This window comes from Oncorhynchus kisutch, linkage group LG20 (assembly GCF_002021735.2).
Source record: "Oncorhynchus kisutch isolate 150728-3 linkage group LG20, Okis_V2, whole genome shotgun sequence".
Classification (NCBI taxonomy): Eukaryota; Metazoa; Chordata; class Actinopteri; order Salmoniformes; family Salmonidae; genus Oncorhynchus; species Oncorhynchus kisutch.
In genome coordinates, this window is record NC_034193.2 from 49,991,514 (window position 1) to 50,062,930 (window position 71,417).

The window sequence follows — 71,417 nt, forward strand, 5'->3', positions numbered from 1 at the left end:
CCTACAGTTCCAAATCGCACTACAAGAATGGCAGAACTGTCTTTTCCCGAATCAGCTACACTCCTAGGGAGGCAATGCCTGTTGACAGTGGAAATGCTCCCAAGGACGGTTATGTTGGCATTGGTGCACCAAGCATATATCCAACACTAGTGAAGGATTCTGCAAGGTAATGGTTCACCTGCTCTGAACTTTTCTCTCTGAATTTGAAGTCCTTTGTACTAATCATATATCTATCAACAGGAAAATGTAATGGATTCATCCTCTAGAAGCTCTAATGGTGAGAATTGTTTTTTACATTGGTTACTTAACATTCTGTGTTGCTGACACTGCATTTCTTTCTGCTTTTGTTTCGACCAGGACGTTGCTGGTGCTCTTGCTACTCTAGTGTGATGGAATGAATAAACAACTTACTTTAAAAAATGCCTTGTCTCTTTGAAATAATGATTCTCGTGTCTTGAGAACGGGTGGTGTGCAGTCTTGTAAAATTGACTGTTCAGTTAATTCTTTGGTTGTTCATCTTTTACCTTTGCTACTGGTTGTTCAAAATAAAAGCTTGGGTCTACATAAGAGCATTTGTGAAGGGGTGAGTTGTCAAATGTTCATACTTTAGATGTAGGCATGCATTGTATACAGTGAGACTGTCCTCAACCTCAGTGCAAGTTGTTGTTGAGTCAATTAACATATAGATGGCCAGACCATGGCTCATTTAGCTATTAGAATTGAGTGAACTTTGTTTTCAAACTTGCATTTGGCCTTAAACTATAGTCCACACCACAAATGGCAAAGAGTAAAATCAGTTTAGAAGTCTCTGTCCCGTATCTAGCTGATTCCTCAAATGTTTTGGATGCTTCAACCCCTGTTGGCACATCTACATCCATACTTCTGTTTGTATGGGTTACCTTCAGATGTGTCTTACAACTGTGGGGTCAAAGAGGAAACGTAACTATGTTCGGGAGTCAATTTTCCATAATGTTTGTAGGCCAAAGCGTTCTGACGCTAGATGTTTTTGAGACTGCATTTTGAGGTGTCTGACCAACACCACTGTAGCTCGGCCCCTGTCCAGCGCAGATGCTTAAGGGCGACAGGCGGATGCAGTGGATTGAGACGCAGCACATTCTAAATGTTCTAGCTTCAACTGGATTTTGATGGGCCTCAATACTCTTCCCCTGTAGCTCATTCCTCCTAGTCCATTTATTGTACCACAGGCTCCTATAGAATGGATTCGGTGTATTTGATTTTTATGATGCCTGGAGCGGTTTAACCTATCAACAAATATATTCTGTACAGACTGTCTTCAAGCATGTACATTTTCTTAACCAGGTGATAATTTTACTGCATAGTATGAGAATTCAGCCCTTAAATGGATCCATTAAGTTCCAAAGAGGAAGCTGGTAGGCACTAGCGTGACAGTTTAACTAGCATAAGATGTCACCCAGGACTTTTTGTAACTTGACATATTTGCCTGTTGTAGTTGACTGTTTGGCCACAGACTCATGAACACTAATGAAAATGTATATGCATTGAATTTTCTACAAGGAGTTGTACTTTGTCCAACAGCAATCTCTTGTCTAGCGTACCTCAACAGACGACTTCATTTAATTTGTCACGGTATGGTATTTTTGGACACAATCTCAATGTGTGTACAGCGTTTTGCACAACACATTTCTTCCCGGACCACTGAGGTTGCACCTGCAAAAGCCCCTGGCAGGAACTTCATTAGCCTGCATTAAAAGGTGCTCTTGATTAAGCTCACCCAGTGCAATGGCTAGTTACATTTCCCTCTAAAACCATCGGATTGGTCCACGATCCTCTAGACCCAAATTGCTACAGACGCCATCTATCCTGCCTTTCTAAGGTCTTCTAAAGCCAATTCAACAAACAGATTACCGACCATTTCGAATCCCACCGTACCTTCTCAGCTATGCAATCTGGTTTCAATGTTGGTCATGGGTGCACCTCAGCCACGCTCAAGGTCCTAAAGGATATCATAACCACAATCGATAAGAGATATTACTGTGCAGCTGTATTCATCGACCTGGCCAAGGCTTTCGACTCTGTCAATTACCACATTCTTAGTGGCAGACTCAACAGCCTTGGTTTCTCAAATGATTGCCTCGCCTGGTTCACCAACTATTTCTCTGATATAGAGTTCAGTGTGTCAAATCGGAGGGCTTGTTGTCCGGACCTCTTGCAGTCTCTATGGGGGTGCCACAGGGTTCAATTCTCGGGCCGACTCTTCTCTGTATATATCAAAGATGTCTCTCTCGCTGCTGGTGATTCTCTGATCCACCTCTCTGCAGACGACACCATTCTGTATACTTCTGGCCCTTCTTTGGACACTGTGTTAACTAACCTCCAGATGAGCTTCAATGCCATACAACTCTCCTTCCGTGGCCTCCAACTGCTCTTAAATGCAAGTAAAACTAAATGCATGCTCTTCAACCGATCACTGCCCGCACCTGCCCGCTTGTCCAGCATCACTACTCTGGACGGTTCTGACTTAGAATATGTGGACAACTACAAATACCTAGGTGTCTGGCTAGGCTGTAAAATCTCATTCCAGACTCGCATTAAGCATCTCCAATCCAATATTAAATCTAGAATCCGCTTCCTATTTCGCAAAAAAGCCTCGTTCACTCATGCTGCCAAACATACCCTCGTAAAACTGACTATCCTACCGATCCCTGACTTTGGTGATGTCATCTATAAAATAGCCTCCATCACTCTACTCAACAAATGTGATGCAGTCTATCACAGTGCCATCCGTTTTGTCACCAAAGCCCCATTTATCACCCACCACTGCGACCTGTACACTCTCGTTGGCTGGCCATCGCTTCATACTCGTCGCCAAACCCACTGTTTCCAAGTCTTTGCTAGGTAAAGCTCCACCTTATCTCAGCTCACTGGTCACCGTAACACCCACCCTTAGCACGTGCTCCAGCAGGTATATCTCACTGGTCACCCCCGAAGCCAATTCCTACAGCCTTTCCTTCCAGTTCTCTGCTGCTAATGACTGGAACAAACTGCAAAAATCACTGAAGCTGGAGACAAATATCTCCCTCACTAGCTTTAAGCACCAGCTGTCAGAGCAGTTCACAGATCACTGCACCTGTACATAGCCCATCTGTAAACAGCCCATCCAACTACCTCGTCCCCATACTGTATTTATTTATTTATCTTGCTCCTTTGCAACCCAGTATCTACTTGCACATTCACCTTCTGCACATCTACCATTCCAGTGTCTAATTGTTATATTGTAATTACTTCACCACCATGGCCTATTTATTGCATTACCGCCCTTATCTTACCTCATTTGCACTCACTGTATACAGATTTGTCTTTTTTCTAATGTATTGTCTGTACGTTTATTTATCCCATGTGTATCTATGTGGTGCTTTTTTGTCGCACTGCTTTGCTTTATCTTGGCCAGGTCGCAGTTGTAAATGAGAACTTGTTCTCAACTGGCCTAACTGGTTAAATAAAGGCGAAATAAAACAAATAACAAGTAAATTTTTCTAAACCAAGTATTGTTGGTGAAACTAAGTAGTTCGATGATATGAGAACTCGTACCTTAAATGGATCCATTCAAGTTCCAATGATGAAGCTGGTAAGGCACTAGCAGGGAAGCTTAGCTAGCATTGTGTCACATGGAACTGACAAAGGGGTTTCATTTCAAGCTAAAGTGTACTGTTAGCTGGCTGGTTCCCTAGCTGACGTAATTATTTGTTTCCCAGAGCCGTTTGCTTTTCTAGTTAGAGCCTAATGTTAGCTAGCTAACATTGGACCTGGTTGGTTAGCTCCCAGCACTGTGGCATTGTTGCCACTTTGTTCATTGTTGTTTATCTAGCTAACATTTGCTGGCTGGCTCGTTAGCTAACGTTACGTGACGTGTGTACAACACCCGTTGAATATGGCCGGTGTCAGTAAACGTCTGCAAGAAAGCGTCATGCAATTGTTTCCAGCAGAACTGGTTAGGCTGTTTTCATGTTATCCAGAGGTAAACAAATCATTGGCCAGAGTGTCAAGTGTGTGTGCTCTGAAAGAGAAACGTGATGGGTGGGGCTAAAGCTTATTAAGAGGGTGTGAACGATGCTGAATGGGTGTAGACAAAGAAGAGCTCTAAACTAGATACCAAAACATTCAAAGATGATTTTCTCAAAAGTGAGATTAAAAGATGATCAACTTTCAAAGCAGAATTACTTTCCCATTGTACCTCAAATGCAGTGTATGATATACCATTTTGTAGCTTTGAGTCTCTACTTTTAACACTTTCACTACATAAGACGGAATCCAGGTGGCGAGTCACATATGTAATCATGTAGCAACAAAAACAAGTGTTAAACAAATCAAAATATATTTTATATTTGAGATTCTTCAAAGTAGCCACCCTTTGCCTTGACAGATTTGCACACTCTTGGCATTCTCTCAACCAGCTTCATGAGGTAGTCACTTGGAATGCATTTCAATTAACAGGTGTGCCCTGTAAAAAGTTAATTTGTGGAATTTCTTTCCTTCTTGTGTTGTGACAAGGTAAGGGTGGTATACAGAAGATAGCCCTATTTGGTAAAAGACCAAGTCCATATTATGGTGAGAACCATTCAAATAAGCAAAGGCAAACGACAGTCAGGAACATTTCAAGAACTGAAAGTTTCTTCAAGTGCATCAAGAGCTATGATGAAACTGGCTCTCATGAGGACCACCACAGGAAAGGAAGACCCAGAGTTACCTAAATGCTTCACAGAGGTAGAGTAACAGACACATCTCAACATCAACTGTTCAGAGGAGACTGCGTGAATCAGGCCTTCATGGTCGAATTGCTGCAAAGAAACCAATACCAAAAGATACCAGTAAGAAGAGACTTACTTGGCCCAAAAAACACGAGCAATGGACATTAGACTGGTGGAAATCTGTCCTTTGGTCTGATGAGTCCAAATTTGAGATTTGTGGTTCCAACCGCCGTGTCTTTGTGAGATGCAGGGTAGGTGAACGGATGATCTCTGCATGTCTGGTTCCCACCATGAAGCATGGAGGACAAGTTGTGATGGTGTGGGGGTGCTTTGCTGGTGACACGGTCTGTGATTTATTTAGAAATCAAGGTACACTGGCTACCACAACATTCTGTAGCTATACGCCATCCCATCTGGTTTGCGCTTAGTGGGACTATCGTTTGTTTTTCAATAGGACAATGACCCAACACACTTCCAGGCTGTGTAAGGTCTATTTGACCAAGAAGGAGAGTGATGGAGTGCTGCATCAGATGACCTGGACTCCACAATCACCCGACCTCAACCCAATTGAGATGGTTTGGCATGAGTTGGACCATAGAGTGAAGAAAAGCAGCCAACAAGTGCTCAGCAAATGTGGGAACTCCTTCAAGACTGTTGGAAAAGCATTCCCTGATGAAGCTGGTTGAGAGAATGCCAAGAGTGTGCAAAGCTGTCATCAAGGCAAAGTGAGGCTACTTTGAAAAATCTAAAATATATTTTTGCACAACACACTTCCACCGGACCACTGAGGTTGCACCTGCAAAAGCCCCTGGCAGGATCTTAATTAGCATGAAATAAAGGTGCACTTGATTAAGCTCACCCAGTGCAATGGGTAGGTAGAGTTCACTCTTTATTAATTAAAACCACTGGTTTTGTCCATGATGCGCAAACCCTCCAGCACACCAGCTGAATGAAATCAAGCGCACCTAATCTCAATTGGGAAATTGGACCAATAGAAATTATGTTCAGTGGCTTGCAGGTGTACCTAATTAACCAGCCAAATTAGAAGGGTCTAGGATTCCTTTGTAAGGCGCAGCAAAAAAGACAATCAGATACAATATCAGGGATCTCCTGGTAAGGCTTCTGGCTACCATTAGTTCTGACTACTGAGGTTTTGATGAGAAAAATGGCTGTGAGTTTTGAAATGTCTTTGAGGTAAGTTGTATGGCTCTAGTTTGATTCCCTTGTCTTCCATGTTTTACAGGTAGCTGTATTTAACTGACTAGGATGTTTTTGTTTTTATTTAGAATTTCTTGGATTTGTTGCCTGCTAATTGGAGGGATAACCTGTTATCCTCCACCTAAAGGTGTGTTTTGTTCTGCACATTTAATTCAGTGAAATTAAATGGCTTCAAATGCTGGCATTTTACGATTTGAAACGTATTATTTTCTTTTGTAGGTAATTATAGATATATTCCCCAAAATCAAGTAAAAGGAACTGGCCACAATGCAGCGGAAGCTACTGGCTCCCGTGCCTCGACAGGTGAAGCTACCGGCTCCCGTGCCTCAGCAGGTGAAGCAGCCACCCATAATGCCTCTGCAAGCGTCACGACTGGCCCAAATACCTTAGCTGAAGCAACTGGCCACAATGCTTCAAGCGCCACGACAGTCCCAAATGCCTTAGGTGAAGCAGCTGGCCACAGTGCCGCGCAAGCGATCACCCATAATGCCTCGGCAAGTATGGCAACTGGCCCAAATACCTTAGGTGAAGCAACTGGCCACGGTGCCTCGGCAGCGGAAGCAACTGGACACAGTGCCATGCAAACGGCCACTCATAATGCCTCAGAAGCGGCCAACCACAATGCCTCTGCAAGCGTCACGACTGGGCCAAATACCTTGGGTGAAGGAGCCGACTCCCGTGCCTCAGCAGAAGCAGCAACCCATAATATCTCAGCAAGCGTCACGACTGGCCCAAATACCTTAGCTGAAGCAACTGGCCACAATGCTTCATCAAGCGCCACGACTGGCCCAAGTGCCTCAGGTGAAGTAACTGGCCACAGTGCCTCTGCAGAGGAAGCAACTGGCCACAGTGCCACGCAAGCGGCCACCCATAATGCCTCGATAAGTGTGGCAGCTGGCCCAAATACCTTAGGTGAAGCATCTGGCCACAGTGCTTCATCAAGCACCACGACTGGCCTAAATACCTTCGGTGAAACAACCGGCCACTTTGCCTCGGCAGAGGAAGCAACCGGCCACGGTACCTCAAGTGCGGAATCTGGTTCAAATGCCTCGGCAGAAGCGACAGGCGCCCTTGCCTCGGCAGAAGCGACAGGCGCCCTTGCCTCGGCAGAAGCGACAGGCGCCCTTGCCTCGGCAGAAGCGACAGGCGCCCTTGCCTCGGCAGAAGCGACAGGCGCCCTTGCCTCGGCAGAAGCGACAGGCGCCCTTGCCTCGGCAGAAGCGACAGGCGCCCTTGCCTCGGCAGAAGCGACAGGCGCCCTTGCCTCGGCAGAAGCGACAGGCGCCCTTGCCTCGGCAGAAGCGACAGGCGCCCTTGCCTCGGCAGAAGCGACAGGCGCCCTTGCCTCGGCAGAAGCGACAGGCGCCCTTGCCTCGGCAGAAGCGACAGGCGCCCTTGCCTCGGCAGAAGCGACAGGCCTTGAACAGGAGGGCCAACTCCTCAAGCAACATGGATAATAGCAGCAGTGATGTTTCTCAGGATTTTGGGTATGAGGGTGACAATGAAAGCACCCAATGTGTCATCTCCAGCAGCGTTCAAAGCAGCATCGTTGAACAGTCAATTCTCGTACTAACATAGTTACAAATCGGTGTATGAGAAGGGCAATACTGTCTACTCCCAAACCTGCCACACCACTGGGTAGGTTATGCAAACGTCACTACAGTCCAAGAGATATCTCTGAACCAAGCATATCCCCACCTGCTACGACTACTGGGATGCAATGTAATGTGCAACTTCTACACTCACCTGCACTTTGCGTTCTGATTTTGAAATCCGTTGTACTCATCGTCTATCAACAGAATTGCAATGGTAGATTCATCCTTTGGATGACAATTCACAGTTGTTGCTGACACTTTCTTTAAGCTTCCACTGTATGCTTATGCGTCGGCCAGGGAGTTGCTGCTGCTCGTTCTACCCTGCATTACTTGTAAAACAATAAAATATTGTACCTTTTTAAAAGTGCCTCCTTGTGTTTTGAAATAGTGTGTTTTAATGTCTACCTTTGGCTTGCTGGTTGAGAACAGTGTTGGTTGCCAGTGCAATTTGTAGTAATTGGGAATGTGGTTCACAGTTCCTTATCTTTTGGATATCAAATCTATAATTTATCTTTGCTGCTGGTTGACAAACCCCAAGATTGTCTCTACGTTAAAGCCACTGACCACGTTTACATGTACATCAATATCCCGTTATTCGGGATCCTGAAGTATTTATTTTGTGTTGCCATGTAAACATCAAATCCTGTTTTACAAAAACCTGAGAAAGCTTGTACCCCGGAGATGGGCTACTGTGGCATATAAACCTCTTCTGTTTTTGTGGTATGCGCAGGCTCCGTTTCGCCTCTTGTGGTTGTCTGACTCTGTCAAACAAATCAATTTAAAGTGGGCTACCTGTCCAGTTTGATCCACCATAACTGAGCTTAATGGCTACTTTCACCCCTAATTTAGACACGTTTCTGCTTACTTACATTAGTTCTGCCATTTGTCAACTATAGTTTAATACATGCAGCTTCTCTTCTGTCATAACTTGTTGCCCCAGAAGACTAAAGTAGTGCTCACAAATGTCTTATGTTGATAAGATGACTAATGTATTCATTCTAACAGGTAAAATTATTTAAGGACCAGATAGCATGCTAGGACACAGTGGAAACATTGGTCCTGTGCCAAATGTCATTGTAACAGATTTTAAGGAAATGGAAAGCTGAGAATGGTAACTTCAGTTAGTCTTGAGTGTGTATTTTATGTGGTTGAAATGCTGTCTGCTTGCAAAAGTGTCAAAGATGACACATTACACGTGCATTGGCATTTTCCCCGAGACGCTGACAGAAATATTTATCCACTCTGTTCCCAAGACAATTTAAAGAGATTATAATTTCACTGCAACTGAAGTTAATATAAACTCTGCAAAAAAATAAACATCCTCTCAGTGTCCTGTGTTTTTCTTTTCCAGCAAACTCAATGTGTAAATATTTGTATGAACATAAGATTTTACAACTGACACAAACTGAGTTCCACAGACATGACTAACAGAACTGGAATTGTGTCCCTGAACAAAGGGGAGAGAGATTAAAGTAGATGTCACGTGTCAAAATTTTGATTGATGACCCTATGTGAACCTATGTGAACTCTATGTGAACCCTATGTAGTGATGACGTGTGCATGTCTTCTGGTCAGGCAAGCCTGGTTAGGTGGGGGCTATGGGTTGAGTAAGGGTCCATTTGACAGGCCGTTAATGATTGATGACCCAAGCCTGATTTATGACCCTATGTAATGATTTATGACCCTATGTCATGTAGAAGGGTGCATGCCCAGGGGTGTTGTTGGGGTTGAGTAAGTGACCATGTGTCAGGTCAACCTGTTACTGTTTCTCACGGTTTGGGGTGGTTAATGCCCCTTATAAAGCGCCTGAACAATACCTGTTTAAGACTGTACATGATAACCCCCCTGAATATTAAACAAAAATGACACCTATGCCAATTTTAGGGATGTTATGCTCGGCTTGTCATGAACCCAGTGACCAAAGCCTTGAAGAAGTTCTGTGTGAAGCTCCAGAATGTTTTAAAGGATTTTTGGGTACGAGTGAGGGCCACATGTCTTACATATTCCACCCGGAGGATTCTACGGTAAAGATATTCACAGACCGTGGACCCAAACCCCTTTATCCTGCAAAACCTGGGAGTTTTCCCCCGGCTCTGGGGATGAGAGAATGGCTAAACATCAGGCTGGCTCTTTGTAAAATTGAACAGGTCCTGAGTGGTACAAATGTGCCAGGATATGCGTTGGAAGAACAGGTCTGCGGCCGCAGTGATCTCAAGGCTCTAAGAATTGCTTCAATGGACTATAGCCCTGACAACAAAGTGACAACTTTAGCCTGTGACCTTTATGATAAGTCTAATGCTACAAAGTCTGTCAATTCTCCTGTAGCTTCCAGAGCACGCAAACATGTAAACTTTTTTATTCCTGTGTTTAGTTTTAAATGGGTGGATTATCCAATTTTCATAACACTTATGAATAAGCTGGACATTCTCTTCCAAAATGGGGAACAGTTAAAGCGCTGGGCGAGGCTTTCCTTGAGACAGAGTCAAGACCAAAAGGCCCGACGGAGGATCTACCCCTGGAGTGAAAACTTACCAAGTGTTGATGGACCTAGCAAGAGAGCCTTGCCTTTTGAGGGCGAACTCGACACGGACAATGGCGGTTGGTTGCATAAGCTCCCAGGATCTGTAAGAAAGGCATCGTAAAATACCTTAAGAATGTAAGGATATAAAATGTATGTACTAAATATTTTGAATGAAATAAATGGTTTTAAAATCAGAATCTCACCACGTTATGAACTCTCGCGTTTGTTCACTCTTAGCGCAGTCTGTCCCTGAGAAAAAACTTGCGGAAAAAGCCATGTGCGCGCGTATGTGCGTGAGGGAGTTTTCTGTAGTGGCTGTGTGTGTGTGTGTGTGTGTGTGTGTGTGTGTGTGTGTTTCAAAAACAGAAAAAGGGGGGGCGGGTTGTTTGTTAAAAAAATACCCTTGCATCTGCGCTCAAGGCTCTCTCTCTCTCTCTCTCTCTCTCTCTCTCTCTCTCTCTCTCTCTCTATGCCTGGTGGGTCGTTTGAAACCAAGGTTTACACTAGCCTGCAAAACAGATGCCTACCCCCCAACAATAATATTGTGTCTTACGACTCCTAATCTTAAAGGCCTTTCATAAAACTATTTTTTAGGTGGGCTAAAAAGTCATTCATCCCAGCGATGTCGAGACCAACCCACCCCCTGCATCTAGGTGCTAGCACCCCGGAGATTTTAGAAGATCCAAAAGGATCCTAATGTTTAGACACACCCAATACCATGTGTTTGAAATGTGTCAAATATACCATGGGCGGGGGTATAGCCCGAAAAAAACGACAAACCCCAAATGCTATGTAAAAATCATTCAGGGGTTTTTCTCTAGGTCGTAGGGTACAAAAGCGCTAGAAACCAGGGGGCAATGTTAGCAGCGTTTTAGTTCCGATGCAAACAGCACCTCCAGAAACTCCAAGAATCGTTATCGGACTGAAGCGTTAAAAAAGATAATCGGGGAAAACAGTCTAATGGATCTATCGCAAGGTGAGTTCTTGAAATAAATCTTTATTAGATTTGGTTGTTGTGGGGAATTGTTTGAAAAGCGTGGGATGTTATAGAAATATTAAACAATCATTAGGATCAGTATGCTTACCGTATAACAAGGCAATATTAGCTAAAGTGATTATAGCTTTAATATTGTCGAATGTTTTATAGATTCTGAAGCATTCACGCAGATACTCCGAGGTATAACTGAGCTCGAACCATCCAATGGGGCTCCGGAACAAAGTGCAGACAAACAAACGCCTGCCCTGAATTGTAAACGTAAGTAAGCTCCAAGAATTCCATACATAAAAATATTTATACCTTAAAAACAAAAAGTGTGGGCATCTTATATTAAAAGTTATTTTATATGTTTACAGAGGACCTAAAGCCTAGAAGGTTAAACGAGGCCCTATGGAGCCTGAACGGTTTCTGCGAAGCATATGACTACGAGACAATTCTGCCCTACTCCCAGGATGTATTTACACAAAAGCAGCGAACAGAGACTTTAAACGGCAGGTCAACTCCCCTTGGCCAGGACAACGTTGTCCCCCATATTTCTAAACACCAAAGGATAATTAGTGCTCAGATCCACAGTTCCGCTTCACCCGAACAATTCTACTTGGCCGATATTCACGAGACGTCGTTCCAAGAACAAGGTATGAATCAATTATATATTATTATTTATATATATATATATTATTATTTTTTTATGCCGGAATATGTTAAAACAAGGCCTAATGCTGTTTTTTTTTTTTTTTTTTTTTTTTTTTTTTTCAGGCTCACCATCTACCGAACCTGCAGATGCTGTAATACAGGTTGAACAAAGACATCAGCCCCTGGTTTCAGAGCTTCTTCAGAACAGCCCTCGTCAAAAAAGCCGAGGTATTTAATTAATGTATTGTTAATATATAGGCTTATATCTGAAATGTATTTGGCATTTTTAACATATTTTAGGGTTAATAACCTATTTTTGTATGTATTATTTTTATTTCAGACTCCTCACCAGCTTATAAAGACAACGCACAAACATCGGAGGATGCCCAGACAAGCATCCCCGAGGAGGCTCCAAAGACACCAGTCAAGAAAACAGCGAAACCTGATGATTTCAAAGATTTAAATGACATTTCTGAGGTAGACGATTTGATGTTCTGTGAAGCTGCCAACCTTCTTGAATCGGCCAATTCTGTGGGGGAAACAGCAGATTCTGAAATAGACCAAGAACGTTTTTTCAAAGCGTTTACCCTGGGTTTAAAATCACGAAAGGCTCTACTCCAGAGGCGCGTGTGTATTCTACTCGAGCATCAATACAATCAGGATGTGTCATTCTGGCGTAGCGAGCTACCCCGTATGTTAAAAAACATTAGGGCTAAAACAAGCAAATACCGCCGTTAAAAAACACACATGTAAACACACACACACACACATCCTTAATTAGACAGATGGCGCCCCCTATAGACCAAAGTGAGACAATTGAAACCCTCTTAGCCATGATCCCTACAGAGCTCCAAGATATAGTTAACCATATGAATGATTCGGGGGTAATTGACATAATGACAATAGATGAAAATCTATTATCACAGATTCCCTCCGAACTCATAGACATTATTACACGTATGAATGAGTCAGGGCCTTCCGAGGAAAACATGTTAACACAGATTCCCGAAACCATCATATCTCTAATTACCCAGCTTAACGCGAGCCCTAGGTTTAATTCGGCCCCACAGACACCTCTAAGACAGCCTTTAACAACATTGTCCGAAGAGTCTGAAAGTCAATATGATGTTTTTGAACAGTTGGACAAATGTCTAGCAAATCTGGAGGGGGGCGGTCTTGAGATCAGTGTACAGAACGAGAGCGCTAGGTTTAATTCGGCACCCCAGACACCTATAAATCAGCCTTTAACACCAATGTCCGAAGAGTCTGAAACCCAATACGATGTTTTTGAACAGTTGGACAATTGCCTAGCAAATCTGGAGGGGGGAGGTCTTGATCGAAGTGTACATGTTTTGCGTCGAAATAAATTCAGCAATATTGAGGTTCGCCAGTTTTTCAATTTCGCATGGGGGGGTCAGATTCGGGAATATGCTGTGTTTTACGTAATGCTTATGGACACTTTGAATGAACTGTTAGCTAGGATCAGAGATTATAGCGAACCTAGGGATCTCTTACAGTTGGAAATTTGTGGAGACAGTCTACAGAGCAAGGTATCGCTTATTTTACAGAATGGTGAAGCAGAGCTTGAACAATTTGTTAAACTGCTAGAACGCCTTGTTCAGTCAAATTTAAACGTGCTAGCAGATAGGACCCTCGAACTTGTAGTACAATTAGTACGACAACCACAAGGGGGCGGGGGTCAGAGACGAAAGCTCGAGAGTTTAATGCAGTCCGAAATCATAAGCAATAAAAGGGCCTATCTCATAAACGTTCACAATCCAGGTAATAAGCTATGTTTTGCCATAGGTTTGGCCCACTTACTCAGCCCAGGATGTACTGATCAAGCCGCGTTACAAAAAGCTCGAGAGCTACAAACTGCGGTGGGTCTCGGTATACAGGATGCTGTGGCTTTCTCAGACATAGTCAAATTTGAAAACTTTCTGAACATCAAGATTGTGGTTTTGTACCACAGTAGGGCTAATGACGCTCTCCTCAAGTTCCAAAATATACCCGAACCACATCCTAAGACTATGTACTTTTATGTGCAAAATGAGCATTACTATGCCGTAACTAACATCACAGCCTTTTTAGGCGCTCCATATGTCTGTCCAGCCTGTCATACCGGCTACACACGCATGGGGGGGCACTCGTGCCGTTACAACTGTTCAGTATGTCTGGATAAACATTGCCCTATGCAGCCGCTAAACTTGACCCCCTGTGCGGATTGTCACCGCACATGTCGTTCGGCCTACTGTTACGAAAAACACAAAACTGAAACATGGCATCCCAAGGCATGTAAATCTGTAAGCAGTTGTGACATTAACAAGAAATGTCCAAAATGTAATTGCAATTACAACCTTAAAATAGATAGCCCTAAACCTCATGTTTGTGGAATTATACACTGCCCAATCTGTAAAGGTCCTTTGAAAAGCAGAGACGCGGAAGCGGTTCAAGAAGTAACACATGAGTGTTACATTCAGCCCTTGGCTGAAGATGAACATACAGAGAAATATGTGTTTTATGATTTTGAGACAAATCAGCAATCAGGGGTTCATTTGCCTATTTTTGTGTCAACCATGACTTTCAAGGGTGAAAAATGGTCGGCCGAGGGACCCAATTGTGCCCGGCTCTTTCTAAAACATTTTAGAAAAGCCCAGTACAGAAACTTCACGTTTATAGCTCACAATGCTAGGGCCTATGACGCCTATCTGCTTCTGAACCCTTTGATACAGCAAGGCGTGGGCCCCAGTGTCATAGCTCAAGGGAGTAAAATATTATGCTTTGTTGACCCCGCCTTCAAACAGAGATACATTGACAGCTTAAGCTTCTTACCCATGAGATTGGCTCAAATGCCAGAGGCCTTGGGTTTTGAAAACTCTGTCAAAGGCTATTTCCCTCATTTCTTCACATCTGAGGAGAATCTACATTATATAGGATCTTATCCAGCCCCCGAAATGTACGGGTGTGATCAAATGTCTCCCAAAGAGCGTGAGAGATTCATGACATGGTACGAGACCGTAAGACATGGCACTTTTGATTTCCATAAAGAGATGGAATCATACTGTGACAATGACGTTGTTATACTTCGTGAAGGATGCCTCAGATTCAGAGAAGAGGTAATCAAAGATGCGGGCATTGACCCCTGGAGCTGTACAACTATTGCATCAGCGTGCATGAAAACCTATCGTACACACTATCTAACTCCTGAATCTATAGCTATCCCATCGCCAGACAACTACCGACGCCAATTCAAGGCCTACTCTAGTGGTTCCATTCAATGGTTGGAGTACTTGGCCCAGGATAAAGATATTTTTATCCAACATGCTTTGAATCGGGGGGAGAAGGCTTTTGGGCCTTACCATGTAGATGGATACACACAGATTCAACGGGGTTGAGACAGTGTATGAGTACAACGGTTGTTTCTTCCACGGTTGTAAATTATGCTTTGTCCCCCAGACCTTGTGTGTCCTAACCCAAAAGACTTTTGGGGAAATGTACCAAGAGTTTCAAGACAAACTGAATTCTTTAAAGGCTACTTACGGGTTAAAAGTTGTGGTTTTGTGGGAGCACGAATGGACAGCCCTCAAAAAGGCAGATCCTAGTGTTAAGGCCTTCCTTACCCATTATGACCCTCCAGAGCCCCTGGAACCGCGACAGGCCTTGTTTGGAGGCCGGACCAATGCTTTGACATTGCGTTATGTAGCTCAACCCGACGAGACAATAGGCTATGTAGATTTTACATCCCTATATCCTCATGTAATGAGTTCCTCATTCTATCCTATAGGGCATCCTGAAATTATTCACAGCGACTTTGACGAACCCCAAAATTATTTTGGTTTAATCAAAGCGACTGTCTACCCTCCTAGGGGGCTGTTTATACCTGTGTTGCCTTACAAGGGTCCTAAAGGAAAACTTTTCTTTCCCCTTTGTCGCACATGCTGTGAAAACCACAACCAGGAAAACCCCTGTGATCACACAGATCAAGAAAGAGCCCTGACCGGTGTATGGGTCACTGTAGAATTCTCTAAGGCTTTAGAGAAGGGGTATCGTGTGGCCAAAATCTTTGAAGTGTGGAACTTTTCCAGGAAATCAGACACACTTTTTAAAGAGTACATCAAAACCTTCTTGAGATGCAAGCAGATGGCTTCAGGCTATCCTGCATCGGTCACAGATCAAGAAAGTAAAGACCAGTACATTCAAGACTACCATGACAGAGAAGGCATACTTCTTGACCCTGACAGAATAGAGGTCAACAAAACCAAAAGAAATGTGTCGAAATTGTACTTGAACTCCCTTTGGGGGAAATTAGCGCAGAGATGCAATATGCTAACAACTTCGATCATTAAAGACCCCGAAGAATTTTTGGAATTTGTTTTTTCGGACCAATACGAAATTTCACATTTTTCCTTCTTGAGTCAAGACATTGCCTTGGTGCAATGGAGGCGCCACCAAAAGTGGGTTCTACCCCCGGGTAATGTAAATGTGTTTCTTGCAGCATTTACCACAGCCTATGGCCGCCTTGAACTGTACACCCTCATGGAACAGCTTCAGAGGCGGGTTCTTTACCACGACACAGACTCTGTGGTCTATGTAAGCAAACCGGGGGATTGGACCCCCCCACTTAGCAACTATCTTGGGGGTTTAACGAGTGAACTCGAAGAGGGTGACCATATTACAGAATGGTCCTCATGTGGTCCAAAAAGCTATGCTTTTAGGACTAAAGCCAATCACGTGGTGTTGAAAGCCAAAGGCGTGACTCAAAACTATGAAAATGCACCGCGTGTAAACTTGGAATCAATCACGCGCTTGGTCGAGGGGTTCGTAAAGGACAAGAATAGTGACTTGGAGATTTTGAGCTCCTACAACAAAATAGTGAGGGATAAAAAGGGGTTCCATCTAAGAAACGCACCACTCACTAAAAGATTCAGGGTAGTCTATGACAAGAGACAGCTATTGCCTGACGGTACCACATTGCCCTTTGGCTACTGACTTATGCTACAAGCCCCAGTGTGTCTTAAAGCTTAAGATATTATGACTGCTGTCGAGGGTTTTGACCCCCGTCTACAATTGCCTTTTTCAGCATTAATTGCAGGCCCTTCAAACAGTGGTAAAACTTTTTTTGTAAAAAGTATTTTAGAGAATTCTGAACATGTGTTATCTCAAAAGCCTGACAATATTGTATGGTGTTATTCATGTTACCAACCTCTGTATGATGAATTATTGAAGACAATAAAAATCAAGTTTGTTGAAGGAATACCCGATTCTCTGTCTGATGATGAACTTCTCCCCCCACATGTAAATAATCTGCTGGTTTTGGACGATATGCTATTTGCTGGTAGCGAACACCCTGAAATTGCACGAGCTTTTACCCAATATACTCATCATAGAAACCTGTCCGTGCTTTACTTGGTCCAGAATGTGTTTCACCAAGGTAAAAATAGTCGGACCATTAGCTTGAATGCCAACTACATGGTATTGTTTAAAAATCCTAGAGACAAACTGCAAATTAGCACTCTAGCTCAGCAGATGTACCCTGGACGGAAATCATACTTTATGGAGAGCTATGAGGACGCTACCAAAGAGCCATTTTCTTATTTAATCGTGGATTTAAAAGCAAATACTCCAGAACACCTTAGGCTACGTACAGGGCTGTTTCCGGGGGAGAGGCCTGCTGCATACCTTCCTAAAAAGTAAACGCTATGTCTCTGCGTTTAAAAAGAAACCTCCCCCTCTTGAGAAGGCTAGTGGGTTCTACAGCTAAAGAACGGAAGGCCATCTTGGGTCGCTGTTCTTCAGATCTCATATTAGCCCTATGTGAGATTGCTTTGAATCTTCTCAAAGGACGCATTCCACTCACCCTGAACCAATTGAAAAAATTAAGGAGACAAAAGACAGCGATCAAACTCTTTGCCAATAAAAGGGCCAGTCTTCAAAAGAAAAGACATAGTATACAACAGTCTGGGGGTTTTCTTCTACCTTTACTCAGTATAGCCGTGCCCTTCATCACCAGCCTTATTGCGGCCAGACGTGGGGGTTGAACACGTGGTGTGATGGCCACTAAAATGTACTTGGTGCCTCAACAAGAGTTGGATAGACTTAAAAAACAAATGCAGGGTCCTGAAGATATCAGACAAACAGCGGAAAATGATTTGGATACGGCCATGAAGGATGTTTTGAACCGAAAAGGATTGAACCCCTATGATAAGATTCAAAAATACACAAACCTAATGCAAAGGTATTTGACTCGGGTAAAGCAAGGGGAGAGAGAGACTAACCATTTAACCCTTTCCCTACCGGACCCTTTAACAGATGTCGAACCTAACGATAGCCATGCCCCTGTAAGGCCTGTACCGTCGATCTTACCTAGTGGAGATAATATGTCGGGTGAAGCTCAAATGCCATTTGAAGATAAAGTTATGCATGACCTACTGACACATGTGCCTTTACGTAACAGGAAGAATGTTAAATACATTATGAACAAGATAAAAGACTCAAAGGGGATAGCTGCTTGGAACGACTCTGGAGAGTTTATCCTTCAGGGCTCTGTGGTTAGGGGGTCCCATATGCAGGACTTGCTTAAAAGTACCACGGCTGCCCACAAGGTTGCTGATGACCGAAGGCCTCCCGGCTGGCGTCAGTTTCTTAAGGCCCTGGCAATCCTCAACATCCCCCTCTCCGGTGTACCCAACCATAAGCTTCGTCAACAGATTCAAGCTTTAAAACAAAAGCCTTCAACGAGATACAGCACCCCTAAAGATGCCCCAACGACACCGTCCCCCTATGAAAGCGATGATGCTAACTCATTTACTCCCATGAACGTCTCAGGACCTTTTCCTAAACCCGATCTCTCGGCGTGGTTAGACTTTTGAAAATGACTTTTGAATGACTATGATTAAATTCAATAAATTTTTTATTTGAAAAATAAGCAAGTTAACATTTGTGGCATTCTTGAAACATATGACGTGAGCATACGCCTTGATTACGCGTTCTTAAAGGACACACATTTGAACACTTTTGATATTTTCTAACAAAACAAGATACAAGGTTATCATTACTTCTTAAATCATCCTTATAAAGAGACATAACATCTTCAAAAGAAACTCCCCGGGCTCTTTGGCACAGGTAAAATACACAGTGGTGACCGCATGTAGTGGAAAGGTTATCTTGCACTTGTTTGATGTTGTAGTAGATCTTTGTACCGTTTAGGGTCAAAAAATCTTTAATAGATTTAGGGAAATGTGAAAAACCGGGGGGAAAGCCATAGGAATCAAAAAAAGTTGAGATTTTTCGTCCACCTTCCTGTTCTAATGTCATAGCTAGCCAATGTTCACCAGGCATGTGTTTAGGATGGGTATTGACAATAAACATTGCAGGCCTCTCAGGCCATATCTCAATAGGTAATTCATCACAAGCCAACACTCCACAAAATTGTTTTCCAATCAAGCGGCTCATGAGCCCGTCCAACTCTTGGGTATTCATGTCTTTGTTCAAATGTCCTTAATAATAATCCACTAAGACCTGTCTTCGGGCATTCACTTCCAAGATTGAATCAGAGCATGCGTAAACAATCATGCTAACTGTACAGGCTAAAGGTGTACGGAAACGCATTTCCAGCCTGAGGTTACCTTGGGACACCACAGACAGATTTCCTGAGGTGTCATCATCAGGTGATAAATTGAAAGCATACAATGTGTAACCCTCTGCAAAATCATTTCTGTCAATAGGTAAAGAGAGATCTTTTAGATGTCGCCCTGTAGCCAGGAATAGATTGTAAAATTCTCGCACAGATATGTTGTTATTAAATTGTGGTTGGAAAGCCTTCGCCGGAACCTGACGTCCGTCCTGACAGAGCGCTACATACTCTGCATTGAAGTGCTGAAAATTAAAGGGTTTTTTATCTAAACTGCCCGTATTAGAGGCGTGATCAACCAGACCTATAACCACATATCTAGGTAAAGGGCCTAGAAATAGGTTTTCTTGACTGCAGATTCTACTGCCCACAGGTATGTTAAAGGTTTTCATGGTAATTCTTTGGAGAGGGTAAAGGGCATTTCCTTTCATCAAAGCATGTGAGTGACCCAGGCGCACGGCCGGAGATACAGATACTTTTTTAATAAAAAGGGTTGCCCCCAACACTTTCAAACTAAAATCCCCGTCTTGGGGAGACATCAGGCAAAAATCATCCTTGGCCCTGGTTAATTTTAATCTTAAATCAACCGAATTTAAGAGTAACCGTTCTTGAAAGAAAATGTCAGAGTGTATAGGGCCTAGCAAATGAAACTCTCGAGATTCGGCGCAGTAGCGAGCTCGTGCCGCTAGTCCTTTGTTTGCACCGGTGGAAGGGTCTGTCGATTCCATAGAGGCTCCTGCAGTATCCTTGCTAAACAGCCCGGCGCTAAATTGGGTTTTGAGAGTGTCTTCGGAGTAGTTTAGTAAACACTCCATGATGGCTCTATAAGGGTATGTAGCGCTGCTTTGACTGATTAGGCGTTCACCCAAAGTCACATCAACTTGGGAGAAAATGGTGGCCAAGGGGTAATTAATGAGACTCACTTTGGCATCGTCTGCAATATTAGACCCATCTCTTTTGGTCACTTTTAGACGTAAATGCACCAAGGTGTTGTTGAGGTCCAGATAGTTGTCACCATGGCCTGGTATGAAAAATTCGATAGGCCCGTTATCGGTAATAGCAGAGAGAGGGGCTATCTCCACATAACTGGATCTATCTATTGAATGCTGCGTTAACGGTGCCGTGAAAAGATCAAGTTCTGTCTTTATAGCTTCAGAGGACATTCGATGTAAAAGAGCCATGTCACTTATTCTTTTAGAAAATACTTCCTAGTATTCTTTTAGCCTGTTTTGGTACAGACCTCCTCACTTTACCCCGTCTTTGACTTACTGAGGTTCTTTTAACAGTTAACCGCCGCTTTTTAGGTGCCGGCCTACGCCTTAAACCAGGGGGTCTCTTTTTTGGCCTTCGAGACAATATCATAAGCCCCGAGCCTTCTTGATGCTCCACCTCTGGTGACGCCCTTCGGGTCATAGCATTGGCTACAACCTCACTTACTATATTTTTAGCCGCTGATTTTAAATGTGGTTTGGCTATGCTGAAGCCTCTCTTCATAAACGGTAAAACCATCCTGAAGAGGTTACGGAATATACCTCCTATCCCCGAACCATACATTGTCGGCGCTCCATGATATCCTGGTAGTCCATTACCCACTTGATCCACATAGTATGAAACATAACGGTTAGGGTCGAGCTGATGGTGCTCCATAACACTTTTATTTGTATTATGTTTATAAATATAATACAGCTATTATATATGTAGAGAGGTTTTGGTGGGTCTAAAGTGGAGTTTTACAATCGTTTTACCATAAGTAAATTCAATGTTTTCGTTCTGATCCGTTTTAAGCTCAACCAGAATGTTTTCAATATAGTTCTTGCTGACATGTACGTAGTGCGGCTTGTCATAATTGACAGTGACGATGTCCCCATCCTTGCCGTCTATATGAACTGTTCGCAGGAGGGGCACACAGCTGTCTCCGACCCTTTGATAGGTTATGATGTCGGTATAGACAAATATGTTGTAAAAGCCTGCATGTATATCCGCAGGGAATGGGAATAATTTATCGTTCACATACGTCCATTTATTGGGACCCATCCCCAACATGTAGGATAAATTACCGCTGGTCTTTATACCTCCGTTAGCAGGCCCTGAGATTTGTATCCTTTTATGGATTGGATTGTAGAATAGGAATATTTCCATCTTGTTCAGGGTTAGGTGTTCATTCAACTCTGAGACGATCCTGTCGACGGTTCTATAGAAACCTTTTTTAAGCTTAATAAGTATCGCAGGTTCCGAGAACCTTTTGCAATAAAAATCACGGTCCTTAGCTTTGATATTATACCAACTATGGGGGTATGTAATCTCGCTGAGACCTACTTCCCAAGCCTCTGATAACTCTATAGGCTTTGGAAAATTGGTTGTATACTTCGAACTCTGATTATTACGATATATCTGTGCCGACGCATTACTGGGGAGAGTCAGGTAGAAGCCGCTGTGTTCCATGATGCCCAACTGTGTACACGCGAATGATGCGCTAGTTATCATGACTAGGGGTTTAAATTAAGCCCCGTTGCCTCCACCACATCCTGCTCCAATACCCAACTGTTGAACTTTTGAGGCCAGTTTTTCCAGCGGACCAGTAACCATTTTTTACCCTTTTCTCTCTTCTGATCTAGAATCTCCTCCACGTGAAAGACTTTGTCTTTACCCAACTGGACCTTCTGTAATTCCTTCTCATAAAAAGATCCCTCTATAAGATCCCCGTCATAATCTTTTAATTTGTAGACCGGCGGAATGCGTGGCAGACATTCGGTAACGGTAAACAACTCCGAGCTAAAGCCTTGTTCGTATTTTTTGTTCGAAACACCCCTCAACTTTGATATACGCACCAAGTCACCCACTAGGAATTTAAAAGTCATTTTTTTCTTACGGCGAAGTGGGAACAAACCATACATATTTTTAAAGACTTGAAAAGAGTTTTCCGAAGAGACCTCCGAGGGCTTCATACGTATAGTCTTATGGTAGCTGTGGTTGTACCCGTTTACTAAATCCTGAACTATGTCTGTATATCGGTTGGTGTTGTGAGCTGTAAAATAGCGCCACATCCGCTCTTTCAAAGTCCTATTAAAGCGTTCCACAACCGAAGCTTTCAAATCAGAGCCTGTAGCAAAATGTACTATATTATACTTATTCATTAGCTTCTGAAATGTTTTATTAAAAAATTCTTTTCCGCCATCCGTCTGCACTTTCTTGGGTGCGCCTCCTGCCTTCAAGATCGATTCAAAGGCCCTGGTCACCTCTGCCCCGCTCTTATTTTTTAACACCCTTACATAGGCTAATTTAGAGAAAATATCTATAACCGTTAGCATGTAGCGATTTCCATCATTTTTATCGGCAAGGGACTGCATGTCACATAGATCCGCCTGAAATTGGGATAATGGATGCGTAGAAAAAACTCTATTTCTTGGAAAATGTTTTCTTACAGGTTTATGTAGAGTGTAGGCATCTTGCTCTGATAACCATTCATTCACTTTAGCATCGCTTAACAGACTACCTGTTTCTTCGACTATAGCTCTCTGTAAACGCTCTTTACCCCCATAAGACCCGGGGTTAGAGGGATTATAATATATGTTTTTCAACAGCTGCTCAGCCATCCTTCTTGCCTCTCTGAGGTACAATAACTGTAATGAGCCACTTTCATATAACGACAACATTTCAGTTTGTGAATTTTTATTTTAAGAATGCAACAATTATTACGTATACAGACAATTCAGGATTTGTTGCAAGATACAAGTCCCCGTTTTCTCAACAATCACAGCATGCAACACCCTGTATATATTGTTTAGATTTACAGGTTTGTTTCGCTGAATTTTTAAAACACACACGTCTGATATATAAGTATATAAACAACAAATATGATACACATTCACATTAAAGGGTGGTTCAAACAAATAATGTAAAATCTTAGCCAAAGTTATTTCTAGTTCTTCAGAATCCTCAACAAGCCTTGATACCATATGTGACCATTGTAAACTCTCGCCCGTATGTCGGACATGTTTCATGATTTGCTCCATTTTTAACACACGCTCTACAATAACCCCTGTATTGTGGGTTGTGTAGAACTTTACATTGTTCACTTTATTTTCAATAATCTGATGCATAACATTTGTAAGGTCTCTCAAAAGAAAAAATGTATTTATTCGCTCAAACATCGTAGACACATAGTTACCCATAGCTCTAAATAAACAAAATGTCACTCGGTCTCTTGGGATTTATTGAGCCAGAAAAGCATCACATCAGCCACCACAGCTTCCCTGTATTTGTTGTCGTCCACCAGGGTGTGTCGGATTTCTTTGAGTTTCTCATGGATGAAGATGGCCTCCTTCAGTTCATGTAGGAAGGCTTCGGTTACCCCGTAAACTCTAGGGATAGACGGCGCAATACCCATAGACTCCAGGGCGATGACCAGCGCTGGTATAAAACGGCAGGACCACAGTCTTTTCACCAGCTCCTCAAAATGATTGAAAAAGTAGTATCTAGGAGGGTCGTAGAGGCAAGGATGACGACGCTGGCTGGGATGATTGATCTCACAGCCGATGCATTTTTCTCGTATATATTCGCCAATCACCACGTTTAAAAGTGTAGCTACAGAGGCCTTGATTGTATCCACAAAAATAGTACTGGCCACCCCATCAAACACATCCTCAGGCTGGGTAAATGTCGGGGGTGTCACGGGTCTTGCCAGGGGTGCGTAGAGTGTAGGGCTTCGTGGCATAGAGTCTTTAGTGTCGGGCCCCCATGACGTAGTGGCTTCCTCGTAGATGGTCTGGAGATCCATGGTGTATGCTGAAATGAAGAACTGGCTGCTTTTTTCTTTTTATTGTAGAACAAGGCCATTGGGTATCTGGGGGGGCGGGGTTAAAGCATCCGCTTACTTAGTTTTCTTCTGACGCTGTATCTTCTTGAGGCTCTTTTGCATCGTAATCTTTACGATTCGTATATATTATGCACTTCTTTAAATGAACAAGGCTCTGACGCTGTTGGCTCTGTACAAAGAGAGCATCCAACGGTTGCAACATTTTCAATTCCAGTACATCTCAACTGTTAAAAGGAATAAGCAGACGCAGTCGGGTATCCCCAGTCAGGCTACCACCCCTAAGTTTGTGGTTTCGGATTGCCTCGGTGCCGATATAGAACTCCACGCTGCCGCACGGTCGGCCATTCTTTCTTTGTATTTTCACCCTGTGAAATATTTGTCCTGAGGAGTCAGGGGTACCTTCCCAACGGGTCTCGTGGCCCGTGAACACACTATACCCCTTGGTGATAAGGCTCAGTTCAGGACACACAACCTTGCGAAAAACCGACCAGTCTTCAACACCATATTCCAAGCCTACAGTCTGGTCTGTATATTCTTCTCCTTCATCTACCGTATAGAGGGTCACTCTACAGGCCAGGTAATCAAACCGATACCCCCACTGCTGGCCATTAGACATCAACACTTGATCTGTCAGAGCATTTGCTGGCGGTATTTGGGTTCTATACACATTTAAAAAACGTTTTTTTGGCGCATCATATATTGCTGGTTGATACTTTGCCCTTGCTCTATGGGCAACCCGAGGGCCTGCTTCAGTTGTTACCGTCATCACTGCTTTGGTACCGATCCCAAATTCCATGGTTATTCTTAAGATCTTGTGCACTCTTAAACAGGTATTGTTCAGGCGCTTTATAAGGGGCCTTAACCAACCCAAACCGTGAGAAACAGTAACAGGTTGACCTGACACATGGTCACTTACTCAACCCCACCAACCCCCCTGGGCATGCACCCTTCTACATGACATAGGGTCATAAATCATTACATAGGGTCATAAATCAGGCTTGGGTCATCAATCATTAACGGCCTGTCAAATGGACCCTTACTCAACCCATAGCCCCCACCTAACCAGGCTTGCCTGACCAGAAGACATGCACACGTCATCACTACATAGGGTTCACATAGAGTTCACATAGGTTCACATAGGGTCATCAATCAAAATTTTGACACGTGACATCTACTTTAATCTCTCTAAGGGGGAGTCAAAATCAAAAGTAACAGTATCTGGTGTTGCCACCTGCTGCATTAAGTACTGCTGTGCGTCTCCTCATGGACTGCATCAGATTTGCCAGTTCTTGCTGTCAGATGTTACCCCACTCTTCCACCAAGGCACCTGCAAGTTCCGGACATTTCTAGGGGGAATGACCCTAGCCCTCACCCTCCGATCCAACAGGTCCCAGACGTGCTCAATGGGATTGAGATCCGGGCTCTTCGCCTGCCATGACCGAACACTGACATTCCTGTCTTGCAGGAAATCACGCACAGAACGAGCAGTATGGCTGGTGGCATTGTCATGCTGGAGGGTCATGTCAGGATGAGCCTGCAGGAAGGTTACCACATAAGGGAGGAGGACATAACACACAGTGTTGAGATTGCCTGCAGTGACAAGCTACAGTGCCTTGCGAAAGTATTCGGCCCCCTTGAACTTTGCGACCTTTTGCCACATTTCTGGCTTCGAACATAAAGATATAAAACTGTATTTGTTTGTGAAGAATCAACAAGTGGGACACAATCATGAAGTGGAACGACATTTATTGGATATTTCAAACTTTTTTAACAAATCAAAAACTGAAAAATTGGGCGCGCAAAATTATTCAGCCCCTTTACTTTCAGAGCAGCAAACTCTCTCCAGAAGTTCAGTGAGGATCTTTGAATGATCCAATGTTGACCTAAATGACTAATGATGATAAATACAATCCACCTGTGTGTAATCAAGTTTCCGTTTAAATGCACCTGCACTGTGATAGTCTCAGAGGTCCGTTAAAAGCGCAGAGAGCATCATGAAGAACAAGGAACACACCAGGCAGGTCCGAGATACTGTTGTGAAGAAGTTTAAAGCCGGATTTGGATACAAAAAGATTTCCCAAGCTTTAAACATCCCAAGGAGCACTGTGCAAGCGATAATATTGAAATGGAAGGAGTATCAGACCACTGCAAATCTACCAAGACCTGGCTGTCCCTCTAAACTTTCAGCTCATACAAGGAGAAGACTGATCAGAGATGCAGCCAAGAGGCCCATGATCACTCTGGATGAACTGCAGAGTTCTACAGCTGAGGTGGGAGACTCTGTCCATAGGACAACAATCAGTCGTATATTGCACAAATCTGGCCTTTATGGAAGAAGAAAGCCATTTCTTAAAGATATCCATAAAAAGCGTTGTTTAAAGTTTGCCACAAGCCACCTGGGAGACACACCAAACATGTGGAAGAAGGTGCTCTGGTCAGATGAAACCAAAATTGAACTTTTTGGCATCAATGCAAAACTTTATGTTTGGCGTAAAAGCAACACAGCCCATCAACCTGAACACACCATCCCCACTGTCAAACATGGTGGTGGCACATCATGGTTTGGGCCTGCTTTTCTTCAGCAGGGACAGGGAAGATGGTTAAAATTGATGGGAAGATGGATGGAGCCAAATACAGGACCATTCTGGAAGAAAACCTGATGGAGTCTGCAAAAGACCTGAGATTGGGACGGAGATTTGTCTTCCAACAAGACAATGATCCAAAACATAAAGCAAAATCTACAATGGAATGGTTCAAAAATAAACATATCCAGGTGTTAGAATGGCCAAGTCAAAGTCCAGACCTGAATCCAATCGAGAATCTGTGGAAAGAATTGAAAACTGCTGTTCACAAATGCTCTCCATCCAACCTCACTGAGCTCGAGCTGTTTTGCAAGGAGGAATGGGAAAAAATGTCAGTCTCTCGATGTGCAAAACTGATAGAGACATACCCCAAGCGACTTACAGCTGTAATCGCAGCAAAAGGTGGCGCTACAAAGTATTAACTTAAGGGGGCTGAATAATTTTGCACGCCCAATTTTTCCGTTTTTGATTTGTTAAAAAAGTTTGAAATATCCAATAAATGTCGTTCCACTTCATGATTGTGTCCCACTTGTTGATTCTTCACAAAAAAATACAGTTTTATATCTTTATGTTTGAAGCCTGAAATGTGGCAAAAGGTCGCAAAGTTCAAGGGGGCCGAATACTTTCGCAAGGCACTGTAAATCCGATGATGCTGTGACACACCGCCCCAGCACATAACGGACCCTCCACCTCCAAATCGATCCCGCTCCAGAGTACAGGCCTCTGTGTAACACTCATTCCTTCAATGATAAATGCGAATCCGCGACTCGTCAGTGAAGAGCACTTTTTGCCAGTCCTGTCTGGTCCAGCGACGCTGGGATTGTGGCCATAGGCGACGTTGTTGCCGGTGATGTCTGGTGAGGACCTGCTTTACAACAAGCCTACAAGACCTCAGTCCAGCCTCTCTCAGCCTATTGCGGACAGTCTGAGCACTGATGGAGGGATTGTGCGTTCCTGGTGTTTATCATTTTTGATTTATTTCACCTTTATTTAACCAGGTAAGCTAGTTGAGAACAAGTCCTCATTTACAACTGTGACCTGGCCAAGACAAAGCAAAGCAGTGCGACACAAACAACAACATGGAATAAACAAGCGTACAGTCAATAACACAATAGAAAAAAAGGAAGTCTATATACAGTGTGTGCAAATGGCGTGGGGAGGTAAGGAAATAAATAGGCCATAGTAGTGAAGTAATTACAGTTTAGCAAATTAACACTGGAGTGATAGATGAGCAGATGATGATGTGCAAGTAGAAAAACTGGTGTGCAAAAGAGCAGAAAAGTAAATAAAAACAATATGGGGATGAGGTAGGTAGATTGGGTGGGCTATTTACATATGGGTTATGTACACCTGCAGCGATCTGTTAGCTGCTCAGATAGCTGATGTTTAAAGTTAGTGAGGGAAATATAGGTCTCCAGCTTCAGCGATTTTTGCAATTCATTCCAGTCATTGGCAGCAGAGAACTGAAAGGAAAGGCTACACTTGCGTTTAAGAGCAGTTGGAGGCCACGGAAGGAGAGTTGTATTGCATTGAAGCTCGTCTGGAGGTTAGTTAACACAGTGTCCAAGGAGGGGCCAGAAGTATACAGAATGGTGTCGTCTGCGTAGAGGTGGATCAGAGATTCACCAGCAGCAAGAGCAACATCATTGATGTATACAGAAAAGAGAGTCTGCTCGAGAATTGAACCCTGTGGCACACCCATAGAGACTGTCAGAGATCCGGACAACAGGCCCTCCGATTTGACACACTGAACTCTATCAGAGAAGTAGTTGGTAAACCAGGCGAGGCAATCATTTGAGAAACCAAGGCTGTTGCAACTGACTGACCTCAGTAGGTTAATAGGGCCTGGAGGGTCTAACAGAGAAAGAAGAATTGGAAACTGTCTTCAGAAAAAAATAACCGTTGAGGATTTCAAATGCAATCGAAAAGAAACAACAAATACAATAGAATATGATGCAGTATAATTCAATACATATTTGTGTATTTTCATGCAAATTCTACATTTAAGTGCAGAAAACAAAAACATGTGTATTTCAGTATCTGGGTTATAATACAAATTGTATTATTTGACAGTATTTTGAAATACTTATTTAATACATTGGAGTGTAAATTTGTGTGTGATTTTGAGTTTTTCAAACACTTTCCAAGTGTATTTCCAAATACATAACATTTAACTACTTATCTTTTCAAATAAAATATCAGAATACTTACTTTGAATGTATGTGAAATTACTGTGGCAGATTTAAGGGGGTTGGAGATATATGCATAGCTATCTAAACAGTTGTAATCGAGTTTATATGTTTGTGGATGTGTACTGCAATCAAAGTTGAGACAACATTGGGAAAAAAATGCTTCCACATAGTAGGATAGACGGTCAGAGGATGATGAGATGGGTTGTTGTCTTTTATTTCATCCACATGAGGGAGACATTTTATGGAGATAGTGGGCACCTTCGAGCTGATCACTATTGTCAAGTTGGTGACAATTGTTGGTCACCGCTGTCGTGTCTTTGGCTATGCCGGATTAATTGCTATGACATGCTATTCTATAAAATAATTTCTCCGTAATTAATATCAACTGATTGAGCTAATCATGTAAATGTAATTAACTAGAGAGTCGGGCACCACAAAATAATATTTATAGAGCTGTTATCTTCCAAATAAACTCCTAAAGATTTAGTAATATTTTACATCAATAGTAGTCAACATTAATTGTCATCTTATTTCAGTCTCATAATCTTAAAGTTGTAAATTCTTGGTTATCTGCAAGAATCCTGGCTAACAAGTTGAATCAGCAATACAAAATTGGGTTTAATTATTTATTGAATAAATACCTAACTAATCACACAGAATCACACATACACATAATTAAATCATAACTTGATTACAAATTGCCGTCATAAAGGAAAACGTCCCTAGTGGGCGGAACAGATATGACTGCTTGTTACACAAAGGAAAAGGGGCTGGGTTTGAGCGAAAGAGCGGGAGACTGGAACAAAGGCGAAGCTGTGCTATCGTAAATACAGTATCGTATGCATTCTAAATTACCGCCCATTTGGAAACGGAAAATGCAATAAATATTTACTCTGAGCAGTGCTTCAGTAGGTTGGTGGTAAATGGAAGACCGCGTTGCCAAACCGAGTCCTCTGTCCTGTGAGTTTATATGTCGACTGCATGAACTTTACAAAAATCTACAGAAATTCTACAAGAAACTCAAAGTTTCTGCAATTGCTCTTCACCAACTTCATCCTGCAGCCATCACCTGTCATGTGGGGGCTCCATTGTCAACCAATCACTAGTGTTTTTGTTTAACCCACACAAACAAAAACATGACTGAAACAGGAACCAATTTGCTGCAGTTAATGTGTAGCCTACAGTGCATAAATGAATGATGTGATTGAGGCTCTCTCTCATTTATTGATTGTATAATGTACACATAAATTATTTCAGTTTGTGAGTGGGTGTTAGAGACATGGTTTTTTTTACATTATAAAGGAAGCCTTGTATAAACAATGGCAACACTGCCATGGTGATCTGAGCCTTGCTGTTGGAAGACTTGACATTAGTATCCGAATTTCGGTTGTCGCAGATGCACCTCTCCTGACTTTACTTCTTGACTTTGGTCTACAGTCAGTTGCTTTAGCCTTACCACTCAAACGAGCCCTACTATATGTTTGCCTCTGAAAAATTAAAGACTCAGATCATCAAAAGCATAACATGAGTGTTTAATTGGTGTCTGTCTGAAATCAGAATTAGTCTAAGATGTTGCACTTTGTGCAAATGAAACTGTAATCCATTTAATGTTGCTATGCTGAATGAAACACACGGTTTAAAAGAAGGCATGTGTAAAATAATGGTGCCTAACTGCTTATTCAGCCTCTAATCTTTAAATGAACCAAGTGAATTTTGTACAAGCAATAACTTAAACTGATCAATGTAGTGCCAAGACAAAAATGTGTTTCCTACTTTAGAGCAGGGGTGTCAAACTCAGTCCATGGAAGGCCTAGTGTCTGTAGGTTTTTGTTTTTTCCTACAAGGAAGGAGCAAAAACCCACAGGAACTCCATTAGAGAATCAACCACACCTGAGTACATTTCTGAATTCCAAATCAACCCCTAGCCCAACCACTTAGTCACTTATGGGCATTTGAAACGATCCGAAAGTTTATAGCAATATGGTAATTGCTTCACCTTGACTTCTGATAGGCTGGATGCAATTGTGGCCATATTGCTTATACCTTTTCAATCATTTCTGATTCACAGACGTGTTTAGTCCAGGGTGTAGGATTTAGCGGTCAATTTGGAATTAGGAATCAAATGTAGTTCAGGGACTTACAGCTGTCCTTAATTAGCCAATGACATTAGAAGGGTCTGGGATTTGTTTAAAAGGAGCAACCAAAAATCCTGCCAGATACAGCAAAAGGGATATTAAACTAGGGCTTATATCGGCCATTAGTTCTGATTACTGGTGAAGTTTCGAGGCGCAAAATGGCCGTGATGATTGGAATCGCTGTCAGGTATCTTTTTAAGTATTGATTTAGTTTGTTTCCCTTGTCCTTCAGGTGTCACAGGTAGCTATGTTTATAACACATGTTTTTATTTTATATATATTTTTTTAGAGTTTCTTGGTTTTGTTGCCTGCTAATTGGTGGGATAACCTGTTCTACATCAAGTGAGTTTCTACACATTAATTTCAAGTAACAGTTGCGGTTCCAATTACTTCCAAGGCTGGCATTTTACTTTGTTTCTAACCAAGGTGATGGCTATCATGCACCAGGTTCTGATGCAGTATGTCTCTATGCAGGCTCACTTAGGTCTAAAGGATATGGAAAATACATCTCTCCAACAGCTCAATTGCAAGCGCAGCTGACCGAAGAGCAACAGAAACATCTGGCCTCCATCCTGCAAAAGCAACTGGCCCCCATGCCCCAGGCACCTCAGAAAATGTGGTATCCAACTCAAATGCCCCAGCAGGAAAAGCAACCAGCTACTGGGCCTCAGCAGCAGACGGAACTGACCACCATGCCCCAGAAGCAACAGGCTCCAATGGATATACCGCAGAAACAACCAACAGCTATGCCCCAGCAAACATGGTATCCAGCTCAAATACAGCAGAAGCAACCGGCCACCATTCACCAGCAAGTGTGGCATCCAGCTCAATTGCCCCAGCAGCAAAAGCAACCAGCTACTGAACCTCAGCAGCAGAAGGAACCGGCCGCCATAAGCCAGCAACCTCAGCAAGTGTTGCATCCAGCTCTAAAGCCGCAGAAGCAACCGACTGCCATGCCCCAGCAAGTGTGGTATCCAGCTCAAAAGCCCCAGCAGCAGAATCAACCCGCCGCTGAACCTCAGCAGCAGATTGATCTGACCTCCATGCCCCAGCCTCAGCAAATGTGGCATCCAGCTCAATTTCCCCAGGAGCAACCAGTCCCTATGCGTCAACTGCAGAAGGATCTGACCGCCATTCCACCACAACTGTGGCATTCCGCTCAAATGCCCCAGCTGCATAAGCAACCGGCTGCCATGCTTCAGCAAGTGTGGCAACTGGCCCCCATTCCCCAGCAGCCTCATGATGTGTGGTATCCAGCTAAAATGGTCCAGAAGCAACGAGCCGCTGCAACTCGGCGGCAGAAGGTACTGACCACCATGCCTCAGCAAGTGTGGTATCCAGCTCAAATGCCCCAGGAGCAGAAGCAACCGGCCACCATAACGCAGCAAGAGTTGCATCCAGTGCACCTTCCCCAGCAGCATCAGGAACCGGCCACCATACCCCAGCAAGTGAGATATCCAGGTCAAATGCCCCAGAAGCATCTGGCCTCCATGCCTCTGCCGCAGAAGCAACCGACCGCCATGCCCCAGCAAGAGTGGCATCCAGCTCAAATGCTGCAGACGCAACTGGCCCCAATGCCTATCCTGCAGAAACAACCAACAGCTATACTCCAGCAAGCATGGTATCCAGCTCAAATGTCCCAGCAGCAGAAACAACCAGCCCCAATGCCTCAACCGCAGAAGGAACAGGCCACCCTGCCCCCGCAAGTGTGGCATCCAGCTCAAATGCCACAGCAGCAAAAGCAACCAGCTACTGAAACTCGGCAGCAAATTGAACCGACCGCCATGCCCCAGCCACCTCAGCAAGTGTGGCATCCAAATCAATTTCCTCAGGAGCAGAAGCAACCAGCCCCTTTGCATCTACCGCAGAAGGAACTGACTGCCATACCCCAACAACTGTGGCAAACGGCTCAAATGCCCCAGCAGCATAAGCAACCGGCTGCCATGATTCAGCAAGTGTGGCATCTGGCACAGAAGCAACCGGCCCCTATGCCCCAGCAGCCTCACGACGTGTGGTATCCAGCTAAAATGGTCCAGAAGCAACAAGTCGCTGCACTGACCGCCATGCCGCAGACGCATCAGCAAGTGTGGCATCCAGCTCAATCTCCGCAGAAGCAACCGGCATCCACCCCTCTACCGCAGGAGCAGCCGCCCGCCGTATCCCAGCAAGTGTGGTATCCAGCTCAAATGTCCCAGCAGCGGAAGCTACACACTGCCATGCCACAGCAGCAACTGACCGCCATGCCACAGCAATTATGGCATGTAGCTCAAATGACCCAGAAGCAACTGTCCCCAATGTCTCAGCAGAAGCACTACCAAAGCACTGAAGATGGTGCCTCTGGTAGCGCTCAGGCCAGCATCGTTGAACAGTCGGGTGTCATCCCAAGCTATTCCTACAGTTCCAAATCGCACTACGAGAATGGCAGAGCTGTCTCTTCCCAAATCAGCTACACTCCTAGGGAGGCTATTTCTGTTGACAGTGGAAATGCTCCCAAGGACGGTTATGTTAGCTTTGGTGCACTGAGCATATATCCACCACTAGTGAAGGATTCTGCAAGGTAATGGTTCACTTTAACCTGCTCTGAACTTTGCTCTCTGAATTTGAAGTCCTTTTTTACTAATCATATATCTATCAACAGGAAAATGTAATGGATTCATCCTCTAGAAGCTCTAATGGTGAGAATTGTTTTTTACATTGGTTACTTAACATTCTGTGTTGCTGACACTGCATTTCTTTCTGCTTTTGTTTCGACCAGGACGTTGCTGGTGCTCTTGCTACTCTAGTGTTATGGAATACATCAACAATTTTACTTTCAAAAATGCCTTGTCTCTTTGAAATAATGATTCTCGTGTCCATTGCTTGCAACTTGAGAACAGGTGGTGTGCAGTCTTGTAAAAATGACTGTTCAGTTAATTCTTTGGTTGTTCATCTTTTACCTTTGCTACTGGTTGTTCAAAATAAAAGCTTGGGTCTACATAAGAGCATTTGTGAAGGGGTGAGTTGTCAAATGTTCATCATATGTTCATACTTTAGATGTAGGCATGCATTGTATACAGTGAGACTGTCCTCAACCTCAGTGTAAGTTGTTGGTGAGTCAATTAACATATAGGAAATAGTTTTTAGATGGTCAGACCATGACTCATTTAGCTATTAGAATTGAGTGAACTTTATGTTTTCAAACTTGCATTTGGCCTTATACTATAGTCCACACCACAAATGGCAAAGAGTCAAATCAGTTTAGAAGGCTTTCGACTCTGTCAATTACCACATTCTTAGTGGCAGACTCAACAGCCTTTGTTTCTCAAATGATTGCCTCGCCTGGTTCACCAACTATTTCTCTGATATAGAGTTCGGTGTGTCAAATCGGAGGGCTTGTTGTCCGGACCTCTTGCAGTCTCTATGGGGGTGCCACAGGGTTCAATTCTCGGGCCGACTCTTCTCTGTATATATCAAAGATGTCTCTCTCGCTGCTGGTGATTCTCTGATCCACCTCTCTGCAGACGACACCATTCTGTATACTTCTGGCCCTTTGGACACTTAACTAACCTCCAGATGAGCTTCAATGCCATACAACTCTCCTTCCGTGGCCTCCAACTGCTCTTAAACGCAAGTAAAACTAAATGCATGCTCTTCAACCGCTCACTGCCCGCACCTGCCCGCTTGTCCAGCATCACTACTCTGGACGGTTCTGACTTAGAATATGTGGACAACTACAAATACCTAGGTGTCTGGCTAGGCTGTAAAATCTCCTTCCAGACTCTCATTAAGCATCTCCAATCCAATATTAAATCTAGAATCCGCTTCCTATTTCGCAAGAAAGCCTCGTTCACTCATGCTGCCAAACATACCCTGGTAAAACTGACTATCCTACCGATCCCTGACTTTGATGTCATCTATAAAATAGCCTCCATCACTCTACTCAACAAATGTGATGCAGTCTATCACAGTGCCATCCGTTTTGTCACAAGCCCCATTTATCACCCACCACTGCGACCTGTACACTCTCGTTGGCTGGCCATCGCTTCATACTCGTCGCCAAACCCACTGTTTCCAAGTCTTTGCTAGGTAAAGCTCCACCTTATCTCAGCTCACTGGTCACCGTAACACCCACCCTTAGCACGCGCTCCAGCAGGTATATCTCACTGGTCACCCCCGAAGCCAATTCCTACAGCCTTTCCTTCCAGTTCTCTGCTGCTAATGACTGGAACAAACTGCAAAAATCACTGAAGCTGGAGATATCTCCCTCACTAGCTTTAAGCACCAGCTGTCAGAGCAGTTCACAGATCACTGCACCTGTACATAGCCCATCTGTAAACAGCCCATCCAACTACCTCGTCCCCATACTGTATTTATTTATTTATCTTGCTCCTTTGCAACCCAGTATCTACTTGCAGATTCACCTTCTGCACATCTACCATTCCAGTGTCTAATTGTTATATTGTAATTACTTCACCACCATGGCCTATTTATTGCATTACCTCCCTTATCTTACCTCATTTGCACTCACTGTATACAGATTTGTCTTTTTTCTAATGTATTATTGTCTGTACGTTTATTTATCCCATGTGTATCTGTGGTTTTTTGTCGCACTGCTTTGCTTTATCTTGGCCAGGTCGCAGTTGTAAATGAGAACTTGTTCTCAACTGGCCAAACTAACTGGTTAAATAAAAAAAAGAAGTACATTTTTCTAAACCAAGTATTGTTGGTGAAACTATGTAGTTCGATGATATGAGAACTCATACCTTAAATGGATCCATTCAAGTTCCAATGATGAAGCTGGTAAGGCACTAGCAGGGAAGCTTAGCTAGCATTGTGTCACATGGAACTAACAAATGTTAGAAATTGGATATGTAGACGGGCGAGTCGGTCAAGGATCGATTCAGACAAGGTGGTAAATTGTATGACAAGCAACAGTTTATTCAGAGTGAAGATATCTAGAACAGCGTAATTACGGCTCTCCCGCTGGTTCGTACGGAACTGCAGACAAAGAGACCGATACAATCAGTACACCACTTATATATAGAACAGAAAGTAGGTTGATTCTGGAAGATCGGATCTTTGGATTGGTTCAGCTGGGGTGTAGTCTGTAGTCTTCCGCCATTGGCTCAGTTGTCTGTCCGTCATCGTAGAATCCTCTTCGGGCACACAATGTTCAGCTACAAAGGAGATTGTGTGTGTGCGCTGGTTTTGGCCAGTTAGTGTAATGCGGGAGCTATCCTGTAGGGGACCCCACAGGCTTTACTTTGAGTTGTAGCCCTGTATTAACAATAGTTTGGTCACCTGCATAAGAAATAGCATTTCTCTACAAAACCCTCTCTTCACGTCTCACCAGAGACGTGACACAACCTAACTGGATCCAGACACAAAGAGAAACTTCTCCCAAGGGGACTATGAAATAAGGCACGGTATTAAACAGAAATAGATATATATGTATTACCATCATCACACCCCCAAGGGTGTGAACAAAAATTCAGCAATGAATCATATAACAGTCACAGAGTTTAAAATACCTTCATGTCAAAAGAGAACAGCTCATTCAAAAACATAACAAAAGAAAATGGTGTGAAATTTAAGTCCCCCTTTTGACACCCACAAGGGTGTCACTTAGCAAAAACAGGATAACACTTTATTGTTTATTGACATGTAAGATACAGAATAAAACTTTGGTCATGGAAAACAGTAAAGCATAGCAAAGCATTATTATAAACCATCTGGTCCTCTCAGCTACTCCTATCCTGCACCAGTTGGGCTTCATGCCACCCAGGGACTCGAAACCTTCACAACAGGGAGAACAAACATACTGGAAAGAAAATCTATCATAAAAATGTATAACAAGGAACTGTGGTGGTGTAAGATTTATTCTACTACCTCACCCACAGCATACCATGGGTCATCCTCAGTCAGTCTCATCCTCCCCTGAAAGCATGCTTCAGTATCAGCATCTCCAACTGGAGCATCAAGCAAAGGCATCATCATGCCTGAAGCCTTCACCACATCTGTAACAGACTTCTTAAAACACGGTATGATGCAAGCAGCACACCACATCAATAACAAAAATACAAAAATTAGGGTCAGAAATCCAGTAACCACCATTCTAGTGTACTTACCAAAACCGGCTCCCACCCAAGAGAACAGGCCAGACTCCTCCACCCCCGCCATGGTCCTCATCTCAGCAGATAGTGCATCATGTGCATCAAGCCCACTAAGGGCCTTAGATATACTACCATCTGGACTGGTGTTATTAGGAATATACGTGCAACATTGTTCACCGAACATCTTGCATACGCCCCCCTGACTGGCAAGAAGCATATCCAAAGCAAGTCTATTCTGTCTGGCAACCCTAGATGTGGCCTCAAACTGTTCAGACATACCAGTGAGTGCATCACGGGGGTAATTAACAAAACGCTGTTGATCATAGTAGATGTAATGAATCCATGCAGTCTGTCTTGCATCCACTATGGCTGGACCTATAATCCATCATTCCTGCCCAAGGCCTGAAGCTCATGAGGAACCCCCACTGGCACTCCCAACAGGTTAGTGTGTATGTCAACTACATCCTCTGTCCATGGAGCACTACTTCTATGTCTCCCATGGGATGGAATGTTTTCAGGTCCCCTGGATACAGAACCCAACAGCTGTTCAGCAGTAACATCAACAATGGTCAGTGGAATTATCAAACTGGTCAGAGCACACGTACCTTGCCAGTCTCCTCTAAGAATGGGTCTCAGCACTCTTTTGGGTCCACAGATCCACCACACATCAGCCAGACCACTAGTTTGGTTTAGGCCTGTAACTGGCCAAGTGGAATTAATGGTTATGTTACTACTGCAATCAGCTTCAGGCAATCTCCCATAATCAATGCCATTACCTGTACCCGTGATGCAACTGTAATTGCCCCCATATGCTCTAACACCCCAAGGGGCCCGATGAGGAGGTACTGTAGGAAACACAAGGCTCAAAGAGGAACAGAGAGTTGAATTGGCCTCAACCAGGTAAAAACCTCTCAGAATACACAACCACCCCTCTCCTTCTCCTATAGCAAATGGGTGTGTAGCCAGAACAGGTCTTATCATGACCAATGTTTCATGTAACTCATGCAGTCCTTTCTTTTCAGGGTCTTAACTGTATACCTCATATAAGACAGCCACAAATTGTCCCTACCAATAACACCAGTCTCAGTGCCTAATTGATCAATAGCTGAATAGTCTCTAACATTAATTACCTGAATGGGATTTTTTAACACAGTGGTGGCAGGTTCGGTCCAGGGGTGGTAGAGGAGTGTGTCTGGCCCTGGTTCATCTGGGACCTCTGGTTTTGGCAGCACCTTAATAGAAAACACACCCATCGTGTCTGTCCCGGTCCTTTGTAGTCCGAGGGTGTAAGTGCCTGCATCAGAGAGCTTAATAGTTTTGATGGTTAGTAGGATTTCATCACCTTTACAAAATTCAACAGTGCTCCCAGGTTTTCCCATATCATGGAAAACCTATCCACCTTTGTGGGATCCCCTATGCTATAAGGATACCCTCTCTTCCAATCCCAGAACTGTCCCAAGTCGGTTATCCTGTAATCCCCATACGGACACCCTCCCAATTTAATATAATTTCATTTATAATTTTCGTCCACTTGTTCTGTAGACATACATTCAGCACTCCACGGGTCAGAACCTGGAATCCGCTGGTACATCACCATCTATTTCCATCGATTTCTCCAGAGTCCTGGAAATAAGGCCTCATACACAGGGAAGTAGACAACAGCCCCATAAAACTAAAACAGTCACACAGGTGAATGTAGCCCATAACACAGTGATCGTAATATTTTCCCCATTTTCTGAACATACTATCAAACCCAATTAATCAGAGAAGTATCCACCTCAGAGTTTTCTGTCAACCCGTGAGCCAGGGTGGTCAAACCAGCTGAGGCTTCGGGCACTGATTCGTCCGGAGCTGTGTTATTTGGGATGTCACCCACGATAAGACAGCTCAGACAAACAGCTTCCATGTGAAGCCCCACCCTTTCCCCGAGTACACATCACTTAGCAAGAGCCAGACACATCTTCACTTCTATGAACAAAAACAGGGGTGACAGGACAGGGAGGATTTTCTTCATTCGAGAGATGGCCCCCGGAATTCTGTTAATTCCAGTTCTCCTCTCGAACACTGTTTATTGTTCGATAGTGTCAGTGTGTCTTACCCTCCCGCCGTGCGATATGAATCCGGGTAGCTCTTTCAGCTAGCTGTCACCAGGAGACCTTGGTATGGTCCCCCCAACAAGCCTCTGGGACTGGATTGAGTGACTTCACCTGTAGTTCACCTATAATGCATAAAATGCTGGACATACAGGCTTGGTTAACAAACAGTTTCTCATATGTTTTATCTGATTATATCTTTACCTTCTATGCCCATTTGTTTAGCTACATTTATTTATTTTTTGTTTCTTATCCAATAGGCCCCATCCTATCCTAGACCACAATTTACCTATCCCCCTTTTGATACCTGGCTCTGCCCAGGTAACAACCTTACCTACTCTAAATAATGACTTAGGTAAGATTAGTATATTATCCTTCTGTTCTGACATTATCATGTAGGAGCGCCCTTTTAATTTTCCACATGTCCAATTCTCCCTTTTGTCTCCACTCAGTGACTGTTATCTACACACTCTGTTATCTTTGCTCGTCCTGGCTCCCTTCTAAAACTTCTCCTCTCTGCTCTCAAACCGTCAAGGTCTCTGCAGTGCGGGGGAGGGCTCTTCTGTCTGCCTTTTCCCATGTTTCCACATTTTAACTAAATGTCTCACTGTTTGGCTTTATCTAAACTCATGGATATTTTATTTTTAGAAAAACATGTCTATGGTGGCAATTTCTAAAGTCTTTATATAGGTTAAGTAAACTCCACTATAATTAAGTTACGAAAAAAAAAATGTAAATTTCAACAACAAAAAAATGAAATATTTTTATTTATTTTTTAAACAGTATTACCCATGACCACAAATTCATTATTCAAATGGCACCCCCTTGTGGCTGATCAGACCACCCGAGAGAGCCATGAAATCCGGTCACAGGTTACACCATCCCCCTATATTTGTGTTCCATACCATATTAGACATATTAAAGAACCCTTTATCCTTAAAATAAAATAAAAATCACTTGTGTAATTAAAACTCATAAAATAAAAAACTCATAAAGGTTCCATATGTGAGCGTGCCTCTTTAAAATATCATGTCTCTGGGAACATGGAAATCCCCTTAACCCAAACATTTACTACAAAAACAAAACCTAATAATTATGATAATCCTCTCAAACTCAAATAATTTGTCTCGATGTTTCATGTCTTTCATACTTCTTAAATTCCCAGCCATTAGACAGACACACACAACTGTGATAAATGTGCACTGTCCCTTTAACATAAAAACCTCAGCCTGCAATCCACTCTGCGGGCCTTTCATTGTTCTCCATAATGAAAACAGATTCTAATGTTAGTATACAGTCTCTATGGGGGTGCCACAGGGTTCAATTCTTGGACCGACTCTCTTCTCTGTATACATCAATGAGGTCGCTCTTGCTGCTGGTGAGTCCCTGATCCACCTCTACGCAGACGACACCATTCTGTATACTTCCGGCCCTTCTTTGGACACTGTGTTAACAACCCTCCAGGCAAGCTTCAATGCCATACAACTCTCCTTCCGTGGCCTCCAATTGCTCTTAAATACAAGTAAAACTAAATGCATGCTCTTCAACCGATCGCTACCTGCACCTACCCGCCTGTCCAACATCACTACTCTGGACGGCTCTGACTTAGAATACGTGGACAACTACAAATACTTAGGTGTCTGGTTAGACTGTAAACTCTCCTTCCAGACCCATATCAAACATCTCCAATCCAAAGTTAAATCTAGAATTGGCTTCCTATTTCGCAACAAAGCATCCTTCACTCATGCTGCCAAACATACCCTTGTAAAACTGACCATCCTACCAATCCTCGACTTTGGCGATGTCATTTACAAAATAGCCTCCAATACCCTACTCAACAAATTGGATGCAGTCTATCACAGTGCAATCCGTTTTATCACCAAAGCCCCATATACTACCCACCATTGCGACCTGTACGCTCTCGTTGGCTGGCCCTCGCTTCATACTCGTCGCCAAACCCACTGGCTCCATGTCATCTACAAGACCCTGCTAGGTAAAGTCCCCCCTTATCTCAGCTCGCTGGTCACCATAGCATCTCCCACCTGTAGCACACGCTCCAGCAGGTATATCTCTCTAGTCACCCCCAAAACCAATTCTTTCTTTGGCCGCCTCTCCTTCCAGTTCTCTGCTGCCAATGACTGGAACGAACTACAAAAATCTCTGAAACTGGAAACACTTATCTCCCTCACTAGCTTTAAGCACCAACTGTCAGAGCAGCTCACAGATTACTGCACCTGTACATAGCCCACCTATAATTTAGCCCAAACAACTACCTCTTTCCCAACTGTATTTAATTTTAATTTATTTATTTATTTTGCTCCTTTGCACCCCATTATTTTTTATTTCTACTTTGCACATTCTTCCATTGCAAAACTACCATTCCAGTATTTTACTTGCTATATTGTATTTACTTTGCCATCATGGCCTTTTTTGCCTTTACCTCCCTTCTCACCTCATTTGCTCACATTGTATATAGACTTGTTTATACTGCATTATTGACTGTATGTTTGTTTTTACTCCATGTGTAACTCTGTGTCGTTTTATCTGTCGAACTGCTTTGCTTTATCTTGGCCAGGTCGCAATTGTAAATGAGAACTTGTTCTCAACTTGCCTACCTGGTTAAATAAAGGTAAAATAAAAAAATAAATAAATACCTTGACCTCCTGTTTAATTTAAATTATGTTATCTGAACAATCAAACCAAAATCAATACCCGGGAAGTACTTGTGTAAATGAATTAAAATAACTAAATAAATCTACCTTATTTCTCAGCACTTGGTTAGAACACCACTCCCGTCTTACATCGACCACACCCGTCGCCCCGTACCTAGTGTACATCTTATCTATTACTCAGTGGCTCAATTAATGTTTAACGTAAGTATGTTCAGATGTTGATTATGTAATTCTACAACATTAGTATAGTTCAAACCTCATAATATAAATCCGCAAAAAGAATTTAGCGTTAATAGAGTTTAACACTTTTTCCAACAGTCATGCACCCCCCTCAATATTCTATGATATAACTCTCATCAACAAGCCTGCGACTTTTTCAACATTCTCACCGGTACCAGCTCCAACTGAAATACCTAATGTACCACACTCGCTTTGTCCCCGACCTCATTCATATCGATATTAGTCCCCGACTGAATATCAAGCGTGTTTCATGCACAGGATTTGATTCTCACAAATCTTCATTTACGCCAGTAAGCAGACCAGTGGGAGACGCAATGGCCCCGCCTTCTGTTCATTCTCTGTTTGGTCCCTTGGTTCTTAAATACATGGCTTTTATTTCTTTCAACTTCCTTGTCTCTGGCCTCCTGCTACGTCCCTCTCAACTCACATTCCATTGTTTTCAGCTGGGCCCCTGTTGGCGGCCCCCCTCCTAGATAATCTGCTTGTGTCCATCTTAACTTCAATCCCTCCCAAACTTTCTTTATATGCTTCCATTGTACCTCTCCCCCTGATCTATATTCTATTTTTTGTTCTAGGAACTCATTAAACCTCAGCTTTGGAGTAGTGGGGTTCGCCATTGTGAATTTGCTTTAAACGTAATTTAATTTAATTCAATCGGAATTTAATCGTAGTTTTAATCGAAATTCTCTCCTTCTATCTGAATATAGTTAGCATATACTTCGCCCGACGTTGATTAATACCCACGTTGTATTCGAAGAGACACTATTGCTCGTACTCTGCCTTATCTCAGAGCTTCTCCTTCGTATATTCAGGTTGAGAAAAAACGCATGGGTTTGTATAGCATTATGGAGCGCACAACCAAGGGATCTATTCGACTATTTAGTCTCAATATTTAAATATTATATTCAGATATTATTTCAATTATACATCAGTCATTTCGTTCCTGATTATACATTTAACACAAAAGTCATAGGTACATACAATATAGAAGTTTCGGATTTATCCAATATCCCTTATTATAATTCTATCTCTCTCCCTCTATCTTACCACCAACAATCTTAATGGAAACAATTACAACCACATTGCATTTTAACATAAACAGTTACAAATAGACAAAACAAGACAAAACAACACGTTATATCTCTGACCCCTGAAAGCCGATCCTTATCAGTGAATTTATATCAGACTGAGCCGTACCGGGTCACGGGTCCCAAAATTACAATTTGTCCCCTCGTTGCCAGATTTAATGAATAGTAATTAACTACCCCCTTACTGATCTCTATTCCTGATCCCTATCAAGCTGACCCCTATCAGAATTATTACACATGTCCGACCCCTATCGGTGAATCTCTATCAGACTGAGCCGTACCGGGTCACGGGTCCCAAAATTACAATTTGTCCCCTCGGCGCCAGATTTAATGAATAGTAATTAGCTATCCCCTACTGATCTCTATTCCCGACCCCTATCGGAACTATCCAGGACAAAACAGTGATCACTCATCATTGAAAGCTAGCAGACTGTGCTGACCGGGTCACGGGTCCCAAAATTACAATTTGTCCCCTCGGCGCCAGATTTAATGAATAGTAATTAGCTATCCCCTTACTGATATCTCATCAATGATTTATATCACACCGGCCGTCGCCGGTTCGTTACTACATATGTTCACATACACTGTTATTTCGACTCGTCAGCAAATTATAAATTTACACAAGAATTCATACTTACTCTGAAAAAACTGATAAAAATTTGGACAGACTATACGACAATATGCAAAGTTTGATTTAACAGGCTTTTGCTTACCTCTTTTTTTATGGTGCACCTTGAAATCAGTTTTCCGAGTTGAGCAGAATTGTTGTCCTCCCCCGAAAGTCTTCACCCGTCTTTTTTGAACCGTCCTTTCACCAACTCGCCCCCCCACACCCAAATCAACTCACTTCGACTGGATCGTTAGTAAACTATCCTCTGCCTACCATTTCTGTTAGAAATTGGATATGTAGACGGGCGAGTTGGTCAAGGATCGATTCAGACAAGGTGGTAAATTGTATGACAAGCAACAGTTTATTCAGAGTGAAGATATCTAGAACAGCGTAATTACGGCTCTCCCGCTGGTTCGTACGGAACTGCAGACAAAGAGACCGATACAATCAGTACACCACTTATATATAGAACAGAAAGTAGGTTGATTCTGGAAGATCGGATCTTTGGATTGGTTCAGCTGGGGTGTAGTCTGTAGTCTTCCGCCATTGGCTCAGTTGTCTGTCCGTCATCGTAGAATCCTCTTCGGGCACACAATGTTCAGCTACAAAGGAGATTATGTGTGTGTGCGCTGGTTTTGGCCAGTTAGTGTAATGCGGGAGCTATCCTGTAGGGGACCCCACAGGCTTTACTTTGAGTTGTAGCCCTGTATTAACAATAGTTTGGTCACCTGCATAAGAAATAGCATTTCTCTACACAAAGGGGTTTCATTTCAAGCTAAAGTGTACTGTTAGCTGGCTGGTTCCCTAGCTGACGTAATTATTTGTTTCCCAGAGCCGTTTGCTTTTCTAGTTAGAGCCTAATGTTAGCTAGCTAACATTGGACCTGGTTGGTTAGCTCCCAGCACTGTGGCATTGTTGCCACTTTGTTCATTGTTGTTTATCTAGCTAACATTTGCTGGCTGGCTCGTTAGCTAACGTTACGTGACGTGTGTACAACACCCGTTGAATATGGCCGGTGTCAGTAAACGTCTGCAAGAAAGCGTCATGCAATTGTTTCCAGCAGAACTGGTTAGGCTGTTTTCATGTTATCCAGAGGTAAACAAATCATTGGCCAGAGTGTCAAGTGTGTGTGCTCTGAAAGAGAAACGTGATGGGTGGGGCTAAAGCTTATTAAGAGGGTGTGAACGATGCTGAATGGGTGTAGACAAAGAAGAGCTCTAAACTAGATACCAAAACATTCAAAGATGATTTTCTCAAAAGTGAGATTAAAAGATGATCAACTTTCAAAGCAGAATTACTTTCCCATTGTACCTCAAATACAGTGTATGATATACAATTTTGTAGCTTTGAGTCTCTACTTTTAACACAATTTCACTACATGAGACGGAATCCAGGTGGCGAGTCACATATGTAATCATGTAGCAACAAAAACAAGTGTTAAACAAATCAAAATATATTTTATATTTGAGATTCTTCAAAGTAGCCACCCTTTGCCTTGACAGATTTGCACACTCTTGGCATTCTCTCAACCAGCTTCATGAGGTAGTCACTTGGAATGCATTTCAATTAACAGGTGTGCCCTGTAAAAAGTTAATTTGTGGAATTTCTTTCCTTCTTGTGTTGTGACAAGGTAAGGGTGGTATACAGAAGATAGCCCTATTTGGTAAAAGACCAAGTCCATATTATGGTGAGAACCATTCAAATAAGCAAAGGCAAACGACAGTCAGGAACATTTCAAGAACTGAAAGTTTCTTCAAGTGCATCAAGAGCTATGATGAAACTGGCTCTCATGAGGACCACCACAGGAAAGGAAGACCCAGAGTTACCTAAATGCTTCACAGAGGTAGAGTAACAGACACATCTCAACATCAACTGTTCAGAGGAGACTGCGTGAATCAGGCCTTCATGGTCGAATTGCTGCAAAGAAACCAATACCAAAAGATACCAGTAAGAAGAGACTTACTTGGCCCAAAAAACACGAGCAATGGACATTAGACTGGTGGAAATCTGTCCTTTGGTCTGATGAGTCCAAATTTGAGATTTGTGGTTCCAACCGCCGTGTCTTTGTGAGATGCAGGGTAGGTGAACGGATGATCTCTGCATGTCTGGTTCCCCACAATGCATGGAGGACAAGTTGTGATGGTGTGGGGGTGCTTTGCTGGTGACACGGTCTGTGATTTATTTAGAAATCAAGGTACACTGGCTACCACAACATTCTGTAGCTATACGCCATCCCATCTGGTTTGCGCTTAGTGGGACTATCGTTTGTTTTTCAATAGGACAATGACCCAACACACTTCCAGGCTGTGTAAGGTCTATTTGACCAAGAAGGAGAGTGATGGAGTGCTGCATCAGATGACCTGGACTCCACAATCACCCGACCTCAACCCAATTGAGATGGTTTGGCATGAGTTGGACCATAGAGTGAAGAAAAGCAGCCAACAAGTGCTCAGCAAATGTGGGAACTCCTTCAAGACTGTTGGAAAAGCATTCCCTGATGAAGCTGGTTGAGAGAATGCCAAGAGTGTGCAAAGCTGTCATCAAGGCAAAGTGAGGCTACTTTGAAAAATCTAAAATATATTTTTGCACAACACACTTCCACCGGACCACTGAGGTTGCACCTGCAAAAGCCCCTGGCAGGATCTTAATTAGCATGAAATAAAGGTGCACTTGATTAAGCTCACCCAGTGCAATGGGTAGGTAGAGTTCACTCTTTATTAATTAAAACCACTGGTTTTGTCCATGATGCGCAAACCCTCCAGCACACCAGCTGAATGAAATCAAGCGCACCTAATCTCAATTGGGAAATTGGACCAATAGAAATTATGTTCAGTGGCTTGCAGGTGTACCTAATTAACCAGCCAAATTAGAAGGGTCTAGGATTCCTTTGTAAGGCGCAGCAAAAAAGACAATCAGATACAATATCAGGGATCTCCTGGTAAGGCTTCTGGCTACCATTAGTTCTGACTACTGAGGTTTTGATGAGAAAAATGTCTGTGAGTTTTGAAATGTCTTTGAGGTAAGTTGTATGGCTCTAGTTTGATTCCCTTGTCTTCCATGTTTTACAGGTAGTTGTATTTAACTGACTAGGATGTTTTTGTTTTTATTTAGAATTTCTTGGATTTGTTGCCTGCTAATTGGAGGGATAACCTGTTATCCTCCACCTAAAGGTGTGTTTTGTTCTGCACATTTAATTCAGTGAAATTAAATGGCTTCAAATGCTGGCATTTTACGATTTGAAACATATTATTTTCTTTTGTAGGTAATTATAGATATATTCCCCAAAATCAAGTAAAAGGAACTGGCCACAATGCAGCGGAAGCTACTGGCTCCCGTGCCTCAGCAGGTGAAGCAGCCACCCATAATGCCTCTGCAAGCGTCACGACTGGCCCAAATACCTTAGCTGAAGCAACTGGCCACAATGCTTCATCAAGCGCCACGACTGTCCCAAATGCCTTAGCTGAAGCAACTGGCCACAGTGCCGCGCAAGCGATCACCCATAATGCCTCTGCAAGCGTCACGACTGGCCCAAATACCTTAGCTGAAGCAACTGGCCACAATGCTTCATCAAGCGCCACGACTGTCCCAAATACCTTAGGTGAAGCAACTGGCCACGGTGCCTCGGCAGCGGAAGCAACTGGACACAGTGCCATGCAAACGGCCACTCATAATGCCTCAGAAGCGGCCAACCACAATGCCTCTGCAAGCGTCACGACTGGCCCAAATACCTTGGGTGAAGTATCCGACTCCTGTGCCTCAGCAGAAGCAGCAACCCATAATACCTCAGCAAGCATCACGACTGGCCCAAATACCTTGGGTGAAGGAGACGACTCCCGTGCCTCAGCAGAAGCAGCAACCCATAATATCTCAGCAAGCGTCACGACTGGCCCAAATACCTTAGCTGAAGCAACTGGCCACAATGCTTCATCAAGCGCCACGACTGGCCCAAGTGCCTCAGGTGAAGTAACTGGCCACAGTGCCTCTGCAGAGGAAGCAACTGGCCACAGTGCCACGCAAGCGGCCACCCATAATGCCTCGACAAGTGTGGCAGCTGGCCCAAATACCTTAGGTGAAGCATCTGGCCACAGTGCTTCATCAAGCGCCACGACTGGCCTAAATACGTTTGGTGAAACAACCGGCCACTTTGCTTCTGCAGCGGAAGCAACCGGCCACGGTACCTCAAGTTCGGAATCTGTTTCAAATGCCTCGGCGGAGGCGACAGGCGCCCTTGCCTCGGCGGAGGCGACAGGCGCCCTTGCCTCGGCGGAGGCGACAGGCGCCCTTGCCTCGGCGGAGGCGACAGGCGCCCTTGCCTCGGCGGAGGCGACAGGCGCCCTTGCCTCGGCGGAGGCGACAGGCGCCCTTGCCTCGGCGGAGGCGACAGGCGCCCTTGCCTCGGCGGAGGCGACAGGCGCCCTTGCCTCGGCGGAGGCGACAGGCGCCCTTGCCTCGGCGGAGGCGACAGGCGCCCTTGCCTCGGCGGAGGCGACAGGCGCCCTTGCCTCGGCGGAGGCGACAGGCGCCCTTGCCTCGGCGGAGGCGACAGGCGCCCTTGCCTCGGCGGAGGCGACAGGCGCCCTTGCCTCGGCGGAGGCGACAGGCGCCCTTGCCTCGGCGGAGGCGACAGGCGCCCTTGCCTCGGCGGAGGCGACAGGCGCCCTTGCCTCGGCGGAGGCGACAGGCGCCCTTGCCTCGGCGGAGGCGACAGGCGCCCTTGCCTCGGCGGAGGCGACAGGCGCCCTTGCCTCGGCGGAGGCGACAGGCCTTGAACAGGAGGGCCAACTCCTCAAGCAACATGGATATTAGCAGCAGTGATGTTTCTCAGGATTTTGGGTATGAGGGTGACAATGAAAGCACCCAATGTGTCAGCTCCAGCAGCGTTCAAGGCAGCATCGTTGAACAGTCAATTCTCGTACTAACATAGTTACAAATCGGTGTATGAGAAGGGCAATACTGTCTACTCCCAAACCTGCCACACCACTGGGTAGGTTATGCAAACGTCACTACAGTCCGAGAGATATCTCTGAACCAAGCATATCCCCACCTGCTACAAACTCACAACCTGCTAAAGTAGCCCCGCCACAAGGGAACGACTACTGGGATGCAATGTAATGTGCAACTTCTACACTCACCTGCACTTTGCGTTCTGATTTTGAAATCCGTTGTACTCATCGTCTATCAACAGAATTGCAATGGTAGATTCATCCTTTGGATGACAATTCTGAGTTGTTGCTGACACTTTCTTTAAGCTTCCACTGTATGCTTATGCGTCGGCCAGGGAGTTGCTGCTGCTCGTTCTACCCTGCATTACTTGTAAAACAATAAAATATTGTACCTTTTTAAAAGTGCCTCCTTGTGTTTTGAAATAGTGTTTTAATGTCTACCTTTGGCTTGCTGGTTGAGAACAGTGTTGGTTGCCAGTGCAATTTGTAGTAATTGGGAATGTGGTTCACAGTTCCTTAAATTATAGATTTGATATCCAAAAGATATCTTTGCTGCTGGTTGACAAACCCCAAGATTGTCTCTACGTTAAAGCCACTGACCACGTTTAAATGTACATCAATATCCCGTTATTTGGGATCCTGAAGTATTTATTTTGTGTTGCCATGTAAACATCAAATCCTGTTTTACAAAAACCTGAGAAAGCTTGTACCCCGGAGATGGGCTACTGTGGCATATAAACCTCTTCTGTTTTTGTGGTATGCGCAGGCTCCGTTTCGCCTCTTGTGGTTGTCTGACTCTGTCAAACAAATCAATTTAAAGTGGGCTACCTGTCCAGTTTGCTCCACCATAACTGAGCTTAATGGCTACTTTCACCCCTAATTTAGACACGTTTCTGCTTACTTACATTAGTTCTGCCATTTGTCAACTATAGTTTAATACATGCAGCTTCTCTTCTGTCATAACTTGTTGCCCCAGAAGACTAAAGTAGTGCTCACAAATGTCTTATGTTGATAAGATGACTAATGCATTCATTCTAACAGGTAAAATTATTTAAGGACCAGATAGCATGCTAGGACACAGTGGAAACATTGGTCCTGTGCCAAATGTCATTGTAACAGATTTTAAGGAAATGGAAAGCTGAGAATGGTAACTTCAGTTAGTCTTGGGTGTGTATTTTATGTGGTTGAAATGCTGTCTGCTTGCAAAAGTGTCAAAGATGACACATTACACGTGCATTGGCATTTTCCCAGAGACGCTGACAGAAATATTTATCCACTCTGTTCCCAAGACAATTTAAAGAGATTATAATTTCACTGCAACTGAAGTTAATATAAACTCTGCAAAAAAATAAACATCCTCTCAGTGTCCTGTGTTTTTCTTGTCCAGCAAACTTAACATGTAAATATTTGTATGAACATAAGATTACAACTGACACAAACTGAGTTCCACAGTTCCACAGACATGACTAACAGAACTGGAATTGTGTCCCTGAACAAAGGGGGAGTCAAAATCAAAAGTAACAGTATCTGGTGTTGCCACCTGCTGCATTAAGTACTGCTGTGCATCTCCTCATGGACTGCACCAGATTTGCCAGTTCTTGCTGTCAGATGTTACCCCACTCTTCCACCAAGGCACCTGCAAGTTCCGGACATTTCTAGGGGGAATGACCCTAGCCCTCACCCTCCGATCCAACAGGTCCCAGACGTGCTCAATGGGATTGAGATCCGGGCTCTTCACCTGCCATGACCGAACACTGACATTCCTGTCTTGCAGGAAATCACGCACAGAACGAGCAGTATGGCTGGTGGCATTGTCATGCTGGAGGGTCATGTCAGGATGAGCCTGCAGGAAGGTTACCACATAAGGGAGGAGGACATAATTTTGCACGCCCAATTTTTCCGTTTTTGATTTGTTAAAAAAGTTTGAAATATCCAATAAATGTCGTTCCACTTCATGATTGTGTCCCACTTGTTGATTCTTCACAAAAAAATACAGTTTTATATCTTTATGTTTGAAGCCTGAAATGTGGCAAAAGGTCGCAAAGTTCAAGGGGGCCGAATACTTTCGCAAGGCACTGTAAATCCGATGATGCTGTGACACACCGCCCCAGCACATAACGGACCCTCCACCTCCAAATCGATCCCGCTCCAGAGTACAGGCCTCTGTGTAACACTCATTCCTTCAATGATAAATGCGAATCCGCGACTCGTCAGTGAAGAGCACTTTTTGCCAGTCCTGTCTGGTCCAGCGACGCTGGGATTGTGCCCATAGGCGACGTTGTTGCCGGTGATGTCTGGTGAGGACCTGCTTTACAACAAGCCTACAAGACCTCAGTCCAGCCTCTCTCAGCCTATTGCGGACAGTCTGAGCACTGATGGAGGGATTGTGCGTTCCTGGTGTTTATCATTTTTGATTTATTTCACCTTTATTTAACCAGGTAAGCTAGTTGAGAACAAGTTCTCATTTACAACTGTGACCTGGCCAAGACAAAGCAAAGCAGTGCGACACAAACAACAACATGGAATAAACAAGCGTACAGTCAATAACACAATAGAAAAAAAGGAAGTCTATATACAGTGTGTGCAAATGGCGTGGGGAGGTAAGGAAATAAATAGGCCATAGTAGTGAAGTAATTACAGTTTAGCAAATTAACACTGGAGTGATAGATGAGCAGATGATGATGTGCAAGTAGAAAAACTGGTGTGCAAAAGAGCAGAAAAGTAAATGAAAACAATATGGGGATGAGGTAGGTAGATTGGGTGGGCTATTTACATATGGGCTATGTACACCTGCAGCGATCCGTTAGCTGCTCAGATAGCTGATGTTTAAAGTTAGTGAGGGAAATATAGGTCTCCAGCTTCAGCGATTTTTGCAATTCATTCCAGTCATTGGCAGCAGGGAACTGACAGGAAAGGCTACACTTGCGTTTAAGAGCAGTTGGAGGCCACGGAAGGAGAGTTGTATGGCATTGAAGCTCATCTGGAGGTTAGTTAACACAGTGTCCAAGGAGGGGCCAGAAGTATACAGAATGGTGTCGTCTGCGTAGAGGTGGATCAGAGATTCACCAGCAGCAAGAGCAACATCATTGATGTATACAGAAAAGAGAGTCTGCTCGAGAATTGAACCCTGTGGCACACCCATAGAGACTGTCAGAGATCCGGACAACAGGCCCTCCGATTTGACACACTGAACTCTATCAGAGAAGTAGTTGGTAAACCAGGCGTGGCAATCATTTGAGAAACCAAGGCTGTCGCAACTGACTGACCTCAGTAGGCTAATAGGGCCTGGAGGGTCTAACAGAGAAAGAAGAATTGGAATCTGTCTTCAGAAAAAATAACCGTTGAGGATTTTAAATTCAATCGCAAAGAAACAAATACAATAGAATATGATGCAGTATAATACAATACATATTTGTGTATTTTCATGCAAATTCTACATTTAAGTGCAGATCTGTATTCAAAAACATGTTTATTTCAGTATCTGGGTTATAATATCTGGGTTATAATACAAATTGTATTATTTGACAGTATTTTGAAATACTTATTTAATACATTGGAGTGTAAATGTGTGTGTGATTTTGAGTTTTTCAAACACTTTCCAAATGTATTTCCAAATACATAACATTTAACGACTTATCTTTTCAAATAAAATATCAGAATACTTACTTTGAATGTATGTGAAATTAATTGAAATATTTTAAATAGTATTTGAACCTGGTCTGATTTAAGTGACATACATTTGCGTTCCAGTTACAGTAGGCCAGCCTACAGCAGTGGAAGAGGGGAGTTAGTGCAGAGTTCTAGACATTAAGGGCCGTACAATAAAGTACAGAAGGATTGGAGCACTTGGGGTGAATATAAAAGACCAGAATAAAGAACAGATTGTCTGCCTGCTGTGCTGAAAGAAACAGGAGAAGAAAAGGAGATTGGCATTTTCAAGGCACAGACACAAACGTATAATTATCAGAGATGGAATGCAAGCGGAAACATCAGTCGGAATAGGGAAAACACTGTGGCAGATTTAAGGGGGTTGGAGATATATGCATAGCTATCTAAACAGTTGTAATCGAGTTTATATGTTTGTGGATGTGTACTGCAATCAAAGTTGAGACAACATTGGAAAAAATGCTTCCACAAAGGAGGATAGACGGTCAGAGGATGATGAGATGGGTTGTTGTCTTGTGTTTTATTTCATCCACATGAGGGAGACATTTTATGGAGATAGTGGGCACCTTCGAGCTGATCACTATTGTCAAGTCGGTGACAATTGTTGGTCACCGCCTTTCAAAGTGTGTTGCGTTCTGGGGATAAAACATTTCCGACAAGAGTCTATATGTCGATTGCATGAACTTTACAATTGCTCTTCACCAACTTCATCCTGCAGCCATCACCTGTCATGTGGGGGCTCCATTGTCAACCAATCATTAGTGTTTATGTTTAACCCACGTGACCAAAAACATGACTGAAACAGGAACCAACTTGCTACAATTCATGTGTAGCCTACAGTGCATAAAGGAATGATGTGATTGAGGCCCTCTCTCATTTATTGATTTTATAATGTACACACAAATTATTTCAGTCTGTGAGTGGGTGTTGGAGACATGTTTTTGTTTTTACATTATAAAGGAAACCTTTTATAAACAATGGCAACACTGCCATGGTGATCTGAGCCTTGCTGTTGGAAAATGACGTTAGTATCCGACTTTCGGTTGTCGCAGATGCACCTCTACTGACTTTACTTCTTGACTTTGGTCTACAGTCAGTTGCTTCAGCCTTACAACTCAAACGAGCCCTACTGTATGTTTTCCTCTGAAAATTAAAAACTCAGATCATCAAAAGCATAACATGAGTGTTTAATTGGTGTCTGTCTGAAATCAGAATTTGTCTAAGATGTCGCACTTTGTGCAAATGAAACTGTTAACCATCTAATGTTGCTATGCTGAATGAAATACACGGTTTTAAAGAAGGCATGTGTAAAATAATGGTGCCTAACTGCTCATTCAGCCTCTAATCTTCAAATGAACCAAGTGAATTTTGTACAAGCAATAATTTAAACCGATCAATGAAGTGCCAAGACAAAATGTGTTTCCTACTTTAGAGCAGGGGTGTCAAACTCATTCTATGGAGGGCCTAGTGTCTGTAGGTTTTAGTTTTTTCCTTTCATTTAAGACCAAGACAACTACTGTAGGTGAAGGGAGTAATTAGTGGCCTTAATTCAGCCATCAAGTACAAGGAAGGAGTGAAAATCCGCAAACACTCGGCCCTCAGTGTAATGAGTTTGACACGTGCTTTAGAGTAAGGGCTGTCAAACCTGTCAGGATCTCAATTAGAGAATCAACCAGACCTGAGTAAATATCTGCATTCCAAAATCAACCCCTAGCTCCTACACCTACCACTTAGTCACTTATGGGCATTTGAAATGATCAGATAGGGTAAAGCAATATGTTAATTGCTTCACCTTGCCTTCTGATAGGCTGGATGCAATTGTGGTCATATTGCTTATCCCTATTAAATCCTTGTGTTTAGACTAAGACGTAGGATTTAGGGGTCAATTTGGAAATAGAAATTGAATGTAGTTCAGTGGCTGACAGCTGTCCTTAATTAGCCAACGACATTAGAAGGGTCTGGGATTCCTTTAAAAGGAGCAACCAAACATCTGGCAAATATAGTAAAAGGGATATTCTGGTAGGACGTATGCCTACCATTAGTTCTGAATACTGGTGAGGTTTTGAGGGCGAAATGGCCGTGGTGATTGGAATCGCTTTCAGGTATGTTTTTAAGTATTGATTAAGTTTGTTTCCCTTGTCCTTCAGGTGTTACAGGTAGCTATGTTTATGACATACATTATTTTTCCTTAAGCGTTTCTTGGCTTTGTTGCCTGCTAATTGGAGGGTTAACGTTTTCTACATCAGAAGGTGAGTTCATTTCAAATAACAGCTATGCAGTTCCATAACCTTCAAATGCTGGCATTTTACAGTTTATATTTTTAACCTAGGTGATTGGTCTCCTGCACTGGATTCTAATGCAGCATGGCTCTATGCAGGATCACTTCGGTCTCTAGGATATGGCAATTATAAATCTCAAATGCAAGCGCAACAGAAACATCCGGCTGCCATCCTGCGGAAGGAACTGGCCCCCATGCAACCTCAGCAAGTGTGGTATCCAGTTCAAATGCCCCTGCATCAGAAGCAACTGGCCGCAGAAGCTCAGCAGCAGAGGCAACCGACAACTGTGCCCCAGCAAGTGTGGCATCCTCCTCAAATGGCCCTGCAGCAGAGGCAAACGACCGCCGTGCCCCAGCAATTGTGGCATCCTCCTCAAATGGCCCTGCAGCAGAAGCAACCAACCGCCGTGCCCCAGCAAGTATGGCATCCTTCTCAAATGCCACTGCAAACAACCACTGTGCCCCAGCAAGTGTGGCATCCTCCTCAAATGCCCCTGCAGCATATTCAACCGACCGGCGTGCCCCAGCAAGTGTGGCTTCCTCCTCAATTGCCCCTGCAGCAGAAGCAACCGACCGCCGTGCCCCAGCAAGTGTGGCATCCTCCTCAAATGCCCCTGCAGCAGAAGCAACCGACCACCGTGCCCCAGCAAGTGTGGCTTCCTCCTCAAATGCCCTTGCAGCAGAAGCAACCGAGCGCCGTGCCCCAGCAAGTGTGGCATCCTCCTCAATTGCCCCTGCAGCAGAAGCAACCGACCGCCGTGCCCCAGCAAGTGTGGCATCCTCCTCAAATGCCCCTGCAGCAGAAGCAACCGACCGCCGTGCCCCAGCAAGGGTGGCATCCTCCTCAAATGCCCCTGCAGCAGAAGCAACTGACGACCGTGCCCCAGGAAGTGTGGCTTCCTCCTCAAATGCCTTTGAAGCAGAAGCAACCGAGCGCCGTGCCCAGGCAAGTGTGGCTTCCAGCTCAAATGCAGCAGAAGCAAACGACTGCCGTGCCCCGGCAAGTGTGGCATCCTCCTCAAATGGCCCTGCAGCAGAAGCAACCGACCGCCGTGCCCCAGCAAGTGTGGCTTCCTCCTCAAATGCCCCTGCAGCAGAAGCAACCGACCGCCGTGCCCCAGCAAGTGTGGCTTCCTCAAATGCCCCTGCAGCAGAAGCAACCGACCGCCGTGTCCCAGCAAGTGTGGCATCCAGCTAAAATGCAGCAGAAGCAACCGACTGCCGTGCCCCAGCAAGTGTGGCATCCTCCTCAAATGCCCCTGCAGCAGAAGCAACCGACCGCCATGCCCCAGCAAGTGTGGCATCCTCCTCAAATGGCACTGCAGCAGAAGCAACTGACCACCATGCCCCAGCAAGTGTTGCATCCAGCTCAAATGCAGCAGAAGCAACCGACCGCCATGCCCCAGCAAGTGTGGCATCCTCCTCAAATGGCACTGCAGCAGAAGCAACTGACCACCATGCCCCAGCAAGTGTTGCATCCAGCTCAAATGCAGCAGAAGCAACCGACTGCCGTGCCCCAGCAAGTGTGGCATCCTCCTCAAATGCCCCTGCAGCAGAAGCAACCGACCGCCATGCCCCAGCAAGTGTGGCATCCTCCTCAAATGGCCCTGCAACAGAAGCAACCGACCGCCGTGCCCCAGCAAGTGTGGCATCCTTCTCAAATGCCCCTGCAGCAGAAGCAACTGACCACCGTGCCCCAGCAAGTGTGGCATCCAGCTCAAATGCAGCAGAAGCAACCGACCGCTGTGCCCCAGCAAGTGTGGCATCCTCAAATGCCCCTGCAGCAGAAGCAACCGACCGCCATGCCCCAGCAAGTGTGGCATCCTTCTCAAAAGGCCCTGCAGCAGAAGCAACTGATGCCCCAGCAATTGTGGCATCCTCGTCAAATGCCGCTGAGGCATAAGCAAACGACCGACGTGCCCCAGCAAGTGTGGCATCCTGCTCAGTTTCCCCAGCAGAAGCAACTGGCCCCTATGCCTCTACTGCAGAAGGAACCAACCACCATAGCCCAGCAACCTCAGCAGGTGTGGCATCCAGCTCAAATGTCCAAGAATCGAACACCCACTGAACCTCAGCAGAAGCAACCATCCACCACGCCCCAGCAAGCGTGGCATCCAGCTCAAATTCCCCTGCAGCAGAAGCAACCGGCCACTGAACCTCAACAGAAGGAGCTGACCGCCATGCCACAGAAGCTACAGGCCTCCATTCTCCAGCAGCCTCCGCTCGTGTGGCATCCATCTCAATTTCCCCAGCAGCAGAAGGAACTGGCAGTCGAGCCCCAGCAGCAGAAGGAACTGGCAGTCGAGCCCCAGCAGCAGAAGGAACTGGCAGTCGAGCCCCAGCAGCAGAAGGAACTGGCAGTCGAGCCCCAGCAGCAGAAGGAACTGGCAGTCGAGCCCCAGCAGCAGAAGGAACTGGCAGTCGAGCCCCAGCAGCAGAAGGAACTGGCAGTCGAGCCTCAGCAAGAAAGGTATCCATCTCAAATGGCTCAGCAGCTAATCAACCCCGTTCCTCAGCAATTATGGCATGTAGGGCAAATTTCCCAGCAGCAACTGGCCCCATTGTCTCAGCAGAAGCACTACGAAAGCACTGAAGATGATGCCTCTGGTAGTTCTCAGGCCAGCATTGAACAGTCAGGTGTCATCCCAATCTCTTCCTACAGTTCCAAATCGCACTACAAGAATGGCAGAACTGTCTTTTCCCAAATCAGCTACACTCCTTGGGAGGCAATGCCTGTTGACAGTGGAAATGCTCCCAAGGACGGTTATGTTGGCATTGGTGCACCAAGCATATATCCAACACTAGTGAAGGATTCTGCAAGGTAATGGTTCACTTTAACCTGCTCTGAACTTTGCTCTCTGAATTTGAAGGACTTTGTACTAACCATATCTATCAACAGGGAAATATAATGGATTCATCCTCTAGAAGCTCTAATGGTGAGTATTGTTTTTGACATTGGTTACTTAACATTCTGTGTTGCTGACACTGTTTGCATTTCTTTCTGCTTTTTAGACCAGGAAGTTGCTGGTGCTCTTGCTACTCTAGTGTGATGGAATCAATAAACAACTTACTTTAAAAATGCCTTGTCTCTTTGAAATGTTTCATGTCCATTGCTTGCTAATTGAGAACAGGTGGTGTGCAGTCAGTAGTAAAAATGACTACTGTTCAGTTAATTCTTTGGTTTTCTTATCTTTTACCTTTGCTACTGATTCAAAATAAAAGCTTGGGTCTACATAAGAGCATTTGTGATGGGGTGAGTTGTCAGACATTCCTCATATATTCATACTTTAGATGTAGGCATGCATTGTATACAGTGAGACTGTCAGACAAATCCCTGATTGAAGAGCTCTGGGGAAGTGTACTAAGAAATGTCTGAAGCATTGATGGTCCCTAAGAACACAGTGGCTTCCATCGTTTATAAATGGAAGAGCTTTGGAACCACCAAGACTCCCTAGAGCTGGCCGCCGGGCCAAACTGAGCAATCGGGGGAGAAGGGCCTTGGTCAGAGGTGATCAAGAACCCGATTGTCACTCTGACAGAGCTCTAGAGTTCAATCTCTGCAGCACTCCACTAATCAGGGTTTTATGGTAGTGTGGAGAGGTGGAAGCCTCTCCTCAGTAAAAAGCACATCACAGCTGGCTTTACACCTAAAGACTCTGAAACCATGAACAAGATTCTCTGGTCTGATTAAACCAAGAATGAACTCTTTGGATTGAATGGCAAGCGTCACGTCTGGAGGAAACCTGGCACCATTGAGTGGCCCAGCCATAGCCCGGACTTAAACCCGATCAAACATCTCTGGAGAGACCTGAAAATAGCTGTCCAGCAAAGCTCCACATCAAACCTGACAGAGCTTGAGAGGATCTGCAGAGAGGCATGGTAGAAACTTTCAATTATAAATCATAACGCAAATGAAACCTACAGTTCAGTTTATATAGCCATGGGGGAATGGAAACAGTTGTATGCATTTGGTTGTGAAGACCTTAGATTACATGTAAAAAAAAAAAGACAAAAGGAACACTAAAATAGCCAATGTATCGTGAAGTTGTATACATCACCCGAGGGGGGTCGAAATTGTGGTTCAAATGTTGCATATACATGTTTTAGTATCTAGATATTGTGGTATGTTAGAATGTCTAAACAACTGTTGTATTAATAATTTGTCAGAAATATATAAATATAATGACAAAGTTTTACCTGCACCTGTATGCAGATAATACTGTTGTGTACTCAATTGCCCCGCCCTGCTGATCAGGCTCTATCTGATCTACATTAGGCGTTCATTATTTTGCAGAACACCTTTAATTGACTTTAAATTATTATTGAATTCATGGAAAACTAAGTATATGTTTTCTAGAGTACACAAAAATGATTCTAATGATTGAAGTGTACGTACCTGGTACGGTGTATCAGTATGTACGTTAAGTTGTCTTTTTGAAAAACATATTGATGAGTTAATTAAGATGCTGAAAATAAAAGGGGCTTCTTCTATAGAAATAGGTCTGGCCTCTCGCTTAAAATAGTACAAAACAGATCATTCAATCAATGTTCTTACTGATCCTAGACTATTGCAAAATCATCTATATGAATGCAGCTGCCACTTCATTAAAGCCTAGAGCACTTTGTTTTATTATGGGTACAGGTTCAGTACACATCCCTGCATTCTCTATCATAAAGTAGGCTGACCCTCTGAGGTCACGTAGGTCAATTCGTTGCTCTCTTTGCCTTTATAAAGCTATTTTACATACTGTAAACTCCCTCTGTAGCTAACATCTACAATAACCATTAGATGTACGAGTCAGGGTTATCATACACAGTCTCATGGATTGCTAACTCTGGAAATTCCTTTGGTCTGTACAGAGTTCAGTAAATCAGCTCTTTGCCCCTTACTTGTGGAATAATCTCCAAGCTTCTCTAAACATGGATGTTTTGGTGTCTCTAGGTTCATTCAGACTGCTGAATGAGGCCTGTTACAACTTACTTACAAAACCTTTAAAGGCGTTTGTGAAACCATTCAGTCATGGATGTATTTAAACATATTTAATACATATTGCTTGTTACAGAAGACTACTGTTGTACATTGAATAGCCATTCATCACTGTTACACCTTCTTGATGTGATCGTTCTCTATGTCTGGACATGTTTATAATACACATAGTGTGAATAGGTGTTTCCAAGATTTGATTAATCAAATCAAATCAAATGTATTTATATAGCCCTTTGTACATCAGCTGATATCTCAAAGTGCTGTACAGAAACCCAGCCTAAAACCCCAAACAGCAAGCAATGCAGGTGTAGAAGCACGGTGGCTAGGAAAAACTCCCTAGAAAGGCCAAAACCTAGGAAGAAACCTAGAGGGGAACCAGGCCATGTGGGGTGGCCAGTCCTCTTCTGGCTGTGCCGGGTGGATATTATAACAGAACATGCCCAAGATGTACAAATGTTTATAAATGACCAGCATGGTCCAATAATAAGGCAGAACAGTTGAAACTGGAGCAGTAGCACAGCCAGGTGGACTGGGGACAGCAAGGAGTCATCATGTCAGGTAGTCCTGAGGCATGGTCCTAGGGCTCAGGTCCTCCGAGAGAGAGAAAGAAAGAGAGAAAGAGAGAATTAGAGAGAGCACACTTAAATTCACACAGGACACCGAATAGGACAGGAGAAGTACTCCAGATATAACAAACTGACCCTAGCCCCCCGACATATAAACTACTGCAGCATAAATACAGGAGGCTGAGACAGGAGGGGTCAGGAGACACTGTGGCCCCATCCGAGGACACCCCCCGGACAGGGCCAAACAGGAAGGATATAACCCCACCCACTTTGCCAAAGCACAGCCCCCACACCACTAGAGGGATATCTTCAACCACCAACTTACCATCCTGAGACAAGGCTGAGTATAGCCCACAAAGATCTCCGCCACGGCACAACCCAAGGGGGGGGGGCAACCCAGACAGGATGATCACATCAGTGACTCAACCCACTCAGGTGACGCATCCCTCCCAGGGACGGTATGAGAGAGCTCCAGTAAGCCAGTGACTCAGCCCCTGTAATAGGGTTAGAGGCAGAGAATCCCAGTGGAAAGAGGGGAACCGGCCAGGCAGAGACAGCAAGGGCGGTTCGTTGCTCCAGAGCCTTTCCGTTCACTTTCCCACTCCTGGGCCAGACTACATTCAATCATATGACCCACTGAAGAGGTTGAGACCGAGTTTGCGTCTCTGACATGGGTAGGCAGACCGTTCCATAAAAATGGAGCTCTATAGGAGAAAGCCCTGCCTCCAGCTGTTTGCTTAGAAATTCTAGGGACAATTAGGAGGCCTGCGTCTTGTGACCGTAGCGTACGTGTAGGTATGTACAGCAGGACCAAATCAGAGAGATAGGTAGGAGCAAGCCCATGTAATGCTTTGTAGGTTAGCAGTAAAACCTTGAAATCAGCCCTTGCTTTGACAGGAAGCCAGTGTAGGGAGGCTAGCACTGGAGTAATATGATCAAATTTTTTGGTTCTTGTCAGGATTCTAGCAGCCGTATTTAGCACTAACTGAAGTTTATTTAGTGCTTTATCCGGGTATCCGGGGAGTAGAGCATTGCAGTAGTCTAACCTAGAAGTGACAAAAGCATGGATTAATTTTTCTGCATCATTTTTGGACAGAAAGTTTCTGATTTTTGCAATGTTACGTAGATGGAAAAAAGCTGTCCTTGAAATGGTCTTGATATGTTCTTCAAAAGAGAGATCAGGGTCCAGAGTAACGCCGAGGTCCTTCACAGTTTTATTTGAGACGACTGTACAACCATTAAGATTAATTGTCAGATTCAACAGAAGATCTCTTTGTTTCTTGGGACCTAGAACAAGCATCTCTGTTTTGTCCAAGTTTAAAAGTAGAATGTTTGCAGCCATCCACTTCCTTATGTCTGAAACACATGCTTCTAGCGAGGGCAATTTTGGGGCTTCACCATGTTTCATTGAAATGTACAGCTGTGTGTCATCCGCATAGCAGTGAAAGTTAATGACTTAAGGATAGGGGGCGGTATATCCCCTTTGGATGAATTGCGTGCCCATAGTAAACTGCATAAAAATCTGTCCTAAATTGCTAATATATGCATATTATTATTATTATTGGATAGAAAACACTGAAGCTTCTAAAACCGTTTGAATTATGTCTGTGAGTATAACAGAACTCACAGGGCAGGCAATCTTCCAAACTAGTTTTGGAATCCTGAAAGTTAGGGCAACTTTGACGTCATCGCCCCCTCCCTTCCCAACCAGTTATGGATCTGGAAACACTTCCTATGTCTTACACTAGATGTCCTCATTCAGTAGAGCATTTAATGGTGCATATGCTGTGAACTTTGACCCAATGGGGTGAAAAACTGTAGGTGTCGCAAGGATTTTCATGTGCGTGAAGGTGCGCTTTGGACAGAGAGCTTCCTTTGTTCCAGTCAGCCCCAGATGAACTAGGATTGTCCGGTTGGAATGCCATTCGTTTTGTACGTTTATAACATCCTGAAGCTTGATTCTGCACTTAGTTTGACCAGTTTCGTCGACCTGTAATATGTAATTTGGAAGTTTTGATGCGCAATTATTCTGGACCAGAAGTCATTTTTTGGGCATTTGAGCTGAAAGTGGTAGCATATGCTACTACATGGACACTAGAATGGAACATTATGAAATAAAACAATGTATTGGGTAAGTATGACTCCTTCCACTACATTCTGATCGAAGACCATCAAAGGTAAGGGAATATTTATGTTGTAATTTTGTATTTCTGTTGACTCCAACATAGCGGAGAAATATTGTTACGTCTGAGTGCCGTCTCAGATTATTGCATAGTAAACTAATTCCGTAATGTAAAAAAAAATGTGACACAGCGGTTGCATTAAGAACAAGTGTATCTTTCTAACTATATGTAGAACATGTATCTTTAGTCAAAGTTTATGATGAGTATTTCTGTTATCTGGCGTTATCTGGCGTAGCTTTCTATAATTTCTCCGGACATTTTGGAGAATTTTCTGAACATGGCGTCAATCTAAACCGAGATTTATGGATATAAAATGCATATTATCGAACAAAACATAAATGTACTGTGTAACATGTCATATTACTGTCATCTGATGAAGATTTTCAAAAGGTTAGTAAATGATTTTTCTTTTAATCCTGCTTTTGTCATTGTATCTTTTGTTGGACAAAATGGCTACGTTTTTTCTTTGTTTTGGTGGTGGTCTAACATATATATATGCTGTGTTTTTGCCGTAAAACATTTAAGAAATCTGACACACTGGGTAGATGAACAAGGTGTTTATCTTTCATTTGAGGTATTGGACTTGTTAATGTGTGGAGGTTAAATATTTCTACGAATATTTTTGCATTCCCTGCGCCACCGTTTGAGTTGAACGGGGGGGGGGGGGTGTAGTTCCCGCTTGGGAACCATTAGGCACAACATTATGTTTTCGAATGATATCCCCAAGAGGTAAAATATATAGCGAAAACAATAGTGGTCCTAAAATGGAACCTTGAGGAACACCGAAATGTACAGTTGATTTGTCAGAGGACAAACCATTTACAGAGACAAACTGATATCTTTCCGACAGATAAGATCTAAACCAGGCCAGAACTTGTCCGTGTAGACCAATTTGGGTTTCCAATCTCTCCAAAAGAATGTGGTGATCGATGATATCAAAAGCAGCACTAAGGTCTAGGAGCACGAGGACAGATGCAGAGCCTCGGTCTGATGCCATTAAAAGGTCATTTACCACCTTCACAAGTGCAGTCTCAGTGCTATGATGGGGTCTAAAACCAGACTGAAGCATTTCGTATACATTGTTTGTCGTGAGTTGCTGCGCAACAGCCTATTCTAAACTTTTTGAGAGGAATGGAAGATTCGATAGTTCACTAACCTTTCGCTGGGCCGATAGTTTTTTATATTTTCTGGGTCAAGGTTTGGCTTTTTCAAGAGAGGCTTTATTACTGCCACTTTTAGTGAGTATGGTACACATCCGGTGGATAGAGAGCCATTTATTATGTTCAACATAGGAGGGCCAAGCACAGGAAGCAGCTCTTTCAGTAGTTTAGTTGGAATAGGGTCCAGTATGCAGCTTGAAGGTTTAGAGGCCATGATTATTTTCATCATTGTGTCAAGAGATATAGTACTAAAACCCTTGAGCGTCTCTCTTGATCCTAGGTCCTGGCAGAGTTGTGCAGACTCAGGACAACTGAGCTTTGAAGGAATACGCAGATTTAAAGAGGAGTCCGTAATTTGCTTTCTAATAATCATGATCTTTTCCTCAAAGAAGTTCATGAATTTATCACTGCTAAAGTGAAAGCCATCCTCTCTTGGGGAATGCTGCTTTTTAGTTAGCTTTGCGACAGTATCAAAAAGGAATTTCGGATTGTTCTTATTTTCCTCAATTAAGTTAGAAAAATAGGATGATCGAGCAGCAGTAAGGGCTCTTCGGTACTGCACGGTACTGTCTTTCCAAGCTAGTCGGAAGACTTCCAGTTTGGTGTGGCGCCATTTCCGTTCCAATTTTCTGGAAGCTTGCCTCAAAGCTCGGGTATTTTCTGTGTACCAGGGAGCTAGTTTCTTATGAGAAATGTTTTTAGTTTTTAGGGGTGCAACTGCATCTAGGGTATTGCCCAAGGTTAAATTCCTCAGTTAGGGGGTTAACTGATTTTTGTCCTCTGGCGTCCTTGGGTAGACAGAGGGAATCTGGAAGGACATCAAGGAATCTTTGTGTTGTCTGTGAATTTATAGCACGACTTTTGATGCTCCTTGGTTGGGGTCTGAGCAGATTATTTGTTGCAATTGCAAACGTAATAAAATGGTGGTCCGATAGTCCAGGATTATGAGGAAAAACATTAAGATCCACAACATTTATTCCATGGGACAAAACTAGGTCCAGAGTATGACTGTGACAGTGAGTGGGTCCAGAGACATGTTTTTGCATGTTTTTGGACAAAACCCACTGAGTCGATGATGGCTCCGAAAGCCTTTTCGAGTGAGTCTGGACTTTTCCATGTGAATATTAAAGTCACCAAAGATTAGAATATTATTTGCTATGACTACAAGGTCCGATAGGAATTCAGGGAACTCAATGAGGAACGCTGTATATGGCCCAGGAGGCCTGTAAACAGTAGCTATAAAAAGTGATTGAGTAGGCTGCATAGATTTCATGACTAGAAGCTCAAAAGACACTTCCGCCTTTGCGGGATGCACGGGGGATATGGTCGCTAGTGTAGCCAGGAGGTGAGGCCTCATTTAACACAGTAAATTCATCAGGCTTAAGCCATGTTTCAGTCAGACCAATCACATCAAGATTATGATCAGTGATTAGTTCATTGACTATAATTGCCTTTGAAGTAAGGGATCTAACATTAAGTAGCCCTATTTTGAGATGTGAGGTATCATGATCTCTTTCAATAATGACAGGAATGGAGAAGGTCTTTATCCTAGTGAGATTGCTAAGGCGAACACCGCCATGTTTAGTTTTGCCCAACCTAGGTCGAGGCACAGACACGGTCTCAATGGTGATAGCTGAGCTGACTACACTGACTGTGCTAGTGGCAGACTCCACTATGCTGGCAGGCTGGCTAACAGCCTGCTGCCTGGCCTGCACCCTATTTCATTGTGGAGCTAGAGGAGTTAGAGCCCTGTCTATGTTGGTAGATAAGATGAGAGCACCCCTCCAGCTAGGATGGAGTCCGTCACTCCTCAGCAGGTCAGGCTTGGTCCTGTTTGTGGGTGAGTCCCAGAAAGAGGGCCAATTATCTACAAATTCTATCTTTTGGGAGGGGCAGAGAAAAGTTTTCAACCAGCGATTGAGTTGTGAGACTCTGCTGTAGAGCTCATCACTCCCCCTAACTGTGAGGGGGCCAGAGACAATTACTCGATGCCGACACATCTTTCTAGCTGATTTACACACCGAAGCTATGTTGCGCTTGGTGATCTCTGACTGTTTCATCCTAACATCGTTGGTGCCGACGTGGATAACAATATCTCTATACTTTCTACACTCTCCAGTTTTAGCTTTAGCCAGCACCATCTTCAGATTAACCTTAACGTCGGAAGCCCTGCCCCTTGGTTAACAGTGTATGATCGCTGGATGATTCGTTTTAAGTCTAATACTGCGGGTAATGGAGTCGCCAATGACTAGAGTTTTCAATTTGTCAGAGCTAATGGTGGGAAGCTTCGGAGTCTCAGACCCCGTAGCGGGAGGAGTAGAGACACGAGAAGGCTCGGCCTCTGACTCCGACTTGCTGCTTAATGGGGAAAACCGGTTGAAAGTCTCTGTCGTCTGAATGAGCGACACCGGCTGAGCATTCCTACAGCATTTCCTTCCAGAAACCGTGAGAAAGTTGTCCGGCTGCGAGGACTGTGTTCATCCTTTCCTACACTGCAATTACCCTTGCCTAACGATTGCATCTGAAGCTGGGCTTGTAGCACAGCTATCCTCGCCGTAAGGCGATCGCTCCTGTATATTATGAGTACAGCGACTGCAATTAGAAGGCATCATGTTAATGTTACTACTTAGCTTCGGCTGTTGGAGGTCCTGACGAACCATGTCCAGATAAAGCTTCCGGAGTGAAAAAGTTGAGGGAAAAAAACAAAAATATAAACCGTAATTAAAAAGTAAAAACCATAAAGTTGTCAGGTAGCAAAATAGGTTGGCAACAAAACGCACAGCAACACATAAACAAGTCTGCAAGTTGTGCCTGGAAATGACCCCCCTAAACCTGAATCTGAAATGACCTTTATGATCTTTCTTATCACTATTACTTTCGGGTTCTAATTCCCCTCTTTCAAAATCCCCAAGGTGAACAAATCTTTAACATTCATGATCCTTCACTATATTTATCCCTGAACCTCCCACAAGAACTACTGTCTATAGCTATTCTCAATGACCTTACTGCCAATATGAAAGTTTTATACATCGCTAAATACATTGTTGGAGACAGTTTTCATGTCTTTCGTTATGCAAACATTTGTTTATTAGATTATATTTCTCATTAAGAATAATGTTGTTTTAATTATATATGGCTCACGCTTTGGTCATTGTTCTCTTATGGGTCAATGATTTTAATTACAATATAGAAATGATGTTCTAGGCTCAATTACTTAAAAGTGCATGTGGTCCCACCCCTCCCATGTGTTCCCAGGTGCATATTTGGGAGCCCATATTCATTCAGGATGTAAGGCTTACTAGTTATGACAAATGTTAGGAAAACTTGGTTGTTGTAACAAAACAAAAAACAAAACAGCAACGTTTTATACTTTGACCACATCTTTTCACATACGTTTTATTTGGGTCTTTTTAATTTACTACGTTGATTGGCTCCAGCCCTTGGAGGCTCGGTGCATTTACAAAGACAAATAACACAATTCAACAATTGATGGATGGTGACAATAATAATGACATTGCCAGTAGTCATGTTAAGGTTTTCAACGTTCTATTGGTGGAGTTTATGGATTTGCATGTGGCTGTGCATTATATGGTGCCTGCATAGGAAAGAGGATCTGATCAAGCCTATTGGTATTCTTGATCAATTCTTGACCCAAAAGACACACAAGTGTTATGGGGTTAATTCCACATCTGCTTGCATTGCTTGGTAGTGTATTGTCATGGTATGAGACAACATAAATAATACAATTTCAGTAAAGTAAAAATAAATGATATTATCCTAAATTGAGAGATGAATAAAGAATGTGTTATCACATTAACATCATCAAAAATCTTTCAGAATGTACCTGTCTTCAGTATAGAATGACATGTATACAGATTATATTACAACTCTTTGTGTTTTGTCTTAATGACTGTTCTTTAGTAAATAGGAAACTCAACAGTGTGTTAGTCCAAGAAACATTAACTAGATAGTTGTTTTATGTTTGAGAAACCTTGAAATGAACACAATGAGAAGTGATTTTGTAACAACAGTTTTGAATGGGTAATTGTATCAAATATATATCATTGCATGTTTTAATTAGCGCTCGTATAAACCTTTTTCATCACTGCCTTGTAAACCCATTCTTGTAAGTTGGAGCTACTGTACAGATTTGAGCACTTGCCAAGATGTTGACATTTCTGGGTATGTCTCACCTGTAACATAATAATAATAAATATTATGATGATAATTGTAATGTTGTTAAATTATTTGTTATAATATCACAAATCTGTCAATCAATCATATGTATTTCTTAAAAGCCCTTTTTTGCATCAGCAGTAGTCACAAAGCACTTTAGAGATACCCAGTCTAAAAATCTAAGACCCGTCAATGCATATGTCAAAGCACAGTTTTACATTATAAAGGAAACATTTTATAAACAATGGCAACACTGCCATGGTGATCTGAGCCTTGCTGTTGGAAAATGACGTTAGTATCCGACTTTTGGTTGTCGCAGATGCACCTCTACTGACTTTACTTCTTGACTTTGGTCTACAGTCAGTTGCTTTAGTCTTACCGCTCAAACGAGCCCTACTGTATGTTTGCCTCTGAAAAATGAAAGACTCAGATCATCAAAAGCATAACATGAGTGTTTAATTGGTGTCTGTCTGAAATCAGAATTTGTCTAAGATGTTGGCACTTGAGTTTGAGTTTATTTTTATTTTTACAGGGACAGTGCACATTAATCAACATTTCAGTAAAAGTGCCGGTTTTAGCCAGCCGGCTAATTTTCAACCGCAGTCCCTGGGCAGGTTATTAAAAACAATTACAATATAGACAATAGCAACATAGAACAAGCAAGACATAGCAACATAGGACAAGCAAGACATAGCATACAGACAGAGCATCATAGGACAAGCAAGACGTAGCATACAGACAGAGCAACATAAAACAAAAAGCAGCAAGACAAAATTCATAAAAGCAACAAAGTGTTTCCACACCTCACAAGCTACAGACAACATGGAGAGCGGCAACACACAGCTAGGGACCATGTTCACAAATCTGATTGATCTTTAGCCATGTCTTCAAGCATTTTGTGAAAGTGTGATATGTGGTGCAGTTATGTGTGTCTGATGGCAGTGTATTCCAGACATGGGAAGCTCTCACAGAGAATGCAGATTTACTAAAGGTGCTTTTCCTTAGGGGAACTATACAGTCACCTCTCATGGCAGACCTTGTGGATCTGCTGCCATATGTCTGGGTTTTCTGTTTAACAAAAATATTGAGTGGAGGGGGAGCCAGGCCATTGAGGATCTTGAATACAAGACATGCGTCGGTGTATTGCACAAGATTTTCCCAACTCAAGAGCTCACGCTTTCTAAGGATGTGACAATGATGATGGCTATTGGGCTTCCTATCAAGCACTTTGAGAGCCTGTTTGTAGACAGACTGAATAGGTTTTAATGTTGTACAGCAAGCTTGGGCCCAACTAGTCAAGCAGTATGTTAAGTGGGGGAGTATCATAGATTTGAAGTACAGTTTTGCTACCTCTGTAGTCAAACAATTTCGTATAAATCGGAAATTAGCTAGGTTGAATTTGGTTATTTGAATTACCTTTTTCACATGCTTTTTAAAAGAGAGGTTGGAATCAAGTATGATGCCAAGGTACTTAAAATCGGATACCACCTGGAGCTTCTCCCCTGACACATAGACATCTGGCTCAGTAGCATCTGTTGCCCTCTTTGTGAAGAACATGCAAACAGTTTTTTTCACATTGAGATGCAAACACGAGTCACTGAGCCACTTTGTAACCTGGACCATTACAGTAGTGAGTTCTTGTGCAGCTTGTTGTTTGCTCTTTGCATGCACATATATCACTGTATCATCTGCATACATTTGAACTTCAGACCCAGTACAGACAGAAGGCAGATCATTAATGTACAGGCTGAACAGGCAAATGAAACTGTTATCCATCGAATGTTGCTATGCTGAATGAAACACGCGGTTGAAAAGAAGGCATGTGTAAAATAAGGGTGCCTAACTGCTCATTCAGCCTCTAATCTTCAAATGAACCAAGTGAATGTTGTACAAGCAATCATTTAAACCGATCAATGAAGTGCCAAGACAAAATGTGTTTCCTACTTTAGAGCAGGGGTGTCAAACTCATTCCATGGAGGGCCTAGTGTCTGTAGGTTTTTGTTTTTTCCTTTCATTTAAGACCAAGACAACTACTGTAGGTGAGGGGAGTAATTAGTGGCCTTAATTCAGCCATCAAGTACAAGGAAGGAGTGAAAATCCGCAAACACTCGGCCCTCCGTGTAATGAGTTTGACACGTGCTTTAGAGTAAGGGCTGTCAAACCTGTCAGGATCTCAATTAGAGAATCAACCAGACCTGAGTAAATATCTGCATTCCAAATCAACCCCTAGCTCCTACACCTACCACTTAGTCACTTATGGGCATTTGAAATGATCAGATAGGGTAAAGCAATATGTTAATTGCTTCACCTTGCCTTCTGATAGGCTGGATGCAATTGTGGCCATATTGCTTATCCCTATTAAATCCTTGTGTTTAGACCAAGGTGTAGGATTTAGGGGTCAATTTGGAAATAGAAATTGAATGTAGTTCAGTGGCTGACAGGTGTCCTTAATTAGCCAACGACATTAGAAGGGTCTGGGATTCCTTTAAAAGGAGCAACCAAACATCTGGCAAATATAGTAAAAGGGATATTCTGGTAGGACATATGCCTACCATTAGTTCTGAATACTGGTGAGGTTTTGAGGGCAAAATGGCCGTGATGATTGGAATCGCTTTCAGGTATGTTTTTAAGTATTGATTAAGTTTGTTTCCCTTGTCCTTCAGGTGTTACAGGTAGCAATGTTTATGACATACATTATTTTTCCTTAAGCATTTCTTGGCTTTGTTGCCTGCTAATTGGAGGGATAACGTGTTCTACATCAGAAGGTGAGTTCATTTCAAATAACAGCTACGCAGTTGCTTAACTTTCAAATGCTGGCATTTTACAGATTATATTTTTAACCTAGGTGATTGGTCTCCTGCACTGGATTCTAATGCAGCATGGCTCTATGCAGGATCACTTCGGTCTCTAGGATATGGCAATTATAAATCTCCAAAATCTCAAATGCAAGCGCAACAGAAACATCCGGCCGCCATCCTGCGGAAGGAACTGGCCCCCATGTCCCAGCAACCTCAGCAAGTGTGGTATCCAGTTCAATTGCCCCTGCATCAGAAGCAACTGGCCGCAGAAACTCAGCAGCAGAGGCAACCGACAACTGTGCCCCAGCAAGTGTGGCATCAAGCTCACATGCTGACACAACCACCGACCGCCGTGCCCCAGCAAGTGTGGCATCAAGCTCACATGCTGACGCATAAGCAACCGACCGCCGTGCCCCAGCAAGTGTGGCATCAAGCTCACATGCTGACGCATAAGCAACCGACCGCCGTGCCCCAGCAAGTGTGGCATCCTGCTCAAAAGCCCCTGCAGCAGAAGCAACTGGCCGCAGAAGCTCAGCAGCAGAGGCAACCGACCGCCGTGCCCCAGCAAGTGTGGCATCAAGCTCACATGCTGACGCATAAGCAACCGACCACTGTGCCCCAGCAAGTGTGGCATCCTCCTCAAATGCTCCTGCAGCAGAAGCAACCGACCGCCGTGCCCCAGCAAGTGTGGCATCCTCCTCAAAAGCCCCTGCAGCAGAAGCAACCGACCGCTGTGCCCCAGCAAGTGTGGCATCCTCCTCAAATGCCCCTGCAGCATAATCAACCGACCGCTGTGCCCCAGCAAGTGTGGCATCCTGC

General features: G+C 43.6%; 5 protein-coding genes across 7 annotated transcripts in view; all 5 read left to right on the forward strand.

Annotated features, from left to right (window-relative positions):
• Positions 1–422, forward strand: part of LOC116355537 (PAX-interacting protein 1-like) — a 2,394-nt gene extending 1,972 nt beyond the window's left edge. Inside the window, exons 3-5 of the mRNA XM_031799959.1 lie at positions 1–166; positions 241–277; positions 358–422. The exon at positions 1–166 is cut by the window's left edge and continues 1,611 nt beyond it. Of these exons, the coding sequence (XP_031655819.1) occupies positions 1–166; positions 241–250 (176 nt within the window). The 3' untranslated portion in view covers positions 251–277; positions 358–422. The remainder of the gene's footprint in view (positions 167–240; positions 278–357) is intronic.
• A 30,666-nt stretch (positions 423–31,088) lies between these two features.
• LOC116355535 (chromatin modification-related protein eaf-1-like) lies at positions 31,089–34,032 on the forward strand. Of its 3 annotated transcripts, none has more exons than XM_031799955.1 (5): positions 31,089–31,233; positions 31,336–31,388; positions 31,521–33,603; positions 33,685–33,721; positions 33,802–34,032. In XM_031799955.1, the coding sequence occupies exons 1-4, from the start codon at positions 31,205–31,207 to the stop codon at positions 33,692–33,694; spliced, it is 2,175 nt and encodes a 724-aa protein (XP_031655815.1). In that variant the 5' UTR covers positions 31,089–31,204; the 3' UTR covers positions 33,695–33,721; positions 33,802–34,032. The 3 variants fall into 3 exon arrangements, with proteins under 3 accessions (XP_031655815.1, XP_031655816.1, XP_031655817.1); XM_031799956.1 differs by having other exon boundaries at positions 31,102–31,233; positions 31,566–33,603; positions 33,802–34,022; XM_031799957.1 differs by lacking the exon at positions 31,336–31,388 and having other exon boundaries at positions 31,133–31,233; positions 33,802–34,030.
• Positions 34,033–54,428: 20,396 nt separating this feature from the next.
• On the forward strand, positions 54,429–55,601 carry LOC116355425 (probable basic-leucine zipper transcription factor N). Its single transcript, XM_031799126.1, has 4 exons — positions 54,429–54,552; positions 54,644–54,699; positions 54,780–55,293; positions 55,589–55,601. The coding sequence occupies exons 1-4, from the start codon at positions 54,524–54,526 to the stop codon at positions 55,599–55,601; spliced, it is 612 nt and encodes a 203-aa protein (XP_031654986.1). The 5' UTR covers positions 54,429–54,523.
• An 879-nt stretch (positions 55,602–56,480) lies between these two features.
• LOC116355529 (transcription factor SPT20 homolog) lies at positions 56,481–57,809 on the forward strand. The gene is made up of 3 exons (XM_031799911.1): positions 56,481–57,549; positions 57,628–57,664; positions 57,741–57,809. Exons 1-2 carry the CDS (start codon positions 56,501–56,503, stop codon positions 57,635–57,637), a joined length of 1,059 nt encoding a protein of 352 aa, XP_031655771.1. The 5' UTR covers positions 56,481–56,500; the 3' UTR covers positions 57,638–57,664; positions 57,741–57,809.
• Positions 57,810–70,282: 12,473 nt separating this feature from the next.
• LOC109865305 (putative mediator of RNA polymerase II transcription subunit 12) overlaps positions 70,283–71,417 on the forward strand; it is a 1,734-nt gene continuing 599 nt past the window's right edge. Inside the window, exons 1-3 of the mRNA XM_020453407.2 lie at positions 70,283–70,418; positions 70,510–70,565; positions 70,646–71,417. The exon at positions 70,646–71,417 is cut by the window's right edge and continues 365 nt beyond it. Coding sequence (XP_020308996.2) covers positions 70,390–70,418; positions 70,510–70,565; positions 70,646–71,417 — 857 coding nt within the window. The 5' untranslated portion in view covers positions 70,283–70,389. The remainder of the gene's footprint in view (positions 70,419–70,509; positions 70,566–70,645) is intronic.

Excerpts from the sequence above, each read along its gene's own strand:
- LOC116355535 (XM_031799955.1), top strand. The coding sequence starts at position 31,205 with ATGGCCGTGATGATTGGAATCGCTGTCAG. Across the intron at positions 31,234-31,335 it reads ATGATTGGAATCGCTGTCAG|AGTTTCTTGGTTTTGTTGCC; the intron begins GTATCTTTTTAA and ends ATATTTTTTTAG. Across the intron at positions 31,389-31,520 it reads GATAACCTGTTCTACATCAA|GCTCACTTAGGTCTAAAGGA; the intron begins GTGAGTTTCTAC and ends GTCTCTATGCAG.
- LOC116355425 (XM_031799126.1), top strand. The coding sequence starts at position 54,524 with ATGGCCGTGGTGATTGGAATCGCTTTCAG. Across the intron at positions 54,553-54,643 it reads GTGATTGGAATCGCTTTCAG|CGTTTCTTGGCTTTGTTGCC; the intron begins GTATGTTTTTAA and ends TTTTTCCTTAAG. Across the intron at positions 54,700-54,779 it reads AACGTTTTCTACATCAGAAG|GTGATTGGTCTCCTGCACTG; the intron begins GTGAGTTCATTT and ends TTTTTAACCTAG.
- LOC116355529 (XM_031799911.1), top strand. The coding sequence starts at position 56,501 with ATGCCCCTGCAGCAGAAGCAACCGACCGCCATGCCCCAGCAAGTGTGG.